General features: G+C 34.9%; 4 protein-coding genes across 4 annotated transcripts; 3 read left to right on the forward strand and 1 right to left on the reverse strand.

Annotated features, from left to right (window-relative positions):
* Positions 1-15,297: 15,297 nt before the first annotated feature.
* LOC136809885 (solute carrier family 49 member 4-like) lies at positions 15,298-21,319 on the forward strand. Its single transcript, XM_067066446.1, has 5 exons — positions 15,298-15,382; positions 18,918-19,110; positions 19,466-19,665; positions 19,902-20,574; positions 20,752-21,319. Exons 2-5 carry the CDS (start codon positions 18,959-18,961, stop codon positions 21,221-21,223), a joined length of 1,497 nt encoding a protein of 498 aa, XP_066922547.1. The 5' UTR covers positions 15,298-15,382; positions 18,918-18,958; the 3' UTR covers positions 21,224-21,319.
* A 552-nt stretch (positions 21,320-21,871) lies between these two features.
* LOC136809886 (degenerin deg-1-like) lies at positions 21,872-24,212 on the reverse strand. The gene is made up of 2 exons (XM_067066447.1): positions 23,984-24,212; positions 21,872-23,830 (listed from the first exon to the last, which is right to left on the reverse strand). Exons 1-2 carry the CDS (start codon positions 24,108-24,110, stop codon positions 22,323-22,325), a joined length of 1,635 nt encoding a protein of 544 aa, XP_066922548.1. The 5' UTR covers positions 24,111-24,212; the 3' UTR covers positions 21,872-22,322.
* Positions 24,213-28,931: 4,719 nt separating this feature from the next.
* LOC136809931 (uncharacterized) lies at positions 28,932-29,960 on the forward strand. The gene is made up of 2 exons (XM_067066498.1): positions 28,932-29,176; positions 29,270-29,960. Exons 1-2 carry the CDS (start codon positions 29,125-29,127, stop codon positions 29,890-29,892), a joined length of 675 nt encoding a protein of 224 aa, XP_066922599.1. The 5' UTR covers positions 28,932-29,124; the 3' UTR covers positions 29,893-29,960.
* A 26,997-nt stretch (positions 29,961-56,957) lies between these two features.
* LOC136809887 (microfibril-associated glycoprotein 4-like) lies at positions 56,958-61,264 on the forward strand. Its single transcript, XM_067066448.1, has 3 exons — positions 56,958-57,042; positions 59,485-60,010; positions 60,359-61,264. The coding sequence occupies exons 2-3, from the start codon at positions 59,512-59,514 to the stop codon at positions 60,817-60,819; spliced, it is 960 nt and encodes a 319-aa protein (XP_066922549.1). The 5' UTR covers positions 56,958-57,042; positions 59,485-59,511; the 3' UTR covers positions 60,820-61,264.
* The last annotated feature ends 1,699 nt before the right edge of the window (positions 61,265-62,963 follow it).

The raw sequence follows: 62,963 nt of genomic DNA on the forward strand, positions 1-62,963 counted from the left end.
ATGCATGTACACTTTTGTATTGTAATTGAAAGGTGTTAATTTAATATTTTTGTTCAATCCAAGTCAGTTTCTCGATTTCAAAACCAGACCCGGCGAAACGTACAATGTTCCTAGAAATTGCAATTCTTTTGAGGGTAAAAATTTCCTACTTTTGTGAATTTTGTGAGCGTGTTGAGAGACCCTCTGAGAGATTTTCTTCGAGGGTCTTTGTGAAAATCTACACAAGTGCTCTAGCAACGAGAATTTAGCGTATAGAGGTTATAACTGATTTTTTTGGTCTTGAGTCTTTATTTCGGAAGCTTAGAATTTCATTGTTTCTACACTGTTGTATTTTTGTTTGAATTGGGCTGGACAAAACTTTTCATCTTAATATTTTCATCACTGGGAAAAAGAATTGTACAATACAATTTTAAGTCGAAATCGAAAATTTAACCAAAATATAGCGGTCGGTCAAGTCCGAAAGGAAGGCAGTTTTGGAATTTCAATCTCCAATAATTTTCAAATGAAAACATTGAGTAGTATCGTGAACATATACTTGCATTACGCGATCAAACATTAAAAATTGGTGCACACGTTGTGATCGATTAGGAAGCCATCGATCCAATGTTAGTGGAATGAATGGAAAGATCGAATACTATAATTCGTATTTGTAAAAACGTAAGAATCACTCAATTTTCGCGAATTTTACCCTTTTTTTGAAAGTGAATGTCTTTGAAATTTCTTGAAAGAGCCATTTGCGAAAGTGTTCGCACCCCTCTGTGTCGTAAATTTCGCAGTTTTTCGACCTCGCAAAAGGTCGTACACCTTACGTGAGCTATCAGCGGGGGGGGGTCAAGGTTTACGGGGACACGGTATCGGTTTTTTTTTGTACAGTATTTCGGTATTTTTAGAAAAGTGATATATTCCGGTATTTGAAATGCTGCCGGTGACGGTAAATTGCCTAAAAATGCTTTGGTATTTCGGTATTTACTCGTAAAACTTTGGTGTTAACTTTAAAATCTTTCCAAACTATTTTCTTCATAAAGAGACTTCCAAAAATCACGCCTGCGGCGCTGAATTTTCTTAAATTTTACAAAACTACACCTATGTTTTCTAAAACGATCAGTTTACACACAGTATTTATATACTACTTGCGTGGTGACATGGGGTCAGAAACAGCTCCACCTCTCAGTCTAGTGGCAACTTTTTTTGTGGTTATAGTCTATCCACTATCCTTTAAATAATGAATTTTTATAAAAAAAAAAGTGCTACCTTCTCTCAAGCTTTTACTAATGTCTTTTTTCTTTATTAGAGTAGGATTGGATCCAAAGGCAAATGGACGGAGTAAACCAATCTGGAGTCCCTTTCCCTTAATTTCACATCACTAAACATACTTTTAGCCACAATAGCGGACCTATAAATTTTCCAAAATCTTTCGCACTCGCTTCACTTGCATTACTTTGTTAAAATGTTTCCCCAACCCTTGCGGGTTGTATTTTTCTGATTCGCCTTTCCAACCTTGGTCAAGCTATTGCCCTTTTCTCAAATTAGAACTAAAGAATTATATCCATAAAAATAGCTTTTTGAGGTACCTAGTTACAATAGTAAAACCATTCTACAACATAGTGCTTTTAGCCAAATAAGAAAGTGTTAAAATTGAATTTTTCTTTGGTCGGCACAATAAACCATGATTGTACTTTGTCAGAAATTAAACTTCACTTCTTCTATGTTATTTGCACTTGGAAATTAGATCGTTCGTTTGATATATGAGCTAATAACAGTTGAAAATGAAGTTTTTAACAGGGTGGTATCCCTTACTCCTTGTTTCATCAACAATTCTTGCAGTTGAAATACCTTTCCTGACGAAATAGACCCAAAATGAAATTTTCAGTGACGGTATTTGGAGTTAATTGTGTCCGGTATTCCGGTATTTCGAGAAAAATTTGCCGGTATTTCGGTATTCAGTACCCTTTGAATCCCCTCTATCAGGTATATCAGAATCATCTAAAAAGCGAGCTAATAAGGGAATGGAGACGAGTTTGATGAATCTATTTCACTATCTCGTAAAGTAAATAAAAGGTTTTTAGATAAGCATAAATAGCGGTGATCAAAGACAATTTTTCAGAATATGTAAGCTAGAATGCTAGGCAACCAAAGGGCTAAATAAAAAATTGGAGTTGCATACACAAAAAAGGTGTTGTACCTAGTTTAGAATCAAATTGAATTTTTTCTTATTATTGGTTACAAAAGTAACCATGCCAATCAATCATCCAGAATCTTGGACGAGGTCGTACATATTATAATCAAATCGCAAGTTGGAAAAATTCACATTCTCTGTAATCAGAATCCTTTGACGTTAGAGTATGAGAATTTATTAATGATTAGGTAATTTTGTTGTACGTGAAAAGAGAGAGAGAGGATTTATTCTTTTGAAGGAAACGGCCAAGACTCGCAAAGATCACGAAATCTTCATTTCGCAAAAAACTTGAACGTCAAAAGCAAGTAATGTTAATCATTATTCGAACAATCGTAATCCGAAACAAAAGAAGACAGAGACTAAGTGCACAAATTTAGAGTTATTAAACTTTTAGTTTGAATCAATTAAATATAGATGCCAGCACTGGTGGGGAGTATACTTGGGTTGGCGAATTAGGGGAATGTGCGGGCGGGACCTCCGAACACCGAGACCAAATTTACTTTTGTAGATAAAGTTAAAACAAAATAAATGTTCTTTTGATTAAATCTAAATAAAGCATTAATTTCTTATACATACGCCCGCATCCTTTCTCCCCTATACCCCCCCCCCCCGAGTGCCAGTAGGATCCTTATGCATCCTCTTATTAGCTAGCGTCGGATACTTTTACTACCTACTTTTTATGCATTTTTAAAAGGCCAAAGAAATACAAAAATCTGTTTAAATTCATCAAATATCATTTATTACAAGTTGGTCAAAAAAATCTTGGATATAAAAAAATCCTAGTCACGTAATACGTAATACAGTATTAATGATAAATATGTACACATATTTAATAGATAATAATAGGATATTAAAAAAAATACTAGCTTGTTTTAAATAAGTAAAGGTAACAATGCTAGTGTAAAATATCCTTCTAGAGCCCCAATGAAGGAGCCTGCAACAACATCAGTTAAAAAATGTCTACCCAAGGCTATTCTTGAATATGCCAATGCAAAAGCCCAAATCAGGAGAAATGATTGTGACGCAAAAAAATTGATATTTGTCAAAATAACATACAACATGAATGCTCTTGTTGCATGACCAGAAGGAAAGGAGAATCCATCAATTTTTGATGCACTCAATGGTAAATCACCTTCATTATATGATGGTCTATGTCTTTTGAATAGCAGTTTCAGGAATGCGATGACGATCAGGTCAACGATCAATCCAGCCATGATGATCACGAAATTTCTTGAAAATTTTGTCACCAAAAGCTGCCAAAATATGTAAAGGAGCCAAGGTACTCCATGCCCTGACCATTCCAAGGCTTTGAAGATGAATCTAAACACTGTAAACGTTGAATTCTCGAAAAAACCATTGTACAAACTCAAATATTTTGAAAGTTTTTGATCGTAAACTAAGAATTTTTCAGATGTAAACAAATCCGCCATTTTGCATTCGATATAGCCTGTGCTCACGGCGAACAATTCTAATTTTTATGATATCTCAAGATCTATCTCGTGGGGGTGTATGGCGCGCCAAAGCGGAAATAAATACTATCTTTTTAAAACAATACTATCTTCGTTTAAAACATACTATCTTTGTTGTAAACATACTATCTTTGTTGTAAACATACTATCTTCGTTTAAAACATACTATCTTTTTTAAAACATACTATTTTTTGCTTAAAAAAATACTATTTTCGTTTAAAACATAGTATCTTTAAAAAATAATACTATTTTTACTATCTTTCATACTATCTTTTTAAAACAATACTATCTTTGTTGTAAACATACTATCTTCGTTTAAAAAATACTATCTTTTAAAAAAATACTATCTTTTTAAAAAATACTATCTTTTTTCGAATATAGGTTGCCTCGATTATTCAAATTTGTGTAATTTTCATTTTGAGGGGCGTGTAATGGGCGTTGGTTTTTCGTGTTTATTTTATATGGCCTCATCCGCCCACATGCAGGACCAACATAACAAGATGGCACTTGGTGTAGCTAAAATCTCATCGCTGTCTGAGGGCTGAATACTTCCTGTTCAACTAACTACTCCATTTAAAGCAGCTTTCAGGCATTTACACCATAATCAATAGAAGAAAAAAAGGACATGACCACATAACATTGAGATCAAAACCAAAACAGTGGTGTTTTCACCACATTTTGGACTTTCTGCCATTTCTATATAAAGCATGTTGTTCTTTCCATCCAGCAAGCATGGTCCCGCCGTCCCACCATGCGCGGGTCATGCATGCAAACTTTAAAATGAGCGAGGCAAGACGTGCCAAGCTCGTTTCCAGACTGTTTTCGAAAAGATAGTATGTTTTAAAAAAGATAATATCGTTTTAAAATAGATAGTATTGTTTAAAAAAAGATAGTATCATTACAAAAGATAGTATGTTTTTAAACGAAGATGGTATGTTTTAAACGAGAATAGTATTTTTTCAAACGGAAATAGTATTTTTTCAACGAAAATAGTATTTTTTGAACGAAAATAGTATGTTTTAATCGAAAATAGTATTTTTTTAAAAAGATAGTATGTTTTAAACGAAGATAGTATTGTTTTAAAGAGATAGTATTTATTTCCGCTTTGGCGCGCCATAGGGGTGAATATTTCTAAAGAATGGTTTTATATTTCTCTTTTAGATAAAGTTAAAGCAAAATAAATCAAAAATTTTATAGATTGAATTTAAATAAAGTAATCATTTTTATTGGTTCTAAATACACTCATTTTACATGATACTTTTGGATCTTATACTTTCCTATAAACCCCCGTCTTGTAAGTTATTGTGTAAGACAAAAGTGCACGAAAGAATTTTTATGGCGGGAGACCCGAAACTAGCAAGTTAAAAAGATGGCTGACGAAAGAGATCCTTCAGTCAACACACCACTCACAACACCATCAACTCCACGAGTTTATCGTACTGACAAGGAAAACTTAACACATCATCAAGAGACAGGTATGAAAACCTTTTCACCCTTCGCCAAGCATACACCCAAGAGCTTCAAAATTTTATCAGATGATGAAATAAGACAGGGAAAGGGATCATCCATATCCAAACCTGCCCACCAAATTACCACCAATAAAAGCAAAACTCAAATCAAGAGAAAAAGTCTTGCTACTCTACAGCAGTCTTCAGAAGGAAAGGGCAAGTTAACTGGAAATGGGCGTGATACTCTTTCAATAAAGGAAGCATTCAAGAGAAAACCAGAATCAAAGCATAATTCTTCTAAAGTTGTTGATGTAAAAATCTCGGAAATCTCAACAATAATCTCAACAAAGATTTCTTCTGTTCCTGAAGAGCAGATCTTATCTAAAGAAGGTCCCTGTAGCGAGAAGGGAGATGAACTTCTTGTTAATGAGGCTTTAGATTTGATGAAGCAGACAGAGAACATTGACGACAGTTACTGGAAACAAATTGCAGAGGAACGAAGAGAAGCGCTTGAAGAAACTCTGACTGAGAATGAGAAACTATATGATCGTATTGATGAACTTGTTGAAGAAAACAAAAAACTTGAGAGTAAATTAAATGAAGCTGAGTGTTTTAAAATGCTATACGAAAACTTGTTAGCAAGCAAGGAATGAACAAAATTGAATTTATTAGTGAAATCTAGCTCGCCAACAATTTTTTTTTATGTAACATTATTTCCTCCCTTGATTTGTATATATTTTATGAGTATTATTTTTTAGGATTAAAATAAATTGTCTAATGGATAATAGATGAAAAAATTGGCGCAATAAAATAATTTTGGTTCTGTGGTGTGGCTAAACTTTCTCATTTTCAGCAAAACTTTCCTATTGCCACTTTACAATGGAAAAATTCAACAATCTGGATAGATATATAATACACAAAAGTAGCTTCAATTTGTTTGGCAATCAGGCTCAGGGCTGTTAAGTGTATTATTGTTTAGGCACATGTACTCATCAAAAACATATTTTTGCTATGTTTGGAAAAGTCAGCAGAAAAATCCCTGAAATACGCAAATAATGTTTCCCTGGGAATCTTTCATTCTTGATTGCACCATTGCAATGCCGTCTGACATTACATCACGGACCAAATAACGTGAGATTGGGTAACTTGCATCAGTGGAGGCTAACATGCATAGCCCTCAAATGAATGACCTGTCCCGTCTGGTCATTAAAATACAACTACGCCGCTCCCACTTTGTATTTTAATGACCAGACCAAGTTTTTCATTTGAGGGCTATGCATGTTAGCCTCCACTGATGCAAGTTACCCAATCTCATGGTAGCTGATTGGTTGTAAGTGACGTAAAATCAGTCAATATGTCACTTTTAACCAATCTGCTGTTGGGTCTGGTTGGGTCTGTTGAAGACATTGCAATGGTGCATATCATGTTTAGAAAAAGTAACGAAATTGTTTTATTACTGGTGCTGACTGGTCAATGACCAACTAAACCTGACTAAACCAAATAAGAGCTTGCAAAAACTCAATCTCGTCCCTCTTTAAGATACAAGCAAATGTCCATACAATTATGCTATACATGAAAACCTATTTATTACATTTCAACAAGGCATATCAAATGTGAGTGGGTAAACCTTGCCCATTTAAGAGGACGTGCAATCCCTCTTTTGTTTTGATAATCCATCTTTTTTGAAATCTTTACAGGATTTTATTTTTATCATATTTACTTTTATTTGTGAGATTTTATTCGTAGCAATTTAACTAACTAAATTCAAGATAAAAGGGAATTTTACACAAAATTCAACTAAACGATTTTTTCTGTTTGATCGAATCGCTGAGCATAACAATTGTGCATTTTCGAAAGAGGCTCTGAGTAAAATTCTGTATACCTATCAGACGCTACAGTAAGCTTCAGGGCTTAGTCTCTCCCTGTTGACTTTAAGTAAATTATTATCTCTTTTTTTAGATATCGCTTAGCCCATAATGTCCATTGGCTCAATTTAGATATACTTTTTATATACTTTAATATGATAAATTTTCGTGGGTATAAAATTTCGCAGATGCTGCGGAGTTGGGTGTCAACAGCGAAAATTTTAAGCTATGCCGTTGCAACATTTTGAAACTCTGCCCTTGAAGGCAAAAAATTATAATTAAAATAGCGAAGATTATTTTGAGTTATACCTTTTCTAGATGATTGTGCCTTTTTTCTGGGTGGTTGTACCTTTTTTCCCGGGTGGTTGTACCTGATTGATTCTGATTGTGGCTGGCTGCGTTGATGTTTCAGCTTTAGATTTGAAGAAGGAACAAATAAGATTTTTTCTAGTCGGCCAAAGATGTTGACTTATATTTTACTAAGAGTACATAACTGATTTCAAATTTCTATTCAGAATTTCATATATTTATCATGGTTTAAGTCCCCTCTCCCTTTAAATAAGGGGGCGGACTTGAATTTTGGGCAAAATTTTAAGGGGAAAATTTCTTAAATTTTCAGAAATGAGAAGGGATCTATGTTTAAGGGGACCAAAGAAAAAGTAATTTTGAATTTTACCTATGCTCCCCATTACCAGGAGGCCAAGGTGGCCATCTCCCCCCCCCCAACTACTTACAAAGTAGTTTTTTTACTTGAATGTTCTAAATATACCGTTTTAAGGGGATAAAGTAAGGGTGAAAAGTCCAAAATTTTCCCTGTCTCTCAACCATGGTTGTCGACATGATTTTTTGGCCCCCTCAACCTGCTGCACACCGGGGACCATATATCTTAGGGGCCGTCCACATAGTACGTACGCACTAAAATGTCGAAAATCGACATGTACGCAAATAGTTATACCCCTCCTGGTAAGTACGTACTTTTCATTTAACCCCCCCCTATCGGTTGAAGAAAATTTGGAATTCAAATCTTTTGGCTTAGACCTTTATTTCATACATGAAACTCAATGTTTATTAAGAAACATTTTCTATTCCTTTATGCGTAAAAGTCGACAAAAAACAAGCAAAAAAGGGCTAAGAAAAAATTTTGACCCCTCCCCTCTCCCTGTACGCAAGCATACGCTTATGAGAAGAAGAATCCCCTCCCCCCTTAGTGCGTACGTACTATGTGGACGGCTCCTTAAGAAGATCCATGTTCCAATCTTATATTGAAGACAGTCATATTCTCGAAAGCAAAAAAAATTAAGGGGTACTTTAGAAAAACAGAAAGGGGTATAGGAAATAAGGGAATGGTACATATGGAATTCCAAATTGAGGGTGGAGAAATAGATAAGGGATAATTTGCTGGTTTTTTTTTTTGGGGGGGGGGGCTGGAGAACATGGATGAAACCATGTTTTATGTTAAAAGTTGCAACTATTCAAAGTAGGCATGAGAATGGGTAAAATGTACCTACGCAGAATTGTAAGGGGAAATTTGGATTAAAAATCTTTATTTTTGCCCAGGAAGCCCTAGACCTATCTTGGTGTGAGAATCCCAAGGTCCAGACATTAGGTAGGAAAAAAGCAAAATGAGACAGGCTAGGCCCAGTGCATAATATAGCTATATGTATCCTCGGCTGGGTTGTGAGAGAGAGAATCTACCTAATTTGGCGAAGCTTTTTTATTCGGATTTAGGCCTTAAATCACCCAATAAACAAACAAAGAAATTTCCAAATCACGTTATCACTAGTTAAATTTCCTTTCTATCACGATCACGTTGATCACGTTGGCTTTTCCGATCACGCAATCATGCGCAATAAAATCTTAAATCACGCCATCACAAAAACCACTGGGGGGATTTGATGAAGATTTAGAAAAACAACTTTTGACAAAAAAACAGGTGCATTTACATTATGGCTATGGGTATGAAATCCCGAAAAATATTGTGAGCAAGGGGTCAACGATTGTAGGTTTTAAGGTGTATTAGTGAAGGTATTTTGTTGAAAATATTTAGGTGCCAATGATCTAATTGTAACATTTGTAACTTTGCAGTGAATCACTGTTCAAAAGTTGAGACCAAAAGGACTACAGTATTCCATAAAAAGTTATTTGAGAAAAACCAGGTAGGTTTTAAGGGGTAAAATACCTAAAAAGGGCATTTTTCACTTCTTCATGAAAAAAACAAACTGGTTTTCTACAAAACATCACTACTACTACTAGGGAAGAAAACCATAGACGACATAGCTTCTCTTTGTCTTTTTATGACATTTCGGCATATCCCTGAAGACACTCCATCAATTTTCTGAAAATACATTTCCTCAACCATATTTCTTTGTTGATAAATTACAAACCCTTTGTTTTAAATGTTATATTTTATATATTATAAGAAAATGACGTCATCTCTTATCAAGTCAAGAATTTGCAGAATTTTATAGAAAATGAATGAAATGTCTCAAACAATGAAAAAGTAGCGACAGACGAATTTTTGTGCAATAGCATTATGTATCTGACATGAGAATAGTGTTTCGTGGGAGGACTTATGGCGAGGTTTCCAGAGCAACTAACGAAAAGAGAAACTAATTTAATTGCTCTGCTAGTAGCACAAATTTTGTCTGACCACATCTTTTTCTGATATTCCGATGGCGAATTGGCGGCCCACGGTAAAGTTCTAAAGCAAGGAGCGGGCTAATTTCAAATCCGAGAGGAATGATAGTCGGCCTTTGATATGCCACATTCCCAGTTGGGTTCAACTACCCTTGCTCGTAAACCTGAAATATTTCAGTTGGACCCGCCAATCCCCGAAAACGAGGGCTGGGTTACGCGGTCTCACAAAATTCCGTAATCTAAACTTCCAGATGTCCTTCAGAGCTTTAGCGTGTCGAATGAAAATCTTTTTTGCCCACCCTATCTTTAGAAGTTTTGTGTGTTGATAAAGGAACATATTTCTTCGTTTTGCTTTATGTACCTGATGATTGTATCCAATACATGTTTTTATAAAGCAAATTTGTCTCTCTTTCTTGTTTCATGTTTCAGCATTTCACAAATTTGCTGAATTCTTTGATTCCCTCGGTGAAAAGTCGAAAACTGTCGTCTGTATTATCAAAGAGAGCAATTTCTATTTCATATAATGTTCCCTTGCGAGACGTAACTGAATTCACAAATTGTATCGATATCAAATCGATCTCCTCTGGATTGATTAGACGGTTTTTCAGTCTATTTAAACCAAGACTTTTCGGATATTCGCAAGCGGTACTTGAACTTTTCCTTGAAGTTGTCGAAATGGAGTTTGGACGTGATTTGCTTGTATTAATTGCCTTTAGTTTTTTGACCATCAATTTTTGATTGATTTTTATGGAAGCTGTCTTGAAAGCTTCTCGTATAATGTTGTTCAAAGTTTCCTTTATGTTATTGTCCTGTGAGACACGAATTTTGTTGACGCGAATGTCCATTTCTTTCCAGTAGAACAATGCGTCGACTCTTTTGTATTGTTTATTTGTTTGTTTATCCAGCATCTTTCCTTGTCCTGAGCGATCACTCTCCGAACCCCTCACTCAAATCAAATTCTGCTTCTTTCTAGTTACAATTGATACTGTATAACTCTGCGTTCGTACAGTTAAAATAAGAAAAATTCAACCTTATTTTTCTATTCCATCATCTTGTTTAAATCCCCTCCCTAGCTCATTTGTATCTTAAAGAAATTTCAACACTGCACATCGTGTTTTTTTCTTTTGTAAATCCGTGTGTTTATGTAACCTCGTTGTGAGAATAAGAAAAGGACTTCCAAGTGAGATAAATAATGAATTAACCTTTTCGTTCGACTGTACCCTTATTTTTGACCCTTACTTAAGAAAGAAAGAAAATTGTAAAACAAATTGGGAGAAAGCTATTTCCTTTGCTTCTAAATATGGATATTGAATTATCAAAAGATCTGAAAAAAGCTCATAATTTAAAACAAATTTCAGTGTTTGAGAGAACAAACTTTTCATTAAATAAAATTTCTTCTTACATTAGTCTGATTCTGAAGCCGAAAAAGAATTTAAATCCACAGTTTCTTTATCACACCTTTAATTTTTGAAAGTTATGCTAATTTTGCCAGCAAATTAATAATAGTGACATTTCTTCTAGAAACACCATATATTTCCAGTTTTTAAGGAGATTTTCTTTTGTAGCCTTAAGCCTGACATCCTTCTTTCCTTGCATTGTAATTTTTAGACGCTTAGCTATTGTTTTAATCGCTTAAACAATGAAATCAATGCTACAATGCAAAATTTGATAGGTCAATTTTCGAAGTTTTTGAGCAATCTCAGAAAACGATTTATTTTTCACTAAAATCATAACTTTTGATCTAGTGAACCAAATTTGATAAAAGATCTATCAAAGTTTAACTTTGCCTATTTCCTCTTCATTATAGAAATAGTTTGATTCTTTAGAAAGTCGTAGATATTTCGAGATTCCGTTTTAAAGAGGGTAACTTATTTTTGGCACACCCGGTATTATCCAAAAGGCTAACATATGAAGATTTTGTTAAGATCGAGTAAGATTATATAATTTTCTATTTCCAGTTTTTTAAAGCTTTTCTGAGACTTATGAAAATCACAGTGAAACGAGTCTTCTTTATATCTTTATATTCCAGTCATTAGCATAGGGTTTTCGGTCGCTGAAAATCGAAAGTAAAAGTTTTAAACTGTTTTCAACTTGTATGAATTTTACTGTTTTTTAAAACTGTTTTTATATTTTGTTTTAGAGTAAATATCTAATAAATAATAATAATAATAATAATGCTATACAAGTTCGCAGGCCACCGTGCGAGCACATGGGCCTCTATGAACCGCTCTTTGTTCGGTTTACAATTTTCTTAAGATAGAGTTTTTTCCTAGGGCTCCCCCTGACTTTGAATTTAAAGTTTGCATCTTTTAGTGACGTGTTCATTTTTTGGGCTTTCGTACACCACTCTTTGATTGTCTTCCTTTCACTTTTCGTAAGATCTTCTGTCACACGGAAGGGCAATCTTTCTCCTTTAGTGATTGCTCTTAACACTGTATTTTTGTCTTCTTCGTTTGCAAATCGGACTTTCATTGGTCGATAGCGTTTTTCATCTTCCTTTTCCTTCGAAAATTTTCCGATTCTTTGAGTTTCTTCAATCTTTATATTCCTTAAGCTTAGTTTCTTGGGTAAGACTTTTTCATTTAGATATTCTTCGTCGTAGATTTTGGTTGACTCCTCTGAATCTTCAGTGGATTCGCCAACACCATGAAGAATTAGATTGCACGCCGTGGATTGAATCTGTCGTTCCTCCTGTTTTTCCCTTCGAAGTACGTTTTCTATGTTTTTCTCGATTTGCCTCGACGCGACTGCTGCGTAGCTTTGTGATATATTTTCTCCTTTCTTCTCAATGATGTCTTCCATCTTCTTTTCGATCGTTGCCATTCTGGTCTCAAAGCTATCCTTTATTTCGCTGATCATTGTATTAACGTCTTTGGACTTTAGTTCAGTGATTTCTACGTCCTGGGCTTTCATTATATTTTCGCAAGCTTTTATCTCCTTTCGGAATCCTGAAACTGTTGATGTTTCACATGAATTGACCCGTTCCAATAGATCAGGGGTGATCACGACACAGTTTTGACAGACAAAAGCTCTCGATTTGTATGTTAGACATAACTGGATTTGATAGACAGGGAGCTTTGAACAAATGTAGTGTACGATTCGATTGCACTTTTTACATTCAAGTGTGTCTTTGGATCTTCCTTCTTCACTTGTAACACATTCAGATGGGCTGCATAGGTCGTAAATTGATGCTGAATTCGGTTGTTTTCGTAGATTTTCCTGAATTTTCTCCGCCATCTTTACATCTTTTAACAACACATCCGTTCAGTTTCTGAAGATGAGAAATAGTTCTCGAAATATATCATGAGAAAAATACTTGTTGGTCACTTACATTTTACTAAAAGTTTTAAAGGCGTAGATCTTCTTCTGTGTTGACGGAAAAATTCCGCTAGAATACATTTTCAAAAATTGTTATCCAGTCCGATTTAAAAACAAACAGGGAAATGAAATTTTCACGCTGACAATGAATCATGTAAGAAATGCACACCATATAACGTAACTATCAGATAACTTGATAACTCGACCCATCTCAACTCTAAAGTTGTCCGAGTTGGACCAGCATACATACAAAAACAGGTATGGTCGAAGTTCACTAGAACTTTTGATAAAAGAACAATTTTTTGTCAGAAGTTCGCAGTGTCTTTTTTTAGCCTTCTAGGCCATTGACCCCAGGACAAACCCAGTTCTTATGAAATTCGTGAACTGTGTGTCAGAGAACTGGGCGTACGTCGTGAGTCTTAGGGGCTACCATAGTGATATTCATACGCCCGATGTGATACTCACGGGGTAGGCAGGGGCGCCGCCGACGGATACAGTGGTTGACTTTTTAAGCTTGATCTTCATACACGTTTTTTTATAAGAGCAAACTATAACATAAGTTGACTCTAAAACACTGAATTTTTTAGGAAATTTGACAAAAATACTCAAAAATGTTAACCCTACCACAGTCATTTTTTTCTAAATTTTTTAAAGAGAATCGCTAGTTCAAACTTTAAAGGCTTTATATATCCGGACCTAGAATGCGCTGCATGGACCTACCTCAGTGATAGAAAGGTGCCCAGTACGCAGTAGTAAAACTTCAAATTAATTCGCTAGATAGAGGACAGAATCCAATTTCGGAGGTTCTTGGATCACTCGTTGCGAGGAGGAGGGCGAATATATAGCCCGTGTCTAGTAACTTGGTACTTACTTTAAAGGGTTAAGAACATTTTTAGGTTTAAAACTCAAAAAGTTAAGATTAAGAACATCCATTGGCTTCAAAAACTTTGGATGTTCTTATTAAAAAAATGTATAGGACCACCCTTGCCCGTAAACCTAGAAATATTTCGGTTGGACCCGCCAATCCCCGAAAACGAGGGCTGGCTCGGGTAAGTTATGGCATGTCTCAAAAACTGAAAATTACCATAATTTTTAGATCGCATTAGTCGACAGAAAATGACCAAACAAATGACTGAACGTGAAGGGTACTATGATGTAGTTTAAAACTCAAAAAGTTAAGATTAAGAACATCCATTGGCTTCAAAAACTTTGGATGTTCTTATTAAAAAAATGTATAGGACCACCCTTGCCCGTAAACCTAGAAATATTTCGGTTGGACCCGCCAATCCCCGAAAACGAGGGCTGGCTCGGGTAAGTTATGGCATGTCTCAAAAACTGAAAATTACCATAATTTTTAGATCGCATTAGTCGACAGAAAATGACCAAACAAATGACTGAACGTGAAGGGTACTATGATGTAGTTTCTAACCTGATGTGTAACCTAATTGTTTTTTCGCTGATTTTCGCGAAAAACCGCAAAAAATGATTATTACGTAATAATCGATGACGTCATCAAAACTAAAAATTGAATTTCTCAAGAATGGTTTATCTAATTGTCTTCAAACTTTTACCAAAGATGTATCTTACTAAAGTCGATTATTTGAAAAAAAATCTTTTCGAAATTTTGATGACGTCAGCAGAAATTAGTAAAAAACGAAAAATCCTATTTTCTACTGACGTCATCAAAATTTCGAAAACTTTTTTTTTGAATATATATATATATAATATGAATATTCAGGGAGTGATAAGTACAGTTAAACTACAAAAAATCCATCAAAAGAGACCAAAAACAACCATAACAAACAGCACACATTTTTTGAAAATTACATCAGCCATGTTGTTTGTAACTTTTGCCGACATACTCATGACCTGGTAACTAACGACAGTGATTTGACGGTCTTTTTGAGGCGCCAGATCTCAAAAAAACAATTTTTGAGCGTTCAGCACGGCCCCGAAAATGAGGGCTAAACTTATGTCGGCACATCAATGGATGACTACTATTTCTCTCCGATGGTATATTGGCCCGCCCCTTTAGAGCTTTAGCGTGGGCGGCCGCCAATACGCCATCGGAATATCAGATAAATTCGGAATATCAGAGGATAGTTTTATCTGATATTCCGATGGCGGTTTGGCGGCCGCCCACGCTAAAGCTCTGAAGGAGCGGGCCAAACTAACTAAATTTTCCCGACCTTCAGAGCTTTAGCGTGTCGGAAAAAATTTCCACATCTGGTTACTAGATAAAGGATAGTTTCGCTGCGCATGCTATTGCTGGAAAAATGTTAAGTTTTAGGTAAAAAATCATATGACTTTGTTTTGTTTTGAGTTTTTTTTTTCGGAGACGTACAGTCGGGTCTAGTCTAAGTCGGGTCTAACCAACGCTTCATCGGATGAATAAACTGAGCTATACAACTGCACCCGACTGAGTACAGTCATTCTGTCAGAAACATTATCAAAAGATCAATCGAACAGGTATTTGTTTATTTTATCGATTTTTCCTGTTTGTTTTGGGTACATCAAGGGTATAACTATATATTCATGCACATATAAAGTATAATCCTTGAATTTTTGTATGGCTTGGGCGTTTATGTCCATACCACCATTTATTAATGTATTATTATCATCATTCTCATTGAGAAATGAATACCGTGAAGTCGGGGAACCCAGTCTGGAAAGGAGGGAAATGTTACGCTGGAGCTGGGCCAACTTAACTACGACCCTCGACATGGCCTGAGAATAGACCTTTTTTCAAAGAGGCCACCCTGTTGAATAATTATGTAGTCCAGCAGAAAAACAATGATAAAACCATGCATAATTATTACAATACAAATGCATACATACTATCTTTGTTTTTATGGCTGGACTACATAATTATTCAACAGGACGTCCTCTTTGAAAAAAGGTCTATTCTCGGGCCATGTTCGGGCCGAGAGACCCTATCAATTCTTTCGGCCCGAACATGACCCGAGTCATTCGGGCCATGTTCGGGCCATGTTCAGAAGATTCCATATTTAAATTGATTCAGCATGTCCAGTCAAACAAAATACTACAAAATAAGATTTGTCTGTTTTGTTTATATCGCTCAAAAAAACTTTACAAGCTTCCCGTGGACACGCTTCAGTTTAAAACCAGGACCAGTTTACTAGCAAATATTTCCACCCTAAGTATATTTATAAATGTTTTCATACCAAATAAGACATTTAATATTTATATGAATTTACAACATTCATATATTTAATATAATTAAGAGAAGTTTTTCTCAAAGAAAATGTTAAAAAAATTCAGTCCTGAAATTACACGCCTGTTTAAATCATGTTTTCAAAAATTGGCCCGAGTGTGACCCGTGCGTGTTGAGGGTTGTACTTAACTGGGAAAAGTTGAAGGCAGCAGATCTCAAACCTTAAATCTACGCCTGAGATATCCGGCGCACAAGCCACAATTCTTCTTCATAAAGACGAAAGACATATCTGGACTTATTTCGTACTTTCCAGTCTCTTGTTGGTAGTTTTTCTGACTTCCTGGATCTATGTGATCTATGTTTTCTAACTGACTGATTGACTTTTACCGAAAGATTGCCACCAGGGTGGGATTCGAACCCACCAAATACTTAAAGTTCCATCGTTTGGAAATTTATGAGGAAGAAGGAAATTTTTAGAAGATGCTTTATTCGATATGAGGATCCCCATTTCCGTAAAATCGCGATTCCCCATGGTTGCGAAATGGTGGCTATGGGTGGTAATTCCTTTGTTCTTTTGCTATTTTCTATTGTTCTATGTGACGTAAAGACACTTCACAAATCGATGTACTTGCAGTAACTGTCAATGCCTTATCCACTGTGCCATGGATTCATGCTTGGAGAGTGTTTCTGACGGCTATTTATATTGTATATACAAACTACAGACCAGACTATACGGAAGAGAAAATCACAAAAGAGTACTTTTTTTCTAGCTCCAACCCTAACCATAACTGATAATACCCAATTCCTATTTGGTGTAACTTTTTTATTCAATTGAGCATAACTTTTATCTAATCTAATGAACCAAATTTTATAAATCACCCATCAAAATTTAAATTTATCTCTCTTCAATGAAAAAGAATTGATTATTTTTGAATTTTTAGACCTTGAGAAAATTCACTTTAAAGAGAGAAAAGGATTTTGTGACGCACCCAGTAGTAGTTAATTTTGATATAATACATCTTTAAAATGTATAGCAATGTATACAATCTTTAAAAGAAAGATATTATTAGTAATTATGAAAACTTTTAATTGGAGCTGTTAGTCGAATTTTGAATAAATCCTGATGTTAATTGTGATCAGAGGAATGTAAAGAGATGGAAAAACAGCTTTTCTGATTACTCAAAGTTCAACGATCACTTCTATTGAAAATTGTATTGTAAAAACGTTGATTAGGTCAGTAAATGAAAGTCCAGAAAAGACTGCTCGCCATACAAATTGGACGGTTTCTACATGATTTGACGATAAAAATGAAAATTTGTTTTTCCTTTTTTGCCGATTACTAGTTCAATTTTTAAGAATAAGGAGCAATATTTTTACCAATGTATAGCAAAGGAAATTCTTAACTCAATGATATTAAATTGGTTTTTGTAAAACTGTCAGAAGTTGAGTAAAATCAAGATGAAGTTATAATTTTCTCGATCTCTAGCTTTCCATATTATGGTGCTGTCATGATGCGGTTATATCAGTAGAATCGCTAGGAAATTCTGAGCAAGAAGATATTGGTACCTTTTCGTATAGGAGAGGTGTACCCAAAATATAACTATAAGCCTTAAAAGTTTGCGCATAATCAGGCTTGAAACAAAAGAATTTTGTCGCAACACGCTAATTATGCAGATTTTTTATAGCGACAACAAAAGAAACCTATTTACTCGACATAAACTCCCTTACTGGCAAGAGACCTGGTATATGACGAGCTGTTTTTCCATCTCTTTACATTCCTCTGTTGTGATGTACTATCATTCAACGTGGAAATCTTTGGTTAAGGGTTTGATCTGTTTAAACTGGAAAATCGGATTTTACCTGAATACAATATTTTGAAAATAATTACTCCTGTCGTGTGTCAATTTCTAAATAGTTATCTGATTTGTCAAAAGTTTTGAAAATAAGGAATAAAGAAAACCAGGCTTATTTGAGGGTGTAATTATCTTGTGGCGTAATTGTTAGAGCTTCCAGTAATAGGAAAGATAATATTTTTTCTGGCCTTTTAAGGATGTTAATGACAAATTTTTTCCTTATATAATAGCTCAAGCATCTTATCGACTGGCAACTTGAAATTCTTGTGCAAAAATCTAGATCCCACCCCGAATCTTTGAATTAAAAATATTTTTTACTTTTCAAGCAAAGATCTTCCCAATGAGAATAATCTAGTGTTCTAGTCTTAAATTGATATGTTTCAAAAATGAAAAGTAATATAAACTTTAAATTATGGTAAGCAACCCGCCATTTCCTTTATTGTGGTTTTGGCTTTCAACTAATAAAGGCTTCAATTTCTGAAATTAAATTTGAAATTTATTACTGGCATTCTTGTAATTTGGTCTTATGCTGGCTGTGTCTTATAATTCTGTCACCGAAGAGATTATAGTAGACATTTGATGTGAATTGCTACACCACAATCTTGAATATCATGCAAGAATATGAAAGGCGAATCTGCTTGACCTCTTAATTCCTCAGAAAGTATGCAAATCCTTTTTTTTTTTCACACACAAACCAAAATCTAAAATTACTTTTCTTTTCTAAGACGTAAGTCTAGAAATTCCTTCATTCTTTTTTACGACTTTTCAACTTTTGATTTAACTTATTTCTACTAATTTCTCCACTACAGAAATATCGGAAAAATAATTAACACCTCCGTTTGTTTTCGTTGAAGTTTGTGGATTGGAAGCTTTCATTTATTCTTTTAAATTGAATAAGCAATTTAAAATAAATTAAAGTATTAGATAGAAATGATGAAAACCAATATTATACTTCTCTTACCGATTCCTTTTCTAGTTTTATCAATTAAAACAAATAACTTTAATTAGAAGAAGCAAATGGTGCGGGAGAAAGGAGACCGAGAGAAAGAACCTCTTCTGCAGAGAGAGATTCGAGATGATTTTCATGGTAGCACAACAGCATCATTATCGTCTGCGGACTATGATACTTACATCAAGCCATACATTCAAACGGAAACTGCAGTGTATTGGTATGTAATATTTTCCAAAGTTTTCATGAAAAAATGTGTATTTCTTTTTAGTAGAATCTGTTAGACATTAACAACTCCAGTTGGTTATACTTAATTATATTACTCGGCTTATTGAATGCAAGGGAGCATATTTTAGAGCATTTCTTTTTCAACGATTTTGTTTAGAATTTTTCAATTTTTGACCTTTATTTGAAAAAGGTTGTGCGAGTTTTTATATTGAAGGTAATTAAGAATTACTTTACAAAAGTTTTATAATAATGGTACATATATCAATAAATGGTAATCTTTTTAATCAATAATACTAAATTTACTTGGTACTAAAGCAGTTTTCATAATTGTTATCATCAACTTTTAGGTATCGTTGGTATATCTTAGCATTGTTTACATGTATTGCAATGATGTCAAACATTGGTTGGAACACTTGGGGTCCTATTGAAACATCTGCAAGAGCAACGTATGGGTGGAGTAAGAGTACAATATCATTGCTAGCCAACTGGGGAGCTTTCACTTTCGTTATCGCTGTTTTTCCATCTTCGTACATTCTTGATCGATATGGTGAGTTTTTACACCCGTCTCCTTTCAATGTATTTTTCATTTACATTAAGCAATAAACTTCTTAAAAGTTCTTTTCGAAATGGTCTCAAGAAAGATTACTTTTGATGAAAGCTTCTGAAAAGATTTGTAGTTTTGATCACGTTTTGTCAAATTTTTATTTCTTGTCACTTTAGAGATCACTTTCTCAAGCGCTTGGTGAAGCCAATGAAGAAGTACGAAATAAATTTTTGTTTTAGGTCTAAGGGTGTCAACTTTGATAGCTATTACCTGTTTATGTTTTGGTACCGGAGTTCGTTGTATCACACCTGATCCGAAATATGCAACACCTTTGATCCATTGCGGTCAAATCATGATCGGATTTGCAGGACCTGTCGCGCAAGCAGCTGCCACCGCTCTCTCTAGTGTCTGGTTTCCTTCAAACCAACGCACCACAGCAACTGCAGTGGCTTCACTTGCAAGTTATTGTGGTACTGCATTGAGCTTCTTGACTGGACCATCCGTTGTGGAAGATTTTGGTGATTATCCCATCAGCGAGGCTCATTCTAAATACAAAGCACTTGTTGATAAGATATCAAAAGACATAATGCATTATTTGTACGTACAAGCCGGTGTTTGTGGTGTTCTGTTCATACTCGTCGTATTCACATTCCCAAAGAAACCACCAAAACCTCCAAGCGCAACTGCTACTTTGGAAAGAATGAATTTCAAAGAAGGGCTAAAGAAACTGTTTTTTAACCCTCAGTTTCAATTGATTGCATTTGCGTACGGATTGACGACTGGCGTTTACAGCGCATGGTGCTCCGATCTTGCAATCAATCTTAAAAGTTTCAACATCAACGACAAAACAGCTGGCTTCTTGGGATTCTGGGCTGTGATTGCTGGTTCAATCTCGGGAATTTCCCTGTCCTTGTGAGTGAAGATTAATAAGTACTGTTTTCTATAAGACAATACATCCTCCTTAAAGCAAACAATGAAATTTTCTGTCAAGAAATTTTGGCTCATCTTATTTCCAGTAATTTCATTTCATAAACTCGGTTAAGTAAGATTGGTAGATAATAAACTTTCTTTCAAATTTAATTATTTTAGGATGGCGGACAAACTTGGTGCATTGAAGTTGTTGATCATTCTTCTGTTTGTTGTGGCGACTGGTGGTTTCGCTGTCTTCAGTCTCATTTGCGTCAATATCGTTCCTACTTCCATGGCTTTGTTCTATCTGACATCCGTTGTCGGTGGTCTTTGTTTAAATGGTTCTATCCCCTTATTTTTCGAACTAGCTGTCGAATCGAGTTACCCTGTCGCAGAAGGTATAAACACTGGAGCTATGACCTTTTCGAACAATATTTATTGCTTGATTTTCTTATCTTTGCCATTAATACCTAACCTGGGGACAGCATGGATGAATTGGTTTCTTGTAGGTAGCTGTGTGGTTTGTGTACCCACTATGTTGATGTTTAAAGAACGGTACCGAAGGCTTGAATTGGATATGGTTGAGGGAAATACAACTAATAAAAATGAGAGTACGAATAGTTTACCATCTCCTACAAATTACAATACTTAAATTTATTCATTTTGCCAATTAACGAATATACTTAATGTGGATGGATTTTTGAATAACTTTCTAAATTATTTTGCATTTGAAGTTTTATACTTACTTTAAAATTAATGTTTTAATGTTTTAACTGTTTTTAGTTTTAGCTTCTACTCTTTCGTTATTTTTTTCTTTCGTGAAGTTCGATGGAATTTTGATGAATATGGGAGTTTATCAACGCAAAATACATGCTTTTGTTTAACAATTTAAGCACGTTTTCAATTTAAATTTCAAGAAAAGAATCATTTAAATATATTGCCAGCCCCGACAATTATCGAAATTGAGTTAAATCCATGGAGGGGTGGACCAATCGACTTGACATAGTCCACCCCTCTATTATTATTCGCGTATTCGAAGACAAAAGAAGTAGTACTTAACAAGTAGTCAGTTTTGCCCTTTTATCTCATTATACAATATATCTAGTTTTAGTTTGTAAAAGTTAATATAATAATATTGAAGTATTTTTATAAATAGGCACAGTTTAGATTGATAATTTTCTATAATTGAATGATAAATATAACAACAATTTTAGAGTCACGTGGACAGGGGAAACATTTCTACAAAACGACATCTTAACGGTTGAGAAAAATCACAAAAATCAATCGAGAATGTTTTCTAAGATCTCCTCTATAGTCCATCCCTTTTATGTGTTAGATACAGATAATCGAGTCGAATTTGTAGCAGTGTTGTTTCGTTGCATTAAACATTTTCTCTTGTTTTCCATTAAATTCTATTTACATTGGTTTTGTTTAAAATAAGTAGAGTAAAAAAATTCCATCCGTTATTTTTTTCAAAACTTAAAGGAGAAAACTTAATAGTTAGGTAATACTTTGCTTTTAGGAAAACTTTCCTAAGAAATATTTCTTTTTTCCCCGAGTAAGTTTCCTACTTTTCCTCAACCATAGTCATCCGTTTGTCCTTTCTTTTTTTCGAGTAGATTATTCTTCTACTTTTAATTCTTACTTCTTCCTGTTTTTTTTTTTCATTGTAAAAAAATATTATTTGCACCCCTCTTCCGGACCCCGACCTATCAGGATATTCTGAATTGCCGCAATAAATGATACTTCTTCTATATCAATGTCTGTGAGTAATAAAGTCTTTCGCCCGTAATTTCATCATGATTTTTATCATATTGAAGCGTTGGATCCGTCTCTTCATCACTGACATCACTAGAATGTTGGTCATCAGCAAATTCTTCACTCTCACCCATTGCTACTTCTCTTAACTCCACATCATCATTTGGAAACTCGCTTCGACTTTGTCGTTTAATTATACGTTCTCTTCGCACCAAATGTTTCTTGGCAACTTTAGCCCAACATCTCAATACAACAAAGGCAGCTATCTCAATCAGAAAAAGTAAAGAGAACCCACAAAATAGACCAATGTTTCCCCCTAAACCTCCAAGGAAATCTCCCCAGCTATACAACACTTCTTCCTGCTCTAGGTTGTAGACGTAAGGGCTCTCGAATTTCATGCTCAACTTAAAGTTCGTTTTGTTGATGTCTTCTTTGAAGTGATAACTTGATCCATAAATATCAAAGGAAGTTTCCTTGCATGGAAGCTCACAATCTGTCACCTTTCGCTCTTGGTAATAACTTTGATCTAAACATCGATGAATTTCGAGAATACTTTTTTCAGGGTCATGGTATTCATCAACCAAGTCAAAGGGTAAAAAGTCTTTGCAAAAGTCATAAGTATCTCCACATTTTTTCAAAGCAATTATGCACCTCTTTGAAGCCATGCAATGTTCTAAAGAGTATTCTCCAGGGAAGATATTCACTGGACTGTCTTCCACACATTTTGATGTGTATGGGGCAGGCAATCTCTCAATGATTGTTTTCTTGAAGCTTAATTGGAAATGTTGAAATGTGGAAGTTGTGAGATAGTTGTGTTGTAGAGGGAGGTAAACACTCTTTGGACTTACGTAGATTCGAATGTCATCTTTCTGATGGTCAAAGACTTCTTTTTTCGTATTCAGAATGGAAATATCAATATCGAACCGGTTCTCGTCATTAAAAAATGTTCCATCATAATTCCAAATCAAACAATTCTCGAAACTGGTTTCCACTTTGAAATACGTATCAATCAGATCAGAGAAGCTTTCACAAATACCACGTTGCTGGCATGAGATCTTAAAGTCACCAATTGTAATATGATTCTTTTCTACAGTTGATCGCAATGTTTCATTCCTTTCTGTCGAATCATACTCATCTGGGCATGGTTCTTGCATATTACTATCTTGACCAGGGTTGCTAACGATGGCTAGATTGCAATATTTTTTTTTGCGAGGTGGCTTTAAACATATGGTGACAGTTGGAAAGTGGTTACTATCAGTGATTATAGTCTGCTTGTCCACTCTCACGTCCTTTTTGATATATTTGGTGATAAGTTCACTACTCATGTAAACTCCTATTGATATGGCAACAACTAATACGCAAAACCAAAAGGCTCGTTCAACAGGGTTTCCAGTAAAGACTCGAGTTAATCCGATGATTGAGAAGTTCTCTGAATAAGTGTAAGCTTTGTTCTTTATTCGAGTGATGTCTTTACGGCTTGCACCAACTGGAAGCATACTGCCTGGAATAAAAGATTAAATAGTTGTGAAATGTACCGAATTTGCAACTGAAATATTGAATTGCTACTGAAGGTTTAGTCTTTAGTCAAAATATTTATTAGAATTAGAATGAATGAAAGAAATAATGTATTTCTGAATAATGAGAATGATCTAACCTCTCTCAAACTGTGATAAATGGTCACGCCCGTTAGCTCGATTGTTTTGATCATCTAGAGTGACATTATAGTGATTTTCCTTGCGTCGGCTACCAAGTAAATTGCCTCCTATACTTCGGATCGACATCTGCGTATCATAAATCGTACGACTCAGTATAAACTTTATTCTTCTCAGTAAAATATGACCATCTATATTCCAACTCCTCTATCTCCTTTACTCAAGTGGTATGATAAATATGATTCATTCCAATTAGTTCATTTTCCTCATTCATACAGACATGCAATTATTCCTGTTAATCAACTCAACAATTTGATTGCCTTTTGCCATTATAGCTATTGTCAGATTGGTTATTAATTAGTTTATTTACCTTTTAGTATAAGAATTTTTTGTATGCATGTCAATATCTATTTCATCTCAAATATTTCGATTTAGGACTATGTCGTTAATACTGTTTTCTGACTGATGTTAAAAACTAAAAAAAAAAAATTTTAACGCAATTTCTTCATTGCATTGCATTTGTTAACGTTTGTTTATTGTATTGTGCTTAAAAAAAAGTTAATTGGTATATTCTCATCATAACTAATTTATGTTTCGAGAAATCATCTAATCGATCAGAGATTTGGGAAAAGAGGATGAATATTGCGCTATTCATAGAAATATAGGCTTGACAGCATTTTGTTCTATTGAAATACCTTTAAAGAAGCGTATTAAAATGTAGAATTCAAAACTGCCTATTAATAAAATTAACTTAGGCAAAAACATACAAAATGCTGACGAAATTTTGCAATAAATTGCTGACGCCAACAAAATTTCGAGAATTAGTTTTTCAAAATGATCCTGTTAATGATGTGCAAAATTGGTCAAAATTTCATGTTTATACCATCAGCCAAACTAGAGTTATTCAAAAAACAAGTTTTGCTGACGTCAGCATTTTTTGGTTTTTGCCTAATAACTTTTTTTGGGTGAAAAAATTAATTTCTTTAACAGGCAGTTTTGAATTCTACATTTTAATACGCTTCTTTAAAGGTACGAATCTCGGTACGAATGAATATGTCTAAGGCCCCCAATTTTCTGCGCCAAACTTATGGCTTTTTGGACATACCATAAGTTACACGAGGCGGCACGTCCCCGTCGGCCGTCAAAGTCAGTGCCCCTCCTCCTGGGGCTGGTGAGGGAAAGAAAAAAGAAGGAGTAAAGCAATGGCAATTCATGATATCAATGACAAAATATCATAATTTTTTCTTATAAGAACTTTTTGAACTTTACACAGCAAAGCGAAAAATGATAGCAATATAATACAATATAACACAAAGAATAAAACATAAACAAGATTATTAAAAAATCTTTATCTGATCGTTATGATAACAATAACAATAAAATTTGCTAAACTGGCTACAATTTCAGCATGTCTGCTTCCACTATCTTTTTCTCGAAAAATAAAGCATGTCACAGTAGATTTTCTTGTCATTGGAAACCCCAAAAGATCGTGATTTGCTTTTCAGTGGCCCCCGGGGGGGGGGGCACTCAAAGTAAATGACCTACCAGACGTTCGGCCCTTAAGGGTAGGTTTTCATAGTTCAGCTAGTGCACTGTAAGGGTAGGAAATTACAAAACTGCACTGAACTGCACTGTAATGTGATAAAAGTGATAAAAGGCCAATTTTTTGGTAAAATTGGCACAAAATTGGTCAATTTTGGAGGAAAAATTCCACATTTACTTGGAAAATTGCAAAAATTTTGAAAAGTGCATTGTAAGGGTATCATTTTTCATGGAAATTCACTGCACTGTAAGGGTCCGATTTTAGAAGCCAGATTTTGGGCCGAACGTATGGTCGTATTCAGATCGAGTGCCCCCCCCCCCCGGGTCAGTTGCTCATTAGTAGCAAACCCCTCCAAAGGAATGAATTTTTGCTTGAACTGTTATCATACTGCACATAACGCCATTTTTTTTTTCACTTCACCGAGCGACTTCAAATGGTGCCGAGTTCAATAGCCAACAATAAAGAAAACAAAGAGCGGCAGAACTGACTCCTATCCTCTTTTCTCAAATCTATGGATCGATACTTGATGAATAATCCCCCATTGCATTCCTCGATTCGTACTCTTTACCAAAGTGTATCTCACGTTTATCGCTTCGTAGTACAATAACGCGGGGATTTGTGACACCTTCGATTCTTTAGATATTAATGTGATTGAGACATGCACGATAAAATTCTTATAGTTCCTCTCCATAGCTTAAATCAATTTCAAAGAATGAACTAAGCTGCAGTGTTCACAGTAAGACTTTTACGTCAATTGAAAGATGCCAAAAGGCTTTTTCTTGAAGAAGTCAAATGCTGAAGAGTAATTAATTGGTGCATCTGGGTAAAAACCAGATCACTTAAATAAAACACGATCACATTCCAAAACCACCAACATCCTCCGAATCTTTTGTATTTTAATCGCCTGAAATAGTAAAAAAGATGGTTAACATAAGTCCGAGAAGTTTCCTGGTCATAAAGAAACTCTTACCACAATTGAAGATCACCGAAATCTTTTTGACTTGAGTGTCTCATTGACTAAAATAACAAACACGAAATTCCTCCCTATTATCTTACCCAGTGCCCTTCTTGTTCAAACTTCAAGGTATTATTTAAGTCTCTGTGACATGGGTACTTTATTGCAAGAGAGATACCACTTGAGTTTCTATATTTGTACAAATTGTACGTGAAAAAGCCACCTATCGTTGTCTAATTTTGTGTACATGTAAGTCTAGTTAGCTTCATTTTAACAACAAAACATTTTTTACACGCTTCATAGATACTCAAATATGAACAAAATCTTTGCTCCTCATATCCATGGCTTATCAACCATGGTGGTCTGGTGGAGAAGAGCTAGTCATTCCACGCCGTTAATAGTCATTTTTGCTTTTTCCCCTTCTGGAAGTCTTCTTTTATGTCTGTGGTTTATAAAGTCGTCTTTGAAGACAATTCTGACGGGATTATCCAGGTTCTACGGACTTGTACGAACCAGGAGGGAAGCGTCTTCCTGGGTTTATGTAGCACTGGATGTAGAAACTTCACCTTACACGCTAATGCTTTGAAGCAATCGGGAAATGTTCAACATCTGAAAGGTTTAGATTACGGTATTTCGTTAGATCACCTCCAGGAATATTGTTTTCGTTGATTTTCGGGTTCAACCGAATTACAGCCTTTTGCCTTCGCACATGGGCAGATGAGCCCAACTAGGATGTAGCACAACGAAAGCTGACTATCAATACTCTCCGATGTGAAAAAGGCCCGCTCCTTCAAAGCTTTAGTGCGGGCGGCCGCCAATCCGCTATCGGAATATCGAAATCCTAAGTCTATTGTGGTAAGTTCAAGCCGCTTTCTGCTTTCAGAAAGAATGTTGATATCAGCAATACCAAGCAAGCTTTTGAAGAAAGTAAGCGCTGGCTCGTACTAAAAAATAACAAGTTGTTTACGTCACTAATTTTCCCATGAAACTCAATCGACAAAATCAACAACAGATCTTTTCAAAAAATTCTCGCTACTTTACAGTCATTGGATTTTCTAATAAAATTCAAAGGTTTCTGGGAGAGGTGCCCCCATTTGAACTTAATTAAGTAAATGAAAAAAAATCTAGAGGAGTCAGTCAAAAGAGTGCTCCAAATTCAACCTTATATTTCAATGTTCAACCAACCAAGCTGCACTAGTAAGTCCAGATATGGGAGGAACCACAAAACACGTGTTCGCGTTCACTTTCAATACATGCTGACACTTTTATATCTGACGTTTTTACCTGAGGTCTTAATATCGTAACCTCTTTTAAGTCCAAGCCCTCATTCGATTCTCTTCACAGACAAGCATCCTTCAAACGATATCCTGTAACGCCATCATGCATAAATTTATTCTCTTCTCACGAGGCCAAAATCGTCAAGACATTTTAGAATCTTCACCCGAACAGCGCATCACATTGAAATCTTAATAACTTTTTATTCTTATTTAAATGTACCTTATAGTAATTCTTCTTACTTTTCTTTTCACCGCGAACTTTCCTTTTTGCCGCGAACTTCTTTCTTTTTGACATAACATTTTTTGCCGTGGCAGCTGTGGGCCGCCGTACAATCTTTCTGAGCATAGTATGGAAAAAGAAAAAAAAAATCAGAGAAAATCGAAAAATATTCCCAAAATACAGATTAAATCAAATACACTTTTTTGACTGTGGCCGCCAATTGCCACGCGGGCATTCTTTTGTCCACTTTATCCCACTAAAACCGTCCCAGTCCTTTTTTCGCACCTATAGACAATAGAAAGATGTGTCAAAAATGGATTGCGGATCAAGTTTCAAGTTTAGGATGCCAATGAAAAGATAGACATTCAAAGAAAAAAAAGCTTCTGACAAATTTAAACGTATTTCAAATTTCAAAGAAAAGATTAAAAAAGGACCTTTTTATGTTTGTGTTTCCTGCCACCGTTGTCTTTCCAGAAAAACTGTCATAGAATTTGAAGAGGAAAAGTAGAACATAAGGTATATAAAAACATCTAAAGGATTTGAAAATTTTGAATGTTCTTATAAAAGAACGTGTACAGAAAAAAAGAAGATCTATTCATCTAAAAATCACCAGCCTTGGTGGACTATATTTTATATTCGCTCCGAAAAGGCAACATTTTGTGCACAATGAAGGAGGAGTAAGTGATATCTTGGAAATTCGAGATAAAGCAGAAGAAAGAAGGCTGTCGGATAAGAGCTATCAATTAGAGGTACTTAGCTTGTAAAAGAAAAACTTGTTGGTCTGCAAAGAAAGAAAATTCGTTGGTTAAAAAAAGTGGTTAGCATCAAAAGAAAGCGCTTCCGTAAACTCCGACAACACTTACTAAGTTGCGTAAAACAACAAGCTATTTTCTAAGCCTCAAGCACGGGGGTTATAAAAAGGTAGTTGTCGTTTCACCCTTGAGGCATTCACACCTTTCAAGACATCACGGCACACACGAAGGAATGTTGACCTGTCTTTACATGTAGACAAAAATATAAAGTCACAAAGAGAACGCTAAAATAACAAAGCTTGATTTTACATGCTCAGAAACCTTGACTTTCTTTTGCTGAAGATAAAAAAGTTCTTGTGAAATTTAAAACAATTTACAGTTGAACGCTGTGCAATAATGGAGATAACCGTGTTTATGGTTTATTTCGTCGCCGTGAAGCTCGTCTATGGTAAGTGCATACGGCAACACATTTACCTTGTGAATCAGCCGATCGTTTCGTTTTAAACTATCATCAATGATGTTCCATTTTCATCTTTTCTAGGTTCGTCATACATTTGTACAGATAAAGATTGCATTGAGCAAAACTTCGCTTGCAAAAATGAATGTACTCTGAAATGGATCACTCGAATCTTACCAACGCAAGCTTCCAAGCCACCTGGATGGATAGGAATCGATTGTAATGCGTGTAGAGGATATCTTCGTTCAAAAAACGCAATGATCAAACATCACTGCAAGTATGGATGCCAGGCTAACGGTTTGAAGCCACCTTTCTTCACCAAAGTCACAACACGTACTCCGACACCTGCTCCTACCAGGAAAACCTCTAAACAGACAATCACTAAACAATCGCAAAACACAAAGACAATAGACAAATCTCAAACTACAGTCGCAACAAGCACATCACCACAAGGCCCGTCCTCTTCTTCGCTCCTCACTATGTTCAAACGAGAAACTATCAAAAACTCAAAAGTAGATCATATATCATTTCTTTGGGTTTTATGTGGCATTCTTGCTGCTTGTGTGATCTTGATTGGTTCAGTAGTCTTGTTCACCACTATTTGGAAACGTTTGAATGTAGGAATGAACAATAAAATTGGAATTAGTGACGTCATTATTCATAAACCATCTAATCAGAAGAAGGCAACTGTCTACGTCATCACGTAATATGATTAAAACTTTTCACTTGTGTTCACGGAAATATTCTAAAATTCATAATGATGGTCAAAACTATTTATAAATATATTTATTTTAAAACGCAGGCGGATTTTTGTAAATTATAATGACAAAGGAATAAGATAACATTCTTAACAACAATCTAGTCAAATTCTCATTTCACCATTCATTCTCTATTTTTCATTCATTTTTCTACTGTATTTGAGCAAGAGAACTTTCCACGGCAAAAAGAGATGAAAAAAAATATCTTAATTTCTTCAGGGCCCATACAGTGGTGTACGGAAAATTTGGCCGTCCCGAGACAAAATTGATCCTCCTCCTTTATTTTGAGTATTAAGAGAAAGAGAGGGAGTCTTTGAAACGACCCTGCTAGGGATTGGAAGCACGACTTTACGCACCGTTTCTGCATATGATAGGTCGCTCATCAAGGTTATTTTTTGAAAATCGAGACCCCCCCCTCAAGAAAAAAACAACTGAAATCTTCATCCAGTTGACTTGAAAGTTTGCAAATGTGTACCAAATATGAATTGGTATTGAAAATTTTGAAATCATTGATGGCGTTAGCATTATTTAAAAATACCGAAAATAGAATCCTCCTCTAATTTTTTCCACTTTCGATTGTCAACTCAAAAATTGGAAACTCCACCTGACAAATATTTCTGGGGCGCAGGGTCAATTTCATTCCACCTGTCGGTATCGTGTATTTTACAGATCTGCCCTTATTGCCGAAACAGCCTTAATATAATGTTTGGATATCTATGGGTAAGTATTGTGTTATTTCCGAAACTCTGTAGATTAGCAAGCGCCTGTCTTTCCTTGGGCATAGAAACGCCTTTATAAAAAGTTCTTATGAAAAAACATAAATTGCCGTGGGTGAGTGGTTTGTAAAACCAGCTTGAATGCTAAAGCATTAGCCGCAGCTAAATACAACGGCGTGGTTTACTATTCTAGAAATTCTGGAGTAAAAAAGGTCGATTTCCACAATACTGAAATATCGTGCGATATGTGGGGGCCCCAACAGCTAAAAGGTTGCAAAGAAAATGAAACATTTCTCCCCCACAGGTATGCTGAAAAATATTGATGAAGTTTAATCTTCATCAACTTATCGAGATTTTTAGCACTTGTACATGAATAACACATCACAGCAAAGGATTTCGAGTCGGACGAATCCCGGGATGCTCTTTGAGACAAAATGTTTTATTTGAGCAACTTGAGATTTGACTTCCGATGAAGTGACCACACTACCACACGCAATCGTGCAACATAAACTTTACTTTTGGTAAAAACCTATATTTAGCGTAAGTGTTTTATATTAAGAAAGTTGCATAATGTCTTTTGTTTATTGTTTGTCTGAAAAAATATTCTAAATAGATCGAAATTTTAGGATGGAATATATCCTTGTTCAGCACATCAATGGGATTTCATTATATATAACATATGGATTGATAAATACTTGACATAAAATAGCCTGAATATCTAAGCTGTAAAAAGTTTTATTTGGATATTTCTGCTGTTCATTAGAAGTACATTGGGCCCTGCCCTGAGGTGAAAACAGAAAAGAAAAAAAACTTCAAAATTACAGTCAATGGAGACTTTGATCAATTTCTGATGAAATCTCAAAATTTCAGTTTTCTATCCGATCACAAACTTAAGTTAAAGGATCGTCCAAAGTTGAAATAAAATCATTTTCAAAAATCATGATAAGTGAAAAAACATATTTTTGAACATTCTGATTTGAATCTATCCAAAAATAAGGGAAAATCTAATCTCATATAAGAAAAAACAATCATAAATATTATTAGGATTTTTAAAATATGCATATAATACCCCGCAAATACTTGTATGCTTGAAATCTACATATATATTTTGTTGAGTTGATACTTACGGGTTAAGCAGTTCAAATTTAAATTTCTTCAATTTCTAAAAGGATAGGTTTTTAGATGTCTCCACTGCACTGTAAGGGTCGTAAAAAGAACACTGTAACAGTTTAAAATATTGAAATTGAAATATCGAATTTCTACAGATATTTAATCAAAATTGGAAAAATTATTTTGACATTGTGAAACCAAATCTTTGTCTAATATATGGGTATTCCTACAAGGTAGGGTACCCCAATAGGGATGCTATAAATTTCGATTCTCTATTGTTCTTCTTTTATTCCTGGACACTAACCGGGTGTCCTTATGAAACATTTTTTGTGAGAAAACTGCCGAAAAAAAAAAATTAAAATCAACCCTTGAAAAAAGATATTCGGCAAGCTAAAACTGCTAGCGAAAGTAAAAACGTTGCTGGGAAAGTCTTCAGACACGCACGGCTATTACTTATATAGATTAAAAATGTACACTTGGTTTAACCCTATATGGTCGTGGCCAGAGGTAGGGGTTCTAGGTTTCCGAAGCCACGGAACTGAATTTCGAAAAATTCTTTTGACGATTTTACGATCCTTTAATAAACAAACTTTCCTCAAAAACCTGTAGTTTGTTTACCTACGAAATCACGAGAATTTTGCTATTTTAAGGTTTTTGTACCCCTTTGAGAGACTTTCGAGAGTGTAAAAAAGGGACACTCCCAGGCAAAAAAAAGTAAAGCCACTTATTTCCCATACAGAACACGCCTAGAACGCGCCGCAATCATGACGACGGATTGTATCAAGCGGTTCCTTTGATTTTGAGGACTGCATTTTTTGAAATCTAGCGATCTAGCGATAAATTTTACTTTCAATCCGGCGTTTGTGTGAAAACCACGCGCATGCTTTCTGGATGGGAAATAAGTGGCCTCATTTCCCGTCCAGGAGTCTCGAGTCTAGCCATTCGGGCTTGGAAGTCGATGCTGATGACTCGCACATATTTCGACAAGCACTCCGCCTAAGTGTCCCCAGAAGTCACAGCTTCCTTATCTAGAATGAAAATGAAAAGGAGCCTTCAAGCCCAAAATATCATGAATAAAGGTATGTAAAAGCTGTTTCAACATGTCTTTTTCACATGTCTATTTCACAGATGAATTTGCTAATATCGCGATTGAGAAAAATTTGAGTGAAAAGGGAACTAAAACGGGCTCTTTCAGCAAATGTGGGTGGAGGATATAGTGTCCGGGGGTAGTAAAAAATCTACAAAATTTGCCTTGCTCTGTTTGGGGGTAATTATGCTCTGTTTGAGGTTAATTTTGATTGTCCATGGGCTTAAAAAATGCTTGTCTGGGGGAGGGTTAGACCAAGTGTCCGGAGGGTGTCTGGGGAGTGGTATATTTCCAAAAAATGTTATATCCTCCACCCCCCTACATATTCAATTTTTTTTCTGGAAAAGCCAAATCCTGAAACGAAGAAAAGAAATAAGAAACTTTTGAAAAAAGGAATCTAAAATTGAATTCTCTCAGGTAATGGTTTTAATAGTTCTGCGGATATTTGAGAAAAAAAATATTCGCAAATAAAAATTTGATGAGTTTGATACAGGATAGCATCCTGATCGAAGTATTTTTGTCAACTTGTAACAGAAAAATAAACTTGGAATATAAAAAATCCTTTAAAGAACACGAAAAAAATCCCACAATTGGTATTTGCAACAGAATTCAATGCTTCATTACCATTCAATTTCGATTAGGGGTGACAATACTGGGACAATACTTTAATGCTTCGAATCTTTTTGGGATTCCAGCTCAAAAATCCGTTGCTCTAATGTTAGATTGTCTTCTGCGAGAATTGCAATTTCCTTTCTCATTTCAGCATTATTTTCTTCCATAGCTCGAATGTAATCACAGGCTTTGTTAAGGGTAAAACAACGAGATGACTTTTCTTGGATCGACTCTAAAGAGGCTTCAGGAAGAGCATTTTTCAGTTCGTTTAAAGATGAGGTAATTAATTGACGACGTTGTCTCTCTAAAGCATTGTGGTAGGCTCTTTGTTTACTGTTTGGAATGTTCTTAAGAGACCTATGCGGTGGCTTGACTATCTGTTTGACCAGTTTGGAGGTTTTCGTAACAGTTTTAGATGACGTGCTTTTCATAGGTCTCGCCATAACAGGTTTCTGCAGGACTGTTGATGGAACGACTTCGATAGGAGTAGAAGGTAGCAAAAATTTCAGTTTGTTTACCCGGTTGTTTATCTGGTGGTGGTCTCGGAGAATGGCTGTGGAACCGTGGGTAGTTTGTGCACAATTGACGAATACTTGGACGAAATCTGACGGAGAAAGCTTCATCACATCTTGTTGCTCATTCGAACTTTTTGCTTCCATCTCTCTCAGAAGAAGCTGGTGCAGTAAGTGAATCAATACACTATCACACAACCATTCAATATGTCACATCAATCGGAAAATTTTTAACAAACGGAATTGCTAAAACATTTAATGATTATGCTAATTCCCAAGTTGATTATAATGTCGTCAAAAGAGTTGTTTTTCCAAAGTTACATTAACGAGGCTCAATACGATGTCTCATATGATTATCCTCTTCGCACAAGCGAGTTAAGTATAGTTTCATGGTTAACTACTTTTAAGGGCTCTGACCATAGGGTGCTTTTTCACTGAGACTGAGGTCGTGTTCACACTACAGACCTTCCTTAATAAAAATGTAGTTTGGAGAATCTTTTGTTGACTACAATACAGAACGTGCATTTAACAAAAAGTCGAAGACGTAGTATTGTAATTTTTAATCGATCTTCCTTAATTAAGAGTCGTAAGCTCTATTGTCTTAAGGGTAGGATAGAGGCTTCCCTTAAAACAAAAGATTTTATTAAGGAAGCATAAACAAAGAATGCGTGCAGTGAACAAAAAGCTTTACGATTTCAAAAACGAATGAACTGAGGAAAAAATTAGAAATAGTGCAAACGGTGTTATTGATGTGTAAGTTGAATGCAGTTCATGAGTAAAACCATTAGAACAAATATGTTTGCGGATTTCAAGTGATGTATGGATACCAATATCAACCAATCACAGGTGAAATCGAAACTCTCAATAAAAAATCAACCAATGAGAAGCCTTAAGCAAAATCAATTACCGTGTTATAATAGATCTCGTCCTCGTGAACCTACAAAGAACTGTAATAAACCAGTGTATTCATCCATCATAAATCTCTTTGTTTAACTTTGATAGATTTAATTAGGTAAACTTTCCAGTGTGAACGCGCCTAGTCTGAATCGCAGACCTCTACAAAACCACAGGTAGTATAGGTCTGCTTAATGATCTACCAACCGCTTTCCGGTTCGCAAAGGAAATCTTGGCGAGTAATTTGATTGACATTGATGTGCGCGCAAAAACGATCGTTTCGAACGTTTTCAATGGAATGTTTACATTTGAAATTCGAATCCCAGACCAGAAAAACAAAACAGAAAAAAGATAAAAAACAATCTGATGCGCGCATTATGCACAGTCTGTAGATTTATTTTTGACTTTTGCTTTTATAAGATATCTGGTCTGTAAATTTATCAAAACTTTTCCATCAGCTCTTCGGTCGAAGCTCAAAAAATACAAATATGAACACAAAAGTGAAAGAAAACAACCAGAAACACTCCAATCTCTTCAAAGAATTGAAGCTAAGTACCTGAAAAGATACAAAGGCCACACAGTATTAAAAAGTGAAATGCCAACGCTGAAGAAAAGTTCTTTGTTTGTTTTAACATTTAAAGGCCCTTGTTGAAGGAACAACAACACTTCCTTTTGTAGAATCATAAAGAAGTAATCTAATGTCAGAAATATTCAATATGACCCCTAAAATGTACTGTATATACATAACTAGAATACCTTGAAATAATCTGCAACATATCTGTAGAACTGTCAAAACAATTATCTGGAGCCAAAGTGATCAACAAATCCAGTGTGGTAAAAAATTATACACTCATGCAAGTCCAAATTAAAGCATCAAAATGTAGTTTTATGAAGCAAAATTTTGTTGGTGCACATAGTCTAGCATGCTAGACGACTTAACTCGGTAAAAAATAGGAAGTAGAAAACTTGACATGAGCATCAATATAGTCGTCTAGAATATTTTGTGCACAACAAACTTTTTATAAAAATTCTCTTTTTTCATGTTTTTGGATAACATTTTCAGGGGGTCTTGTTGGTTTGATTTGGTTTGTTTTTTTTTCTTTCACTTAGAAATTCTCATTGGCTGAAATTTTTATTTGTTTATATATTTTGGTGTATATGATTGTTTTCTCACCCCGCAGAAATCTGCGGGCCCTGCTGGAACTCCCGTAAGCTACGGAAACCACCTTAGCCCAGTCGTTTATTTTAACCATATCCCGACATAAAAATTTCCCGCTTTCAACAAAAACGTTATAAACGACTGGATTCCCAGTCTATGGTGCACACAGAAGATACATCAGGGCACTTAAATCCAATAAATCTAATTTCTCATCTTTTACGAAATCTCCACATTAAAAAAGAAAGGAGGAAGAAAAACAAGCAAACTTCCTTCCGCCTACTTTTTTTTCAAAATCCAAATATATTTTCCAATCTATGATTTGGTGCCTCACAGAAAATTTAAAAATTACGTAATGTTATATTTGTAGACACCCGCCAGCTAAAAATGTCTTTAGCCGTATATCGGCTAAAGGCGGCAAATCTCTGGACAAAGGAAATATAGCTTATTAAGCATCCTCTATAAGGAGCACGAATCCGTTAGTGGATGCCAGCAGCCTAGAACGCGCCCTGAGACTGTCTGGCGAAAATCGATTAGCTGAAACAAAGAAAATTGATAGGAAAACATTACTGACTCCCAAAACAGTTGTCAAAGCGTTTATGACCCTTTGAATTTAGAGTTAATTGCAGCATGGTTGACAAAATTTAATTGAAAATAATTATAAACAGTTCTCCAACGGTGGAGGCAGTTCTTTCATTTTATGCAAAAACAAAACCATTTCACTGCTGATAAATGTGTTGATGCTCTGAATGCTATTTTATTGCAAACAATGGCTGCGTTTAGACCAGCCTGGCATTTGTAATTGCTTGTAGTATTCTTTTGAATTCTATTGTTCCGCGCAATTGTTCGGTTTGTCAAATGCCTAATGATGCCAGCGTGTTGGCATTTGAAATGCCATTTTGAGCAAAGGAATCCCCTTTTCTGGCATTTCAAATCAAACAAAGGAACCAAAACAAAGAGAAAAAATGACATTTTTGATTTTTTATAGTATTTGCACGTTTTTTATTCAGTTCTTCTATAGATTGTAAAATTTGCAAAATTTGCCATAGCCTAGCCCTACGGCAAAAAGTTTCAGTCTTAATGACTGCAGTTTTTGAGAAATTCCATGCTTTTCATTGTTTGATCTGTCAAAGTTGAACTTGAGGGAATCACCTTTTCAGTAATGACTTTAAAAAGACGATTCCTTAAATGCCATGACAGAAAATACAATGGAAAAGCTATTAAAATCGAATCTCTCATGAGCAAATGCCAAATTACAAATGCCAGTTGGTCTAAACGAAGCCAATCTCTATTCGGTGTATCTTTGGATTAATTGGTCATTAAGTCAAGAGAGCTCTACCCCTCTCTTGGAGAACAAAAGGTTTAATGACCAATTTTCGACGTTAAATCTGGAATGCTGATATGAAGCGATCAAAATCCGATGTTAAGTACGAATCTTCATTGTATATTTTTACAACCCTTAGAAATTTATGAAAAGGACCGTTGGTGAGAACCACTTATCTATCTAGCGTAGTGAAAAAGCACCCAACGCTATGAACTTTATAAAGACTTCTAATAAATATGTTGCATTACCCTCTTTTATAAAAAGTGCTAAGTTTTAATGGATAATTAACCTTTTTGTGTCGAAGTCTTCTGAAACTGTCCGCAAAGAATTTAACTGTTTTAAATTTTTCGGAAAAACTTTCTTAATTAATGCATCGAAAGTTATGGCTGTTTTTCTATGAAAAATTAGAATGAAAAATTGGTCAAAGAGCACTATTTTCAAGATTTTGAGACAAATAAGCTTTGAGAAAAAATCTAGTTTTAGTTCGGTAAAAGATACACCTACTGAAAAAAAAAATCTAAAATGTTTTTTCTTCGCCGAAAACAAGACCTAAAATAAAGTAAAAATAAAATAGTTGAAATACTCGTCTTCGCAAAAGTCTTCATTTTCTTCTTCATCAAATTGTTTCATTGCAATTCTTAAATTTTCAGACTCAAGGATAATTGGCCTAACAGAAAATGTATAACATGCCACAGTTTTGTGTGCTACATCAAGTAGAAATTTATATTTTGCACTGGCAAATATAAAAAATTCACCATGGTCAGAGCCCTTAAGTAAAAATCTTCTCTTTTCATTATATCAAAACACTGAAAATAAAGTACTCAATAGTATACATCATGATTTTCTTCAAGCTTTTGAAAATATTTTGATCTTTAACTAGAAATTATAAAATGTAGATAAAATGGAAATTACGTCAGGTAGGTCCCGTAAAACGACACAAGATCCACCACTTTCTTCTTAATATCATCAGCGGTTACCCTGAGTATCAGAAGTTAAGTTTTCAAAGAATATATTGACCTCTGAAAACCAATAATATAAATTTTATCGCGCATGTGTCAATCTAATCACTGTAGAAAAAATCAAAGATGAAGAGTCTAGCAGACTGTATCAGTATGCTGTTTACTATTTACGAATTCCCCAGAAACCTTCAAGTGTAATTGAAATGAGTTTATTTCGAAAGAAATCTTTTAATTATGGAAATGTCACTTTAATTAAATGGAAATAATAGACAGACTTTATGTTATGATTCTCTATCACTGACTCTTTTTACAAAGCATTGATGACTTTTTTAAGTTGTGTTTTCAACGACGGAAATAAAAATATCAACTTTGAACTTCATCCAAGATCTTGTATGGTCGTCATGGTTACTTTTTTCTGCGTTGATTGCGCGCTGAATAGAATCTGGATTGGTCGGCACAGCGTCGATATATGATTTCGACCTGTGCTTTTCACGGTACTGAAATGCAGAATTTCAACTGCGTGTATACTTTTGAATCACTTTTGTAACTCCAATAATTTTTTTTGACTTGAAAAAAAATAGTATACCAAAGAAATATAAAAATTGAAACATAAAACGATTGGTCAACTATTAACAGAAATACTAAATGCAGAAGACGTAAACGTTACGGTAAACTGACTGACTTTCTTCAGAAAACTCACAATTCGTCACTCCCTGAAATGCAGTGTTAATTGTTCTGTTCGACCACTTGAAAAGAAACTAAACAACAAACTTGATCTATTCATCAAAGTGAGAGACAAAATCAATGGCATAACGAAAAATCCTAATGCTATCGTTACAAACCTCTCCTCGATTATCCTAACCAATGACGAGTACGATGTCTTACGTTTTTTGGTTTAAATCATGGACTAGCTATGAAACCTGATGAAGTTGAAACACTTACCATCGCCGAAGACATATGGTCACAACTTTACAAATTGAAACTTCTAAAAAACGACATCCGCTCTATTCAACGTGCTATAAATTCAATCCGAGCTTTTACCTTCAACCTTCTAGACATTGATGACAAGCAGATATTTAAAGACAGTAAACATATCAAAATTATAAAAAAACTTAAACAAAAATCTTGCTATACTCAAACCTGACAAAGGAAACGGTATCGTTCTTCTAGACAAACCTGTTTACCGTGCTGCCCTCGATAAATTATTCAGTGACACAAATAAATTCAAAAAAGTTGACTCAGATCATACATTCACTTGCCTTCGAACCATACAACGATACCTCAACACTACTAAAGCGTGAAGAAATCAATCCTGACGAATACAAAGAAATGCGACCAAAAAAATGCAAAATCTGCTCGAGCCCAGCCACGGTCTACCAAAAACTCACGAAACATTCGAAACAGTTCCAAAGTTTCGTCCTATCATTGACACAACAGGATCCACACACTACAAAGTTGGCAAATACCTAACGAAACTATTACTCTTAGGTGCCAAATAAACGGGGGGTTTGGAATAAACAGGGGGGGGCTGGAAAATTTTTGAGATTTCAATAAACGGGGGGGGGGACCTAACTGCCGGGGGGTTGGAAATTGTATTTCTGAAAACCCAAAAATAAGGTAAATATAGGCTAAAATCAGGCTATTTAGAGCAAAATGAGAGGCCTTTCCTTTGACAGCTGAAAATATTTTTTAAATTAATAAACGGGGGGGGGGGGGTCCTATTAAGGTGCGGGGGGGGTTGGAAAATTTTCGATCAACGACTACACACTAAAAGATTCTTTCGATACCGCAACAAAAATACGCGATATTCCAAAAGAACTGTTCCTGTTCGATGAAGGTTATGTTCTAGTCCACTTTTTACGAATGTCCCCCTACAAAAGACAATACACGTTATTATTGATAGAATTTACAACAAAACACAAATCGAAACCACATTAATTAGCTTTCACGAATGGCCATTTCAAGAATTTTTTTCAATGACATTTTCTTTCGCGAAAACGAGACTGTTCATCTAATGTTTCAACACCAAAGTACGACAAATAACTACAATATTAAAATAAGACAAAAAGAACGACAAACTTTAACCCTAACCCTAACTATCAAAGAACGACATATTTCTAGTTTCTTCCTTTAATGTCATGGCTTCATCCATATTTTCCAGTCCCCCCTTGAACAGCAAATTCAGTGTGGTTGTCTAGCATAACTTAAGGGTTAATAAAAAATAAGATCATAAGTATACCATTCGAAAGCTCTCGAAAAACTATATAGAATACTTTTAAACGGGTATAGCCGATTTCATTACCTAGCTCAAGATAATTCACGCAGAAGATGCTATATATGGTCAATTTTAGACAAAAATGTGGCGAAAAGTGGAACTTGCGCATGAAATATCTCGATTTAGGTAAGGAAATCGGCTATAACCGTTTCAAAGTATTCTATATAGTTTTTCGAGAGCTTTCGAATGGTATACTTTGTTACGCACTTAATTGTGTTGTTTTGGCAATTAACGCGAAGTTAATCGACTGGAGAATTGACTTATCGTTTTAATGTTCTTTTGTATAATTTTTATGACCTCTAAGGAATTTCGTGTTTTCGATAAAAAGTAATGTAGTTTTCTTGAACTTTGAGCAATCAAAAAATATAACTGTTTTGAACTGTGATGTACCAGGGATATGTTATAGCGGAGGATAACGATGGATAACGCACATTTAAAAACCGCGGGGTGCCTCACTTTCTAACTACAGTTGACGCTCTCTAATTCGATCTTCAAGGGGAATTGGATATTCATCGAACTATGGAGGTTATCGAATAAGGGAGCGTCTTTTATGAGAGTTACGTGTTGACGGGGACTTTAAATTTCATCGAATAAGGGAGCCTATCGAATAGAAGAACGTCGAATTAAAGAGCGTCAACTGTATGATATTTTCAGATAGCAAGTCGGTATGTTTGATCATGGAAAAAATTTCAAGTCAATTGAAACAATATTTGTCAAAATATTTACATCCGAAATTTTTAAAGAGAAATCATGAAAGCTTCTCAAATTCATAACACACGCTGATAAAAATAGATTTCATTTACAAGGAAGCTTTTGGGGTATCTTCTACAAATATTATTTTGATGAAAAGCGGGAACATCATAGCAAAATATGTGCAAACGTACTGCATGAATACTTTGTCTGCTTCATTTTTCTTATAAAACAGAACACTCAAGGGGACAGAGATGGATTTCTATTATCAACAGTTTACAATAGAAAAGACAAAGAAGCAATCCGCTAAGGAATTCTCGTATATAACATATCCCTGGATGTACACGGACGCTTGACTGCATTTTCTTGTGTGGGAAGTTTGCTGTTTTGGTCAACGTAACAAGTGGTATTTTTGCTCCATTGACAATACTTGATAATGTCTAAAAATGAGTTTGAAATTTTTTTTAAAATTTCACCCTTAGAAATTGCACAAAAAAGAGATGTTCCACCAGTGGGATTTTTTCCTGAGGTATAAGCATCCTATAGAGAAGGTCTGGAGAAAGTTTCAGCTAGATCATTTTTTTTTTCCTACAAACAGCCTGTATTTTTGTAACACGACCACACTAATTACCCCTTATCCATTCCCCCTCAATTTGGAATTCCATTTGTACTGTGCTCCTATTTCCCAATCCCTCCTTAAATGTTAGTCTCTGTTTTTCTAAAGTACCCCTTAGATTTTTTACTTTAGAGATTGGGATTTGTCTTCAATATTAGATTGGAGCAGGGAATTTATTACAGACATGGCCCCTGGCGTGCGAATCAGATAGAGGGGGCTGTACCAACGCACTTTGTAATAATGCCATCCTGTGTATTTTTCACCACTTGACGCACTTTGTTATAAAAATCAACCCTTTGTAATATGAAAAGCTGACACCCTTTGTAACAAACTCAAAGGGAAATTTCCATTCAAAACAAAACTTAGAGATTTTTCTAAGATTTCAAAACTGTTTAAACAGAAGTTTAGTTAGAAAAGTTAGATGTTTAGTTAGAAAAATATAGGCGAAGTTGTCTGACGTGCCTGGAAAATCAGTTAGGGAAGACGTTCAAATCTTTTTTTGGGGCAATGGGTTTTTAATTTTCCTTTTTATAAGCCCCTCCTCACTAACCCGGCAGGATTTTTCAGCCAGTGGGGAGGGGGGGGGTAAAAATAATGGATTGAACTCGATGGGGATTGTTATCACCATACACGTTTGTTTTTTTTAAGAAACTAGATTTACCAAACAGCCTCAATGTTTCTTAAAAAATCGGCCTTTTGAGCCTTAAATGTTTCTTACATGTTTCTAAACTTTTTGACATAATCAGCCTATTTTTCATGCAAAGATTGGAAGGTTCTAAAAAAAACCGAGTACAAAAATGTTATTTTCTCATTCTCAGCCTCAGCATGTTTCTTAGATGTTTCTTAGTTTTTAGGCATTCTGAGCCTCATGTTTCTTAAAAGAGTATTTCTTAAAAATAAAGAACGTGTAAATTTTATGGGTGGGGATTTAAAATCTATTGTTTTCAAGTCAGAAAATTCAGTGGATGTGGGAAAAATAAAATAATATTTTGCATTGAGGATTGGTTTATTCGATTATTTTAAGTGGGGACAAAATTTGGAGTATCATTTTCCCATAGTTTTCCCAGTGGGTCTGTGAGAAGGGGGTGTTAGTTTTATGGAATTATTAACAATTTAGCCCCTTCGTATTTACGTAACTACCTGCCAGTAAGACTTACAGCACCGAGTGGCCATAGAACAAGAAATCCTATTTATCTACGACTTCCCCGTCATATACGTAGCCTTGGAAAGAGTTGTACTTGACAAAAGTCTTCTTGGTGCATTCGATTATCTTACCTCGTTTAATCACACCGGCACGTTGGATGTTTACCATTCCCTCTACAACAAGTTCTGCCCGAAACGTTTACATTTTTCGTACTCTGGAATGATAGCCCGTTCACAACTTGCCGTTCTCGACCACAATTCAGGAGTTTGTGCAGTTCAAAGCAAGACCAAAGCGGGAGATAAAAGGACTAAACTGCAGTTTTCGAAAGTCACTCAATCTTGGGTAGTGAAAAATATCAAAGAACCAAAACAAAAAGACTACATCGAACATATACTATTCGAAATTTTCGAGACAGTCTCTTCTAATGAGACTTATGAATCTCCAAAATCGGAAAATGTGCCCTCTAATATCGCACCTACCGAAAAGCCATCTAAGGAAGAATGCATCAAAAACAAGAAAACGAGATCTATCATTTAGTGAATTTTTAGTATATATTTTCTTTTTCATTCTTCGTGGACTATTTCCATTTCAACATTATGTTGAGATCTTTCTTTGTCTTCTAAATATTCTGAAAATGGTACTACATACTTGCTGTCCTCTGAGGGATACTTCTCCCGAATTTTCCAGACACCGCACGATGAGATTACTTTGCGAACACATTTCCCAACGTGGTTATCCGTGGTTAGGAACCCAAAATGTACATTGTTTATAGCCCGCATATCTGAAACTTCTGTTACCAACTTTTATTTGGTCTCCTCTCAACCTATTGAGTGTCGATAATGCAGTCATCAAAACAGGCTTTTCCAAACAAACCATCTTGTAGCCTTCTGATTCCAGTGATGCATTTCTGACCTAAAACGAGAAATGATTTATCGTTTTTTAAATGTTTAAAGTCTCACCCTCAGAGATCTTTCTACAGATTTTTCTATATTATCGCCATATGTATCCTTATAGAAAATTTATTGATTGTTTTTACTCATATTACCATCTTATCTTCTTATATTATAGCCATTTTTACGATTTTTTTGTTTATCATAGTCATACCATGTATCTTTAGCTGTGGAAAGATGTATAGTATAACTATAGAACTGTAGACATAAATTCTAATCTCAATCTTAAAAAAAACAACCTTACCTTTGCTACCCTTGTTTGTTTTATCTTGAAACACGTTTTCTAAAACTAGAGAAAATACATAGAACATTTGATCATCAATATTTTAAAATGAAGCAATTGAAATAATTGTATGTTTTAACACCGAAAAAAGCTTTTATATTTGCCGTCTAAGGTTAAAGATTTGCTATATTTTCAGTAGTAAAAGAAAGGACCATAAAGAGAGAACAGAATTTTACTTGTTTTGACTAGTAGTGGTAAATTTTGACAAAAATCGATCATTAGCTTAGATGAAATACGTTTTTCGTGTGTAGTTGGTAAGTCTCTTGCTTTACGTTTATGTATACCTATAAATCAAAATTGCAAAAAGTTACTGATCCATCTATCTCACGAATGTCAAGCGAAACGACTTCCTTTTTTGTTGGTATGAATTTGAGGGTGAACGCACAAAAGTGTATAAAATTGAGTAGTAGAATAGAACGTTAAAAACAAAGATGAAAAAGTAAAACAACCCTACCCTTGCTTAACGGATTCTGCACTCTAGATTTAGACGTAGACGTAGACGTAGACGCAGAGGAGGACGTAGATGAGGAAGTGGAAGTGAAAGGCGAAGATAGCATGTTCTCTAAAACTAAAGAATATGATATTTGATGTTTAAAAACCTTACATTGCTTATTGAAGCAATTAAAACAAGACGACTCAGAGTCGAAAATTTCGCAAAGTATTTGATTATAGTGGGGGCCACTATGTCGCGAAAAAGCTTCTCGTGTGCAGCAGCTTGTGCAAAGGGATTTTATGATTGAATATTGTTCCTTGAATGTAGAAGAGGTGGGGCCGGGTGGGACCACCCGCTGCCATGGAAACTGACGTCATTGGTTACTATGGCAACCAAAGTAAAAAGTCGTCAAAATTGAAAACATTTTTGTTCCATTCGAAAGAGCATTAAAAACTTATGAAGAAAAAGATCACAACCTATATCTGAAAATGAATATATCATGAGATATTAATAAGGAAATAAGGCAAAATGACGTCATGAAATGATGACGTCATCGAAAAATAAAGATTTGTCAAAATTCAAAAAAATTTTAGTTTTTTTTGGAAAGAATACCTTCCAGTGGTGAACATAAAATATTATTACGAAAAAGTCAGAAAATCCTTTTTAAGAAGTGTATCAGCCAAAATTGATATTTTTAAATTTTGCCTGTAATAATGTGCTGGCTTGGCGTACTCCCAAGATCCTCCCTTCGACAGGCAAAAATTGAAAATATCAACAAGCTGCTGCACACGGGAAGACATAGTGCCAATGGCCTCTACTATTATTCATAAACGAAATAATCATATTAAACGACTGGGGAATACAAGGGTTGAAGAATGTCAATCGGACCTCTAACAGAGAATAAAGTTACCCTTACAGAGACAAGGCGAAAAAGTGACTCTTATAGTGACTCTCATTTTCAAAAAATGTTCTAACCTTCTAGAGATTTTTTTGACTTTTCAAATTCGTACCTTAAATAATTCCCAGACTTAGGAAGGTTAAAAACAGAACCTTAGCATCAGCATATACCTGGTATATACCTATTTATGCCCAAGTACACCCCACACCTTCACCATTAAAAGAATGCAATAAATAGAACGGGGCTAGAGCTGTATTGTCACCCAAATGTGAACTGTCCCAGTGTGGCCAAGTTACATTTCAATATCATACCAATATCTTTGACTATTTGCACCGGAGGAAGCCTAAAGCTTCTGAGGATGGCATTCATAGCTTCACGCATAAGGAAGTTGGACAAACATCTCATAATTTTGCGCGCGTTTTTCAGTATTTTAGTTCCGCTTAACGGTAGCATTCTTATCTTACGGTCTCTCTATTGTTTTATCATTATCAAAAGAAGACTTTTCCGGAGTTATTTTGATCTGATTACTCATTTTGAAATGTCAGTTTGTCTTTTTCTTATCCCTGGAGAGTTAAATGAATCTAAGGAAATTCCCTTTTCTGGGAAATTCCCTTTTTATACCACAAGTAGTTATTAAGCGCTCTTCTAAAAATATTACTCTACTCAAAGTATTCGAACAGTTATGTTGCTAAACGTGTACATTAGTAAAATAACATATGAAGAGCAGTATCTTCAGATATATACGCTTTTTATAGGAAAAACCAGTAAGTCATATGATTCTGGCTGGGCTGCTCTTAAATTTATATGAGTTTTTCATTAATTAAAATGGAAACATGTACTTCTCAGTAATTTCTGAAATCTGAGGTTCAGATTGTTCTTAATTTGTTCTTAGGTTTTGGCCAAATCTAAGCCTCGTATTCTTATGAAATTGTTCTTATAAAAACGTGCAAGACAAGGCACGGATGTCACTCTAAGTAGACTGTAAATCACTCCCTTGACACATTTGTTAGCATTTGAAAGAATTTTGTCTCAGATGAGAGGTCACTCTTAATAAAAATTACTGTAGGGCTAAGATCATTCCTTTTGAACGCAAATTCAACTCTATGTGTTCGTTTTGCTGCGGTGGCACCTTAATGAAAGTTATGACTAGTTACAAAAATATTAAAATGTTTACACCTTGTAGATAAATCAAAAATAACTGTTTCAAGGCTCGAAAAGCACAAATTTGGAAAATTACATGAATATTTTAAATTTGATGGAAATTTTTGATATAGACTTCAACAACAGTCTTGCAGTTTTCCCTCGCATCTATTTGGGTTGACCGGGTGAAGGCCCGTACACTTTCCAAGTGAACCGCTGTGAGTGGGAATCCTAAACTTTGACGCCTGCTTAGCAATCGGTTGGCAAATGATATCATACTTCAGGATGCATCGTCTCTTATTTTCCCCCTATTTTCTACTTTCCTATCTTCTATCCTGATTTTCTATCTTTCTCAAGTGTTTCTAAACTGTTTTCTAAGTATTTTTCTGAAATTTGCCCGTACCGGTGAAACAGGTCTCCCACCCCGGCTCGAACCACCAAATGCAAGCAACCTTGGGTTTGCAATCCCAATGCTTAACCGCTTGCGCCAACCAGACACGGCAGAAAGCTGTCATTCACAAATACTTATAGCGTGTAATTTACATACCATAACTAAGAAAGCTCTCAACCCTACCGGCCTTCGGCCTTATATTGTGACTCTCGAGCTCCAACCCTAACCCTAACCCTAACTGATAATAACCAAACCCCCGTCTAGGTCCGCGGATTGGAAAATTTCACTTGCATCCTGGAGTGTGATATCGTTTGCCAACCGTAGCAATCAAGGTAACTTTTCCCAATCGAGGACTAATTGATAAATAATCGATGGATTGGATGATATCGTTAGATTTCAATAATTGATACATGATAGACAGAATCGATAATCAATATATTTCACGGGAAGCTCGATTGGCTATCAATTGTATTTGTGATTCATTTTCCATCGATTTATTCTTAAGATGTTCGATTGATCACAATTGACAGCCAATTGAGTCCAATCGATTAAAAAACTAATCTATTATCAGTTAGAATAGTCTTGATTATTGAAATCAATCTAAATCCAATCAATCGGTTGGTTACCAATTGTGAGGCTGGAACTTCGATTTTTGAGGATTACGATTTTACCAGTTTTTTAGCGATTTTTGCCTCGCTAGACCAAATCTTGCAACCTCTTTACCTTAAGGAAGATCGAAATTAGAGTTTTTCAGCGTTCCGAAAAAAACCCATAGCAGAAATTTTTTCATCTTCACAGGATCGATTCTCAACAACAAAATACATCTTTTGGTCTTTGGGTTTGTTTCTGACGTTTTTTATTCAAAGAATATCGATCACTTTCCTTTTCCCCTTGAGCGCACGAGAAAAAAATGACTAGCTCGTTTTCGTGCGGGCGAATAAAGATGAGGCGGCAATCTTGCACTGAGGGTGCTACTTAGTTTCCGCCCTATTTTGCGCCCACGATAGAATGGTTCAAACATGGGGTAGTCTAAATGATAAACTATGTCGTTCTGTAAGTTTTTATTTTCTGAGAGATACAAATAGTATATTTGAATATTATTAACTTATTTATTAAAGTATTTTTGAGCGCAAATTTAAATATACGGTTAAATAAAAAACGAATGATAACAGTTCTGTTTATTCCTCAAACCCCCGGGAAAAGTTTTTTGCTGACTTAACTATTTTACAAATCTCGGAAAAGAACTCCCATAGGAATTCTGATACCTAACCCGATTGGTTAATTTAGCTGTTTAGGAACGGCTTCAAGAAAGTCATAATGGCAGATAATTTTAAAAGTTTCTGAGGGAATGTGTGTAATTTATCAATGTTGATGGCTTGTTGATTCTTTAAAGAAATCAACATGAAAGGGGTTGCGGAACGAGCGTTCCGTTTTCGCAAAGCGAAGTTTTGTGACTCAGGAAATTCAGCGCTCGCTGCGCTCGCTGCTAAAAGCGATAAAAAAACATACTTTTGATTGCCTGGCTAAGGTTATTGACAAATCTTCCAAAATGTAAAAATACTTTCGATTTACATAAGAAAAGGAATGAGAAAATTGCCAAAGATTACCTAACGGATTCGATCCACACCAAAAACGTGTAGTTTGTAAAACGCAAGAATTCCTTCACAACTCGAAGACGCAGAAAGTAAAAATTCTAATACACTAATTTTTTTTATAAGCATACGATAAATTTCGGCTGAAGCTTACTATGCCTAAAGCTCAATTTTGAGCCTCGAGTTATGCTTAACGCTATGCTAGGTAAGAAATTTATGAAAATTATGGTTCTAAAAATTTCTTTGGCTCAGCCTCAATGTATGCTTAGTATATGCTTAATTTTTCTGGAAATTTGAGCTTCAGTATGCTTATAAACGTTATGCTTATAAAAAAATGAGTGTACTAAGGTATCGAGCACTTCACTAAAAAGCGGGATTTTTATCTCGCACCGTGGGTGATGTTTAGTATAGGTTAATAGAAATAGGGTAGCTTTTCTTCAAATCGATTTTGCAAAAAGAAGTCCTCAAATTCGACAACGTAACAAATTGGACCATTTAAAAAATACGCTATACCCAATGAAGTATAAGCCTAATTCTATCCCTCCGGGCTTATACTTCATTAGTTATACCCCTTATGTTAAGCTTGACAGAGTTTTAAACGGCTAGGTCTTAGCAATGGGCATGAGATGTATTGAATTATTCTTGATATCAAAATTTTCTGTTATGATATTGTTTACATTTTTTAATAGAATATTATCTAGTATGATAATTTAAAAAACTACAAATTTCTTTTTTTACTGTGCATAATAAATATAATAAAATATATAATAAATAATATATAATAAAAGATAAAATCAACAATCTACCTTTACTCTCGGAATTTTTCACTCGATAGTAGTTGTATAAAACACAACTCATTTTACTAAATATCGATATCATAGATATCACACAAAATAGGTCCCTCACAATTCCTGTTGAAAAGTTGAAAGTTTGTAGATGAATCTAATTCAGGACACAAGAGATTTAGGTTGCTGGGCTTAAGTCTGAGCCCTGAAAGAATTTGCAATGTTTAAACTATTTATCAATCCAGAACCAATTAAGACAATCATGGATTGTGAGGAAAGAACTTGACAACTTTAAAATCTAGTATCAAACAAACGAATTAGTTGTGTTCGAACGTTGCCCACAAACTACTAATCAGAACAGATCAGAAAGCAAAGCAATAAATCTATTGCAGAGCGAGTATGAGAAATAATCTTAACGAATGAATAAACCAGCTGGAAGTTTAGCTCTTCTAAGTGATTACACATGCACTTTCTTGCTTAAACAACCAAGCCCATCCCCCGCCCACTCATCCTCAACTAAAAAGTTCAAAATTGGAGCTAAAGGAGATAAACATTTAGAAGTCAATATTTCCAAGTTCTTATAAATTTATTTATTTCTAAACTTGCCAATAGCGAAGCAATGATGCGCCGTTGATTTGATTGTCCGGATAAAATTTCGTTAATGGGATAAACTTTTGCGAGGATTTAATTTCACGATTGGGCCTACCCGCGAAATTTAAAAATTTTGCAGGGACTTACTTTCGCGGGTGGCAATATTTTCACGATTTTGTGACTTAACTGTCAAATCGTGCATTTTTGTTGTTGAAATACACATTATTACCACTTCTTTGATGCCAGTAAACATTCAAAAAGTATTTGTTTGACAAATTTTGAGTTTTGTTTAGAAATATTTCGCGGATGAGGCCTTTCCAAATTTCCATTGAGACTTAATTTCGCGGATGACACCCAAATCCACGAAATCAGCAAAATTTAATCCCCGCAAAAGTTTATTCCATTAAGCCACGGGTTTTTAGCTAAGCATTATTTCTGCTGGGATAATACTTGGAGAAGAGTAGGATAAACCAAATAAAATGGTTCAATAGTGTGTATGTAATAAATATTGTTATATTTGGAAAAAACCTGTTTCGCGTTTGAAAAATGTTCAAAAGGAACGGTCGCCCCAGCCAATGAAATTACGACAAAGTCCAAAAACGATCATTTTCAGCCATAACACTGTGAAAATTTCTCCGATCTTGTTCAAATTTACGCAGGAATTGTGATTTAGTATCCTTTACTGAATTCTCATAGTGATATGTTTGTAAAAAATCTGTGTCGGGTTTGAAAAATCAAAAGGAATGGTCGCCAGCCGCGACGAAATTACGACAAAGTCCAAAACGATCATTTTCAGCCATAATACTGTGAAAATTTCTCCGATCTTGTTCAAATTTACACAGGAATTGTGTTTTAGTATCCTTTACTGAATTCTCATAGTGATATGTTTGTAAAAAATCTCTGTCGGGCTTAAAAAATCAAAAGGAATGGTCGCCAGCCGCGACGAAATTACGACAAAGTCCAAAACGATCATTTTCAGTCATAATACTGTGAAAATTTCTCCGATCTTGTTCAAATTTACACAGGAATTGTGTTTTAGTATCCTTTACTGAATTCTCATAGTGATATGTTTGTAAAAAATCTGTGTCGGGTTTGAAAAATCAAAAGGAATGGTCGCCAAAAATGATTATTTTCAGCCATAACACTGTCTGACTGTGAAAATTTCTCCAATCTTGTTAAAATTTACACAGGAACTGTGTTTCAGTATCCTATATTGAATTCTCATAGTGATATGTTTGTAAAAAATCTGTGTCGGGTTTGAAAAGTGAAAAGGAACGGTCGCCAGCCGATGATGAATACAACAATAACAAAGTCCAAAACAGGATCAATTTCAGCCATGCATAACACCACAAAAAATACTGTGTATCAATGGCTGTGTGTTTGAAAGTTTCATTGTCAAGTTTGAAAATCCAACAGGGACAACCACCAATTATATCATCATGAAAAATGACCAAAAGTCCAAAATAGATCATTTTTACAGCATAAAATCATGAGTCGATAAGAAAATAACTACTACTACTACGATTTGGTTGATACTTTCAGCTTTTGGCTATCGTTTAGTAGCAAAAGAGATCTTTTTGGCTTTCGTTTAGCAAAGGAGATATTTCACGTGGTAACCTGATTGACTTTTTGATTTTTCAAGCATATACAACAAAATTCCCACATCTCGCATGCGCAGATCTAGAGAAAGGATGCTCCACTCGCTTCGCGCGCTTCGCGCGCTCAACGCTCGTTCCGCAAAAAGATAACAGGTATAGCTTTTTCTAATCCTGGAATATCGAGGTTCCAGCTACACTGTTAGTCATCGATTGATATTGAGTCTGTAAAATGACAATTAACACATCGCACCTACCTACTCTAGCTAGCAAAAGGTAACTTCTCTATCACTTATAGATTGACACCCCCTGCTATAAATTCTTCTGTGAAATACTTAATAAATGATAATACTTAGTAAATGATAATCTGTCTTACAACACAAGTTAATCAAATACCAATAAATAATTCTACTTGTAAAAATAAAGATCATACCTGTCTGTGTTGTCTGGTCTGTATTATTATTGTTGTTATGTGTAGTGATGTTCAAGAGCAACTCTAATTGTAAGATTCCTATCACTTTATTGGTGCATTACTAACTACACAAGTATAAAATACTATGCTATTGTAAAGAAATATAAACCTCTTTAAGTACTCTAAAAACATCAAAAACATGATAAAAATACAAAAATCCAGAGCAAGTCTGACAGCATGATCGAACCCGCCATTTTAAAAAAACTAGCAATGTTTACGAATGCTTGGTTCCACCTACCTAAGCACTTGCGGACTGGAATCATTAAATTTTATTTTAGCGAGTGAGTTCATAATTTAGAATCTTCGAGAATGTTCTAGAAGTTTCAACTACTTTCGTTTTCTAATTTTTTTTCCGCACCGCCGCCGCGAAAGACGATCATAATACTTTCGCTATGCGAAATTAACAAGACGACGGATAGTCGAAAATTTCGTCTTTTGTACGATTATTAAATAAATCAAATCAAGAATCAAAAGCCCGAGGTACAAGTCAGAATCGAATAGACGAAAAAATTACCCTTAGAGAGACATATCTGGTAAAGTTCAAAGAGAGCAAAATACACCTTTTTTTTTAAGAAACACACTTTAAAAAAACATGAGGCTCAGAATGCCCAAAAACTATGAAGCATCTAAGAAACATGCTGAGGCTGAGAATGAGAAAATAACATTTTTTAATTCGTTTTTTTCTTTAAGAACCTTCCAATCCAGCCTTCCATGAGGCTGATTATGTCAAAAAGTTTAGAAACATGTATGAAACATTTAAGGCTCAAAAGGCCAATTTCTTAAAAAAACAACTAGTTTCTTAAAAAAAACGTGTAATCAACACAAATCTTTTTATACTTACTAGTTATACTAGAACAGAGATACTAGAACCTTAAGATTTCCGTTTTCTCAAAACTTTCGAAAAAAAGTTCGTGCCTTTCGAAAAAAATTTCGTGCCTTTGAAAAAAAAGTTCGTGCCTTCGAATACAGAATGCACTAATAAGAATAATTATTCATATGGCTAATGCTTTGTTCAAAGGTCTGAACATGAAATACGAGAAAGTGCAAAAAGTAAAGTAAAGCCTTTCAATAAAGCCTCTTCCCGAACAGTGGATGGTCAATCAAATGCTTATCTTTTCATCTTTTTCAGAGGTCTTCACACACTCAAACTGAGTGATCAATCAAGGCTTTAGTATATTTTTAAAGCGACTGTAGTGCAGTGGTAGAGCATCCGGCTACAGTTCGCAAGGTTGCGGGTTCAACCCCCAGCCGGGTCATACCAAAGATTTCTAAAATGGTACTCGATGCCTCTCTGCTTGATGCTCAGCAATTAAGAGAAGGATCAAGGGTAAGTGGAGCAATCTAGGGAGAAAGAGTGGCGCCCTTCCCTACCTTCGGGTAGATAGCTATCGAAAGAGGAGCCTTCGGGTCGCCTCCGACTGCGGTCGCATACTATCTTACTTACTACTAGCATATTTTAATTTGATTTTTAGGCATGAAAGATTTTTAATGGTATCAACCTGCGAGAAAGTTTCTACAATCTCCTAAGAATTTTGATAAAATAATTACAAAAAATACTACGAAAACTTACAGGTAAATTCTGATGTAAGTCGCCATTCATTTCCACAGCCAGTATTTCGAGTTTCAAAATTAACCAAAAATATTTTAAAATGACTTTCAAAGGTAGGCAAAGTAACACATACCGTTCATGAATCGATCCAAATCATTTTCGAAAGGTCCAACAAGGAAAGCTTTAAAAAGAAAAGAGCAAGAATATGAGCGACTCGGCTGTAGTAGTCCGGACAGAGCAAAAAGGTAGTCGAAAATATAGGGAAAGCATTACGCATGACACGTATTCACTCAAAGCCATGGTTCCGTAAGAGGATCTGCCCTGGTTGGTTGACCACTTTGATCTTTTTTATCCAGTTTGGAATGAATATTAAACGAGCTTTTGAGCGTGCTGATTGGCATAAGCAAAACAATCGCACCAAAATCAAAAGTCCATCACAAACTTAAACACTAGGACCCAGTTGCTTTCACTTTCGTTTACAGGCGCAAAAGGCAACGCGGTTTTGATTGTTTTGATTGAACAACCAAGTCAGATCTTCACATTCGCCATACAACTTTAGAGCAGAGCGTGGTATGCACAGAATGGATGATCTGTTATGAGATTAGAAAAAAAACCATTGGCATTTTCCAATAAATTTAAACTTGCTCGATCTGGCTACCGTGAATAGCACAGGTCAAAATCATATATTGACACTGTGCCGACGAATCGAGATTCTATTCAGCGCGCAATCAACGAAGACAAAAGTAACCATGACGACGATCCAAGATCTTGGATGAGGTTCAAAGTTGATATTTTTATTCCCGTCGTTGAAAACACAACTTACAAAAAGTCATCAATGCTTTGTAAAATGAGTCAGTGATAGAGAATCATAACATAAAGTCTGTCTATTATTTCCATTCAATTAAAGTGACATTTCCATAATTAAAAGTTTAGTAATTACTGTTATACATTTGGGGATCATATAAAAGATTTCTTTCGAAATAAATTCATTTCAATTACACTTGGAGGTTTCTGGGGGATTCGTAAATAGTAAACTGCATACTGATACAGTCTGCTAGACATTAATATGGTAATATTTGCTCTTCATCTTTGATTTTTTCTACAGTGATTAGATTGACACATGCGCGATAAAATTTCTATTATTTGTCTTCAGAGGTTAACATATTTTTTGAAAACTTAACCTCTGATACTCAGGGTACAATCTGGCGGTAAGAAACCATCTGGGAAAAAAATTAACGCTACTTTCTCTTTTATGGGGAAGTAAATTGTAGATTAAGACTCAAGCTCCCTTACTATTACACCTCAAGGTTAACAGGCCCTTTTAGACTGAGCCAATAGACACCTCACAAATTTCAAATATTTTGTATGGGTTTATTTAAAATTTCACGAATCAGCCAAAAGTCAATTAAAGTGGCCTTGAAAATGCCAACTTTTGACATAAATAGCAATTTTACAGGGTATGTTCAGCCAAAAATCTGATCTTAGAAATTTTACGGGGATTTAATTTCGCGAGTCAGTAATCTCACACGATTTCGCAAAATCCAAGCTCGCGAAATTGATTAAAATGAAGTGTCTATTCATAGAGGTATAAAGAAAGACAGGAGATGAATTTGTCGGTAATTGGTCGTTAAAGTCTTTTGATTTCTTTTATGTAATAAATCAAAAGAAATTCTAGGCTCGCCCGAAGAAATACGACTTTTTAGTAGAACTCAAGTTTGCTCTGAACATTCTTATTATCAGCATCGAAGATTTCTAGCCTTCTAATATACGAGAATAAAATAAAATTTAGCTCCACGAAATAAGTTTGCGTTTAATTTTGTCATCCATTAAATTTTGTTTTGAAAAGATATTTTCTCCAGCCAGAAAATAAAAAGTTATGTATAAGCACACACAATTTCAGACCCAATTTGTAGACAAAAAGTCGCTGGAGAATTTTGGAGGAAAGTATTAAGCAATAGAGTTCACCTTGAAGAAAATGTTGATCGAAAAATCTTGTCATTTGATGAAGGATTGCAAAGTTTACAGGCCTTTTTTTAATCCAAATATTTTCTTACACCAATGTCAGAAACAATGAATCTCGTCTCATCTTATTTCCAACACTTAAGTTAGCCAATAAGATTTCACCTATCAACAAAAGAGCTCATTAAAAATGCACGATATATGAGATTATGAGCATGCATACCTCGTAATTTTTTTAATCGTAGGGCGAGCATGGTTACAATAGCATACTTCTCCTGTTTCTTTATACCTCCATGATCTATTCATATGCTTTTGTAGGCCCCCTTTGTAGAAAAAAAATTGTTTTTATGTTTTGATTTTTTTTATCCAAATAATCTTTGGCTTTTTATGTTTGATTTATATTTAAGTAGTTATACCTTAAATGATCGTATTTTCAGGATTTGTGCGATAACTTTCCGTATAAATTGAATCTGAACTTCAAATCGTTTAGCAATATTTGACTGCAACTAACCATAATCGATGTAAACTATTATCCACGAATAGTGGATCATCAGAAGATGAAGTGAAAACAGATAGAAAGTCAATAGAACGAAAATGGTAAAGGAAAAATTCGGAGGTGCAAAATAGACTCTGTTGGAGAAATTCTTTTTTAAATTATTATATTATACCCTGACCAAATTCAATTCTTTTCTGCTGCCGTAAATTTAATTTAGGATCTAATTCAAGTATCTAGCATGCAATAAAAAGTTCTCAGTAAGAGCTTTCTGAAATGTTATTTAAAGCTGTGCAAGATCTAGATGAGTTAGGCCACATTTACTAACAAAATAATAATAACATAATAAGACTACGTCAAGTATTCGAGTGAAAGCATGAAAGCCCTAATCGAACGAGGTCAATCATTCGGGAATTTGTGGTAGAAAAGCAGAATTAAATTTTCACTAAAAGTCGGACATTGGAGGGAACCACACAGTTGTAATTTCATCAGTATCAACTTTCCGTGAGTTGGTTCGTGATGACATATGAAGAAATCTCTTTCAGCGGCAAATTCATAAAAACTGTTTAATCAAATCCCACCACCAGCTCCCATTCAAATTACTTGAAAGTATTTTTAAATTGTTTGTTAAGAATTCTAAGCGATTCAAATAAATAAAAGAAACAGATAAAAATAGTTTCAACTCATCTTTTTCTTGATGAATTATTGATTTGATGAATTATTGATTTGAAAAAAATATTTTTTTCGCAAATTTGTTAAGTTAAAAAATATTAGACATAAAATACAAACAATTCTCTTCACGCAAAAACTTTGTAGATTGAAGGTTTGTGTACAGGGAATAGAACGAAACAAAGTCCAGTTATCAGTCATAGGGTGAGTAAAACCAAGTATTTTTTGTAAAACAAAACATAAAAGCTATTGAGATTTATTTGTACGAGGTATAAATGTAATTTGCTGTACAACCTCCGTTCGAAAAAGTTTCTTTTACACTTACACAGACGTCTGAACGCAAGAAAACTCTCGTTGCGGAGCGTTTTAACCCTATTCATATTATACTACCGTACTTACCTACCGGTTGCGCCACAAAAAAGTTTCTCTCTTTGAAACCAAATTTCTCGAAATCTAAAAATTTTGAAAGAACCATTCCTATTTCATTGGAAAGAAGAAAGATAGACTTAAATTTTGATGGGTCATTTATTAAATTCGATTAATTAGATTAAAAGTTATGCTCAATTGAATAAAAATGTTACTTTCAGAAAGTGCTCGAAAACGTTAAAAATCGACCTATCAAATTTTTACTTTAAATTTGGCAATCGCAATAGCCTTTACATGATTAACAGCATTTTTCATTAACTAAACAGATACATTTTGAAACTGAAGGGTCGAAAGGGTTTAAAATCATCATCAAAATTAATTTATTTTAGTTTTACCAAAATTTTCCTGAGATTTTTGGTTCTAGACTGGATAAAGTCTATGTAAGGGTGGATCTACACACCCCTGTCTCAGTAACCCGGTAGAGTTTAAAAGCTCACCGGGGTGGCTAAGAAAATAACAGGATTTCACCGGGGCAGATTTTTGACTGAAAAAAGTCGCCGGGTTGTAAAATTTGAGGTAAACTTTCACCGGGGTACAGTTTTTTTATATAAAGACCAGTAAAATCTTTTGATGCTATGACTACTATTGTTATTTTAAGCATCAAATTGTTCTAATGCTTTTTATACTCCCTGATTGTAATACTAAACCTCAATTTGGCTAAAATAGCCCCGGTCAAAAAAGGGAAATGCTTATCGCCCTGTACCAAAAAATTGAAAAATTGAACCCGGATGTTTATTGGAGTTATTTTTTTATCAACCTATTTCAATGCTTCCAGTGAGTCTACATTCTAAATACAAGGTCAATCTGAAGAGTAGTTCAAGATTTATGGCTAGTTTTCTGTTTAATTAAATCATGCGAAATTAAGACAGTTTTGCCATGAAGGTTGCAATGCCCATAATATATGAAAATGTCTAAATTAACAAACTAAAATGTATTTTTTTCCAATAAATAATCGCAAATACAAAAAAATATCTTTGCTAGCGAATACGTGTATCAAACGACCAATTTAATTTTTCAACAGTTTTCAGTGAAATTACATAAAACCCAAACGCTTTAAAGTCTAGTACATTGAATATGCGTAAAATATTCTCATATAAACAATCTTAAATGTGTTCCTAGGGTTATGATGGAAAGCTCTTCAAGTTTAAAAAGTAAATCGCAAAATTGCAACACAAATTTATTTTTCTTTGTTAATTTCATTTCTTTATCACTTTATTAGTTTTCTTCTTATATTATTGTTCTGTTTAAAATGTAAGAAGTTTAAGAAATATTTATTTATAAAGGATGATATTTGACCGGGCCTCAACTATAAATTTCTAAAATTTGACCGGGTTCAAATTTTAGATTATTTTTTGACCGGGGTTACCAATTTTCCACCGGGGACAAAATTTGGCCTGTTTTTAGGCATTTTTTTCACCGGGCTACTCACCGGGGTGGATCTGACCGGGCCACTGACTCAGGGGTGTATCTACCTCGAAACCAATATTTGATGTATTTTTATGAATTCTACTAGACTTTTTGGCCTTTTTCGACGAATTTTCTTCCTTTCATTGAAATTCAACCTTCCTTTAAATAACAAAAGGTCATTTAGACAGCTAATTATCATTTTCAATGACTGAAACGAAAATACTGATATATCATGTAGTTATGCTTCTGAATAATTTGATAGGTAGATTTTTAACGTTTTTGAGCACTTTCCGAAAGTAACTTTTTTATTCAATTGAGCATAACTTTTGATCTAATGAATCGAATTCAATAAATGACCCATCGAAATTTAAGTTTATCTTTCTTCTTTACAATAAAATAGGAATGGTTCTTTTAAAATTTTAGATTTCGAGAAAATTAATTTTAAAGAGAGAAACTTTTTTGTGGCGCACCCGGTATAACAATCCAAAAGCTTCCTTAACAATCAAAAGCGCCAGAATCGCAAATATCTAGATATTGCTGCGGTATAACCACTTTTTTGCAATTTTGGCGCTTTTAATTGTCGAGCGAGCGGTTGGATTGTTAAGGGTAAATACGGTAGGCTTTTAAAACTTTCAGAACTAGGGGATGGGCTTTTCCTGTACCATCCCTCAACTTTTGATCTAGTTGGTCTTTTTCAATGAAATTTGGCACACAATATCCTTGTCATTTAAGGTATACCGAAGGTTAACACTATTACAAAACTATCGGCAAATCACTAAACTCTTTTATTGTCTCCTTTTCTTCTGATTTCAGGAAGTCAATCCAAAGAAGAACACCAAGATGCATATTATGTGGCTTCTTGTCCACCCCTTACTCATTCTAAACCTACTCAAAGGATCTTTTGGTAAGAGCCTCGACCTCATTGGTAAACACAAGAAGACCACTCTAATACCATACCATACCATACAAACACCAAAGCTTCAACAATGCTTCTCGATATGCCATTATAGTAAGAAATGTCGTGTAATGGAAACGACCCAAACAAATTCATTCAATTGTAAATTCTTCGATGTTACATTGCAAGCCTCAGATATTACTGGCCCGGATCTTAACACAAATATTTATGCTGAAACACGCAACTGTCAAGATTTGTACAATATCGGAGTACGGGCATCAGGAGATTACCACCTCAATCTTTTTGGTGATGGATACGAATATCTATTGTTTTGTCATTTTGATGCAGATGGAGGATGGATCGTTATACAAAGACACATTGATAATGAATTCTCTTTTCATCGCCAATGGGACGTATACAAAGAAGGATTTGGTGACTCTAAAGGTACTCTTTCTTTTCTAGTTCACTTCAACCTAGATAAGGTTGTATTGCATAATGTTGTGATCTCTCTCGTGATACGCAAATTAAAATTACACTTTCTTTTATAAGGACAAGAAAATTTTTGTTAAGGTTTTGGCAATTTTAACTCCAAATAGGTCCTGCTATCCTGCCCTCGCTTTTAGGGAAAAGTTGGAGTATTTCTAGAGATAACAACCAACTTCAACCTTCCTTAGTTAATAATTTGCATAAAATTCAGCTCAGGCTTATTCTTAAATTGTACTTATTTTTTGACGTTTGAGTGTAAGATGGAACAAGATAATTATATCTAAACTTACTTTCTTATTCATATAGGAAGTTTCTGGTTGGGTTTAGAACTAATCCATAAAATCACCCGAGATCAATCTCAACAAGTCAAGATTGAAGCATTATCTTTTAGTGGCGATTCTGCTATGGCGAAGTATGGTGCATTTTCAGTCGCAAGCGAAGATAAAAACTATCTTTTATCTGTTGATGGTTTCGATGCAATCGCAAGTAACAATATGGATATTTTAAAATATTCCATTGGAATGGAATTCAGCACCTTGGAAAGAGATAACGATAATTATCAACATAATTGTGCAAATGGGTGGAATAGTAGAGGTGGCTGGTGGTACGATACATGTGGGGATTTCATGCCAAATGCTCAGTGGTATCCAGAAGAACAAGCATACAAACCGGTTGGCGATGGATGGAAGGGTATGAGGTATGGACCCATCACTGAATCGTGGACTTTGAAATCAACACTAATATTGCTAAAACCAAAGGACAATTAATGGAACTGTATTGTTCAAATTCATGAAATGAATTCTCTGTTCAAAAGAAGATGCAGCGTGCCTTTTGCCGAAAAAGATAAGCGAAAGTTTCAATTGACGGCAGATTTTGGTGTCAGTACTGTGGTAGTTGTACTTTGGCCAAAATTTTGACTTTAAAATTATTTAATACTGATAAAAAATCTGAAAGAAAATATTTACAGCAGACATACACCAAGGGCATGTGTGTGTGCGAAACTTTGCTTGGTAATTAAACAGGATCTGCTTGGATATTATGTAAAATGCAATAATTTAACGTATTGTGAAATGTTATTTATGTATTTCAACGTCATCAAATAGGGCATTTCTAGTTTGTTTTTTTCTGTATTAAAGTTACATTTTATACGACCTGTTTTCGTGCACATTGTATATAGCCATCTTTGATGAAATAAAGTTTGTTGTAACATAACAGGTTAATTTGTGTCGATCTTAGTTTGGAAATGAGTGTGATTAATTACATGCGTACCGTGCCCTCGTGGGGTCGACAAAAAAATCTAGCGTGTCAGAAAAAAAATCTCGTTGGTAGTTCGTGGGTCTGAATAAAAAAAATCTAGAGTTCAGCATGAACCGCTCGAAAGAGTCTCATTTGTGCTAACTTTTAAATGCAAAGAAGAATTTAGTGTTTCCCATAAGGGTATCACTATTTCTTTCGGGGCAAGCAGATGCAAAATCTATAAAGAACAGAACAAAAGTTTTCCGGAAAAATAAGAACTCATAGCTGGAAGCAAAATCGTTAAAAAATGAGTAAGTGATGAATGTGACGAAAAATTAAAAATGACGAATTCTTTTCAAATCAAAAACTAAAAAATCCTTTTATTTAAGGCTTAGGGACAATTTTTTCGCGTTGGTGCAATGCAACATGCTCCATCCCACCAACACAAGAAAAAAAGTGCGTGTCCCATGGTTTCTTTTTTGCTTCATGGAACAAAAAGTGAGGGAAATACCCAAAAGACACGCTGATTTTGTCCCCAGGGACAAAAAGTGAGAGACACAAATGTTATTCATGATATTCATGACGTAATGTTTTCTACGGAAAGACCCCGGCTTTTGCCAGTAGTGGCAGATTTTATATATACAATATTTGTCTAGTTTAAAATTGCCACTACTGGCTAAAAATGGGGTCTTTCCGTAGAAAACATTACGTCATGAATATCATGAATTAAAAGTGTTGTCGATTTCACTTTTAATTCATGATATTCATGACGTAATGTTTTGACCATGGTTTGCTCCGACAGGCGGGAAAATTTTCGATTTTGACCTGCCTTATTATCTTTCTGAAAATCAGAACAAAAAAACTGTTGAATTTGTTTGTATAGAACAAAAAGAGTATAATTAGACTTATTTAAGTGTCCATCGGTCCCCTTTTAGAAAGGTTCTAACGTTCTTATTGGCACGCGCACAGAAAAGAAAAAAATAATTAGGTGAAGAGAAATTTTTTTTTGCTTTGCAAAATAGTGGTGGCACGGGCCCTGGAAATGCTTTTTCTCTAAAAACGACATAAGGGAATACACAAAATCCAAAAAAAAAACATTTTTAGGCAGTTTTTAGCCCAAATCAGAATCTTCGAGTAAGCAATTTTAGAGTTAGGAATTTTGGAGTTAACAAAATTGTGACGTCATAAAAGTGCAAATAATGACGTCACTCGACTTTAACTCGATTTTTTAATTTCAAAAAAGTATTTTTGAGTTACAATCATGGTCATTGCGAATTAAGCTTATTTCCTCGTTTTACGAAATTTGGAGTTCAGGCGAGAAAGCCGATTTTGGGCCATCTCTCAATCTCAATCTCAAAGTTAGCTAACTCGAATTTTCTTTTCACAAAACCTATATCAGTATACTTTAACTTCATATGCCAGGTACTGTAATGGTCGCCAATCTTCGTTCTTTTGCTTTCTATCTGATAAATACGCTGCTATAATGAGACCTAAGGCACTCCTTGAAAAACCATATGCTTCAAGTTTAGCTAGCAACAGTTCGTGCGGTATATGCAGTCGAAACTTCTGAAACTCTAAAAACTCTTAACCGAGCCTCAAAAGTTAAACTATAGTCTTTTTTGAAAAATTCAAAACATTTGCAAAACTTCATATCTAGGACATGGACCTAATTTGC

This window comes from Clytia hemisphaerica, unplaced genomic scaffold (assembly GCF_902728285.1).
Source record: "Clytia hemisphaerica strain Z4C2 unplaced genomic scaffold, Clytia hemisphaerica genome assembly, whole genome shotgun sequence".
Classification (NCBI taxonomy): domain Eukaryota; kingdom Metazoa; phylum Cnidaria; class Hydrozoa; order Leptothecata; family Clytiidae; genus Clytia; species Clytia hemisphaerica.

Coding starts and splice junctions, on each gene's coding strand:
- LOC136809885 (XM_067066446.1), top strand. CDS start 18,959: ATGGTGCGGGAGAAAGGAGACCGAGAGAAAGAACCTCTTCTGCAGAGA. Junction 19,666..19,901: donor GTACATTCTTGATCGATATG/GTGAGTTTTTAC, acceptor TTTTTGTTTTAG/GTCTAAGGGTGTCAACTTTG. Junction 20,575..20,751: donor TCGGGAATTTCCCTGTCCTT/GTGAGTGAAGAT, acceptor TAATTATTTTAG/GATGGCGGACAAACTTGGTG.
- LOC136809886 (XM_067066447.1), bottom strand. CDS start 24,110: ATGTCGATCCGAAGTATAGGAGGCAATTTACTTGGTAGCCGACGCAAG. Junction 23,831..23,983: donor TTTATCACAGTTTGAGAGAG/GTTAGATCATTC, acceptor CTTTTATTCCAG/GCAGTATGCTTCCAGTTGGT.
- LOC136809931 (XM_067066498.1), top strand. CDS start 29,125: ATGGAGATAACCGTGTTTATGGTTTATTTCGTCGCCGTGAAGCTCGTC. Junction 29,177..29,269: donor CGCCGTGAAGCTCGTCTATG/GTAAGTGCATAC, acceptor CATCTTTTCTAG/GTTCGTCATACATTTGTACA.
- LOC136809887 (XM_067066448.1), top strand. CDS start 59,512: ATGCATATTATGTGGCTTCTTGTCCACCCCTTACTCATTCTAAACCTA. Junction 60,011..60,358: donor AGGATTTGGTGACTCTAAAG/GTACTCTTTCTT, acceptor TTATTCATATAG/GAAGTTTCTGGTTGGGTTTA.